The sequence below is a fragment of the Ranitomeya variabilis genome, chromosome 6, assembly GCF_051348905.1.
Source record: "Ranitomeya variabilis isolate aRanVar5 chromosome 6, aRanVar5.hap1, whole genome shotgun sequence".
In the NCBI taxonomy this organism is placed as follows: Eukaryota; Metazoa; Chordata; class Amphibia; order Anura; family Dendrobatidae; genus Ranitomeya; species Ranitomeya variabilis.
Genome location: NC_135237.1, coordinates 491,532,204 through 491,598,969, shown reverse-complemented (window position 1 = coordinate 491,598,969; position 66,766 = coordinate 491,532,204). Strand labels below are relative to the sequence as shown.

Sequence of the window (66,766 nt, the reverse complement as noted above, 5' to 3'; positions counted from 1 at the left end):
ATATTCCTTGAAGGGGTGGTCTGAAGGCAAAGTCATTTTGCTCCTAACTCCTCTATTTGCTCCTATAGTCTAAGCCATTTTCAAATATGCTTTAAAATTCCCCTATCATCCCCTAACTGCACTGACAGTTATTGTATTTTTATTCCCTACTTTCTGTGTAATGATGATTGTTTGAAAGCCCCAGTGCATGCTGGGATACACAAGGCGTCATCAGGTGGAGAATAGGCTGCCCCCTCCCTGAAATGAAGCTCTCTGATGTCCCCCCTGATGAATACCCGGCAGAGACCAGTAACGTCACTTGCTGGGGCAGCGCTGGTGTCCTTCACTGCTGGGTATAGAGACCCCACTCTGTTCCCGGCTTATTCCGATTCATCTAAGCAGACGACAGAGCGCGCACAGAGGAGACTGCGCATGGTGGAGACAGCAGGGATCACACCGCCCCGGAAATGAATGTCACTGATGACTCCTCGTTTCAGACAGGGGATGTGGCAGACCGCAGCCTCTGCCCCCTGATGATGCTTCGTTTCAGGCAGGAACTGTCTGTGCCCCTTGATGACGCTTTGTTTGAGGCAGGGGATGTGGCAGATCGCAGTCTCTGCCCCTGATGACTCTCTTTTCAGGCAGCGGCTATGCAAGACCTCAGCCTCTGCCCCCTGATGACATTTTGTTTGAGTATCCCAGGATGCCCTAGGAAAAAAATACAATAGCTGTTATTGTAGTTAGGGAATGGTAGTGAATTTTTAAGGGAAGTATATTACAAAATAGTTTAGATTATAGGAACAGAGCGACTGCCTTCGGACCACCACTTTTTAAGACAGCTGCCATGAAAAAAAAACAAAAAACATTACAGTATATAATCTAAAAAGGAAGGCAAAGAAATAGTTATTTAAATGTACTTATTTTAATATTTATATTTATTTTTACTATATTTACTGTAATGTTTTTGCTCAAAGGCTGTCTTAAGGAATGGTCACTCAAGATTATAAAATAATGGTGCTTTCTTTAGAAACAGCACCACCTCTGTAAATAAGCCGTATCTGGTGTTAGTGCTTCACTTCATTCACTTAAATAAGGCTGGGCTGCAATATCAATCACTGACCATGGGCAAGGGGGGCGCCGTTTCTGGAAAAGCAACCCCTATAACAGTAGCTGCTGTGCTCTGAAGGTGCAAAATTATGGAACAAGTCAACCAACTAGTCTGTCATTGCAAAAAAAAAAAAAAACCCTCTACAACCAGTGGAACTGAATTAATAGACCGAGACTCGTATCTTTCATAAGAAGGTGGCCATTAGCCAAGATGGACTTTTTGAGGAGCACAAAAACCAGAATATAGCAGAGGAGGTAAAGCCAGGAGTGTATTTGCAGAGTACAACTGGAACCTGTTCTATGATGGACCCATACACGGCGATGTATAATATTACTTCTGCTATAAAGAGAATGATATTGCAGTAACTGCAGCTCTTTATCAACTTTTCTAATTTATCACTTTTTAAAATTTATCTTCATAATCTGATCTTGGCTCTTCTGACACGGAGCTTCAAACCTGCAAGTATATAGGGTTACTTAAAACGTATATACTTTGGTATATTACATGCTGGCTACCAACAGTCACCACTAGAGGGAGCTTGTGGAGTATAATATAGAAACTGTATACACTACAGTCAGCTCCCTCCCGCCCTCTAGTGGTGGCTGCAGGTGCTTCTCACAAAACTGGAATATCATCAAAAAGTTAATTTATTTCAGCTCTTCAACATAAAAAGTGAAACTTTTTGGGCTTCATTGGCTGTAAGCCATAATCATCAACAGTAACAGAAATAAACACTTGAAATAGATCACTCTGTTTGTAATGACTATATATAATGTATGAGTTTCACTTTTTGTATTGAAGAACTGAAATATAAACTTTTTTATGATATTCTAGTTTTGAGAAGCACCTGTATATCTATGCCTGGATCAGCTGCTATGAGGAATATCTTAAAGAATGAGTTAAAATCGAATCTTGTACCTAAAAATGACCTGTTATAAATAAGTGTTATCCGTTAGCATCTCCAACCTAACAGATTGAATCACATCTTGATGAATTTTACATTTTGCAGAATTAGATCATGTACCACAGAGCTATAGCGAGCCGTCGCCTATAAATGATGGTTATTACCTCGCTGTCGCTCTGTCCTTTCCTCTAAGTGTATTGCATGTGGCTCTACTGGTTTTTCTTGAGTAAAATTGGATAGGATTGCATTAGGACTGGAACTTGTAAATCCCACGAGTCAGAATAAAAGGTAGTAGATCATTTGGGAGCGATGTGGCCCAGACGCACCGCTCACATCTGAATGCTCTGATTTTATTACTATCTGGGAAATTGTTTTATGCTGTTAGCCAAGGGCGGCACAGGCTCCTGTGTCTGTAGAATGGAATATGTGCCCAATTCCCCCGGTAATAAATTAATACTCTGGAGAGCTGCAGATTAAAAGGCAGCAAAGTGCAGGAAAACTCATTAAAAAGTTGTGATGTAGGAAAATTCCCAAACTCTGCACATTCAGATATACCGAAAATGTCCATACTGTACCTCCCTGCGGGTTTCTCCCACCAGGTGTATAGTAGTAGTGTCTCAGTGCTGCTCTCCGCAGTCCTCATAGCCATCTGTACGTCCCCACGAAAATACCTTTAATAGCTATTGACTGTACCAGATTGGGAAAGATTTTTAAAAAAAATAAAATGGATAAATATTGAAAAAAATGTAAAATATTCTATTGTATGAATGACGAACCTGCTGCAAAGAGACAAAACAAATCTATATTCACATTCTCCAGTCATTTCAGAACAGGCCCATAACGGGTAGATATGCTTATCAGCTGCAGCGTATCCGGATGGATCACAGAGTTTAGAGGGTTTGTATGAGTTGGAGGAACTATACACAAAATCTACAACTCGAAGGGTACGTCTGCACAGGACTGATCCGTGGTCATCTCTCCTTAACATCAAAAATCACCATAGTTGCAAAAATGGTGCAGATTCGCTGCATACTTCATCCCCGGTATTGCGAATCGTGAACTTGGCAGTGAATATCCATAATATGTCAATTTTAAAGAAAATTTGTCTGCACAAAATGACAGCAAATGAAGCCCATGCCCCCGCTGCACCCTTGATGAGGCGGAATAGTTCAGTGCAACTTCCTACCTACTTGTTTTCCATCTGTCTCCACCATGTTCTTCCTATATTGACAGCTCTGGCTTTCCAAAAGTGAGCAACAAACTGAGGTAGATAGAAAATAAGTAGGAGGGAAGCTGGACTGAACTTTTTGGTCACTTCAAGGGGGAAACGATTGTCTGTGCTTGGTTTCATTAATCATTTTATGCTAACAAGCCTCTATTGCATCTGCAGCTTATGGCACTTTCCACTGTGGATTTTTTTCCAAATGATGTGGAGGAGCTTTGGTCTCATGTGGGGGAGCGTCGGTCTAATGTGGAGGCGCGTCGGTCTAATGTGGAGGCGCGTCGGTCTCGTGAGGGAGCGTCGGTCTCGTGGGAGGCGCATTGGTCTCATGTGGAGGAGCGTCTGTCTGATGTGGAGGCGCATTGGTCTCATCTGGGGGAGCGTCAGTCTCATCTGGGGGAGCGTCGGTCTCATCTGGGGGAGCGTCGGTCTCATGTGGGGGAGCATTGGTCTCAAGTGGAATGTACCCGAACTGTGCATTATTCCTCCTTCACACGTCCAAATAAAACACTTGCGTGAAAAGCCTGTACTGATGTCATTAATGTTTTCAATCCATGTACAGTCCGTCTTTAATTTCAGTGTTTTTCCAATATGGATAAAGAAAGCAATAAATTACAAAGCTTCTCCTATACTTTGCAATGTTAATTAAGGAAGGCACACGGTTGGAATGCTGTACGTGTTTTACATGGACCCATAGGTTTGTACAGGCCCTTGTCATCCATGCTGCTGGAAAAAACGGACATGTCTCTGAGTTTTGCATGGACACACGGTAAAAACACGGACATGTGCAGCATTATAGGTTATAATGGGTAATTGTATCCATGAAAAAAACAGAAGCCATACGTACCGGAAGCACGGATGTATGAAGGAGACCTTACAAGAATAGTTTTTGTTTTTTGGCTTGTCCTCTCTGCTTCAAATATCAGAACTTTGTTTTCTTTAATAAGGGCCCCGATAAACCACCTGGAGTAGCGACAATAAGATCATCATGGCCTCTGTTTCTTGTCTATACTGTTGATTGTTGTGATGTGAGGTAGGGGGCTTGTTTTCTTTTGTTTGTTTGTTTGTTTTTTTGTCAGAGTATGTTTTTGTATTTTTTTCTTCTTTTGTGGTAGCCACTGTGAGTCCTGCTAAAGTTTACTAGAATCCTTGTAAAAAGTAGTTTTCCCTTTTATTTCTCTCCCACCCCAATTTGTACTCAGTTTCCCCAAGGTTTGGTACTTTTCATGACTGTTGCTCCACTTTGGTGTATGACCAGAAGTACAAGTTGTGAATGAACTATAACCTCTGGGCACAGTAATGATGGCTCCTACCTGCCTTCTCTAAGGCATAAGATTATATATCCAGGAGCTGTATGATTGCTTCAGTCATGTAAGAGCAGGAGAATCATTCCAAAACTGAAATGTAGGCATAGATCCTGCAACTACATCTGTTTCATATCTACATCCTAAACATCAAAATGAGGTTTCCTCAATCCCATTCACAGGAATTTAAAATATTCTTTGTGGATTTTTTGTCACTGAGGGGAAAAATCGTCCATCAAAATTATCTTGCAATTTTCTGTTTCTCAGATTCCTCACAGAAAACTGAAGGATTAAGTGCTAATATGCAGCAGAAATTCAATAATTTAAGTCTGTGTGAATGCGGCCTAAATCCACCGTAGTGTATACATTAACATCAGCCGAACACAATGATATACACAGGTTCGGCTAAAAGTGTGATGTGTATGAGAGTCCCAGACAGGTGATTGTTGTGGAAGTTTTGGATCCAGCATGTCCTACTAGGCCATGTTCAGACTTTCAGTATTTGGTCTGTATTTTACCTCAGTATTTGTAAGCCAAAACCAGGAGTGGGTGATAAATACAGAAGTGGTGACGTGTTTCTATTATACTTATCCTCTGACTGTTCCACTCCTGGTTTTGGCTTACACATACTGATATAAAATACTGAGCATGTGATCATGGCATTAGGCTGCCGATCACTGTGTTCTCCCGGAGATACGCTGATGTCGGAGATGTCTCTGCAGCTCTTAGGCCACATTTACATGTTCAGTATTTTACATCCGTATTTATAAGCCAAAATCAGGAGAGGAACAATCAGCGGAAAAGTATAATAGGAACACATCACCACTTCTGTATTTGTCACCCACTCCTGGTATAGGCTTACAAATTCTGAGGTAAAATACTGACCAAATACTGAAGGTGTGAACATGGCCTGATAGAGAGCACAGGAGCACTTGGCAGAGTGAGCGCTCCTGTGTATGGGAGAGTCTGGTGAGATGGCTGCAGGCAGAATGATTGGCAGAACCAATGTTTGTCTGACGGCCATCTAATGTGTATGGTGGGCTTTATATAAAGTGCCAAAATCCTAATAAAAGTATCAGAATTTATTAAATGTTGCTTTGGAATATTGGTTTATTTATCATTTCTAGATCTTTAGCACTACTGCAAATGATAACATTTCTTCTGTAACACCGTTTGTGTACCTTTCTATTGTGCCGTCTTTGTTAATATATATTTGTCTTCTGAAAGTGCCTTTTAAAAGTGTTTAAGCCGGATAAAAATTGTTCAAAAGATTTGGAAGTGCAAATTTAATAAACCTAATATACCATCATATACTGCCCAATCATATACTGTCATTTCAATGCCAGGCTTCTCCAACCTTCTCCATCCCTCTGTGTCGGCACATGATATGGGGGCTTCCTGTCCGAATCCCTTCAATAGCTGAGCCAGGCCCCCATTTCTGCATCTGTGATGAGAAGCCCTCAAAAAAAAAAATTGAGAAAAAGGTGAGAGGTCCGCATTCGAGAGTTTTCGGCATTTTGTGTGCCACTGAATATTCTCCCCTAGAGGCAATGGTTTTAGGGAAGCATAACAGTGTTGGGCTATGTGCCCACGTTGCAGAATAGAAGCAGAATTTTCTGCTTCAATTCTGCATACCCTTGGCAGGAAAAATGCATGCGGATTTAGACGCGTTTTTACCACGTTTTCCATGCGTTTTTCAAGCTGATTTTTAATGTCTGGGTGCGGAATTGCCGAATTCTGCAAAAATAATGAACATACTGCGTTTTTTACCGCGATGCGTTTCCGCTGTGGGAAAAAACTCTGCATCATTTTCACAAGGGTAACAGGAGAAATTGGACCCCAAAAGTTGTTGTCCAATTTATCCCGAGTACGCTGATGCCCCATATGTGGGGGTAAACCACTGTTTGGGCACACGGCAGAGCTCAGAAGGGAGGGAGCACCATTTGACTTTTTGAGCGCAAAATTGGTTGTGGCGTTTAGAGACTCCTTGATGTACCTAAACAGTGGAAACCCCCCAATTCTAACTCCAACCCTAACCCCAACACACCCCTAAACTTAATCCCAACCCGATCCATAATCCTAATCACAACCCTAACGATAATCACAACCCTAACCCCAAAACAACCATAACCCTAATCAGAACCCTAAATCCAACACACCCCTAATCCTAATCTCAACCCTAACCTCAAACCTAACCCTAATCCCAATACACCCCTAACCCTAATCCTAACCTTAACCCTAATTCCAAACCTAACCCTAATGCCAAGCCTAATCCAAACCCTAATCCCAACTCTAACCCTAATTTTAGCCGCAACCCTAGCCCTAACTTTAGCCCCAACACTAGCCCTAACTTTAGCCCCAACCCTAACCCTAACTTTAGCCCCAACCCTAACCCTAAAAACTTTAGCCCCAACCCTAACCCTAAATTTAGCCCTAACTCCTCTAGCTGCCGGCCGGCAGATCATGACGGACGCATAATTAAACATGACAGCGCGACAAATACCCGGTATTTGGACAGCCAATCGCAGTAATGCCACACCAAAGATTGCACCGGCATTACTGTGATTGGCTGCACATAAAGCGCCAAGCATGCTGAGCGGGTCACTCAAATATACAGAGGCGAATAGCAAATTACTCGCCGAGTAACTAATAGCGTACTACTCGTGCGATGAACGAATAGTGCAGAATATATTTGCTCATCACTATTAGGCTTAAATCCTAGCTCTGGTCGCTCTGATTAGGTGGACCTGGCTATCTATGTGTGTAATAAGGCAAAGGTGTTCATCTAAGTCCGTGTCCTCCAACTCCGGTCCTCAAGAGCCACCAACAGGTCATGTTTTCAGGATTTCCTCAGTATTGCACAGGTGATAATTGCATCACCTGCACAGGCAATAATTTCATCACCTGTGCAATACTAAGGAAATCCTGAAAACATGACCTGTTGGTGGCTCTTGTGGACCGGAGTTGGGGAGCACTGATCTAAGTCTATAAGCTGGAGGGAAGCTGACCAGATTGGATTTGTGTTGGAGCTAAAGAGAGGAATAAGCCAGAATTTCTCTGAGAAGAAACTATATATGCTGTATGCACCAAGCAGCTAGTATCAGTAGTTGCTATGGATGTTGGCTGTTTTTTTTTTACCAGCTTCGGACTAGCTCATAGCTCAGCCTTGTAGGAGTAGCCAGGTTCTGTATTGGTTAGTTAGCACCTGGACAAGGCTAGGGATTTATGTTTATGATGTTGTTTTGGTACTGTACAATCTGCAGAAATAAATGTCACATTGTTTTGACAAAAGAATCCAGGGCCAGTCTGAATGCTACCGAATGCCCACCTGAGAGCGTGAATCCTTACAATTGGAGGATGAAATGCAGATGTGAAGTACTAGAGAGCACAGGTGATTGTAGTGTAAAGATTGAATGTCCTGGGAAAGGCATCTTCAGCATTGCAAGCACAATCTGAAAGCATTGAAGAGCTTATTAAGCAACTGGTCAAGGCCAATATGCATTTGCAGTAGACCCAACAGTAGACTAACGAATTCCTGATCCAGCATTTTCAACATCCACAGTAAGGCTATATGCACACGTTGCAGATTTGACTGTGTAATTTTCTGTGCAGATTTTGCATTTCTTGGCAGAAAACGCAGGTTAGAATATGCGCCTTTTTTTGTTATGTGCACATGTTGCAGATTTTTGTGTGGATTTTGTCCTTTTTTTTTTTTTTTTTTTACCCCTGTATGGAATGGGTGCAGAAACGCAGCAGATCTGCAAAAAGAATTGACATGTTCCTTTTTTTAATCTGCTGCGTTTTCCGTGCAGATTTTTCTGCACCATTAGCACAGCATTTTTTTTGCCATTGATTTGTATTGTACTGTAAATGACTTGTGGATCTGCAGCGTTTCTGGGCAGTAAAAAAATGCTGCAGATCTGCAGGAAATCTGCAACGTGTGCACATACCTTAAGAGTTAAAGCTGCAGCAGATGGCTCTCGTGCCAGAAACTGTCTGGGCCAGGGAGATGGCACCACCTTTCAACGAAAGCAAAGGTAACCGGTTGAGGTGAACAGTACGGGAGGCCTTACAGAAGTTGACTCTGGAGGATGACTTCAAAGCTTTCCTGACTTTGAAAGGTTGACAAAAAGAACTGACCTTCCATGCAATGGGCAGAGGCCCTAGCTCTATACCTTACTGGGGAACCGCAGAAAGTCATATCTGCCCCAAAATGGGACCAATATAAACTATATGCAAATATTAAGCCCTCATACAGCCATGTTGCCAGAAAAACTGTTAGCAAAATGTTGGCTCTTAGAGTATAGTGACTCAAAAACAAGAGAAGTTTGTCACCTGCAATTACCTTATCAATCTCTTCACCTAAACCAACGGGCGAGAAATGGCATCCGAAATTTCCTGCTACATCCTCTTGTTCATGGATGTCCTGCATCAAATCATCAATATTATTCAGATCCTTGCAGGTACCAACATTTCACATATTAGTAAGAAATATAATGGGGAAAAATCTATAGAAAAAGAAACTTCACATCGCAGTTGGAGCTTCTATTGCTCTTGTCCATGGAGAATGGATGTGTCCTTAATTAAACCATGAATTCTGCCATTGGCCGGCTCCGAGAATTATATCATCCTTACTGGTAAGAGCACAATAGAGAGCTTTTATTTCTCTGGCCCTAGAATCGTCTTTGTATAATGGCCACATGAATCAATATTGCTGCAATTTCGGTGCTATCTGTATTCTCCAGAATGATCAAAAAGAACAATGAAGGAGTTAAGAGATATTTTATCGGGCTTCTGAGAGTACATATATCAATATGCGGCATATGGTTCAGAGCGAGCACAAAGCAAATACATCACAACTGTAGTCTTATTCTGGGGTGATGGAAAACGGCTAAAATAGGGGAAAATTCCCACCAAATACTGAACGATTGCCATAATGGCTGCGGCAGAGTTATTGCATAGCGCAGGCACAGGGGAAATTATTATACATGTAGGTTTAGATTGTTGTGAATGTAGTAAAAGTCAGGACACAAACCGACTGCAGAGATCTACAGTCGTGTTATCTGGCTGGCTGGTAGATCCTCTGGCAACTATTAATTGTCTCTATCAGCTTGCGTGTGCTTTATGCAGTTGTATAATTTTCAATGGAAATTGGTGCAATACTTTTGCACAAAATGGTAAGAGACTTTGCAATGCATGGTGAGTGCCGGATGATTGTCAATTTCATCAATTGTGACATCCACCATGTGGTTTACTGTACTGAATAAAAAAAGATTGAAGATAGTCATATGAAAGCAGCTGATCAACATTTCTAGTGAGTGGGTACAGTTCACACTCGGATGTGGGCAAGCTTTTATTGAACATCATGCAAGCACTGTTAGAAATTTGTGTTCTTTTTCATTGAACGTGATACATGTTCCACAGAAGAAGTAAGTTGGAAATGGACTTTAATGTTACAAGAGGCATACTGGATACCAAACTGTGTCATTTGTGCTGTGTGAAATATTGAATGACGAGCAAAGCACCCAAAGTGAGCTCCTGACACAAGTATGAGGACTCCTAACATACAAGTATGAAGAATGCTGTAACAGGGGCCAGGGCTGTAGTCGTGGCTTTCAATGGTGGCTGCTTCAGCGCACCCTGGCCCTCCGTCACATGCACACAATGTCCCAGCGGTAGCGTACCTTTTTGTCCACTTTCCTGTCCATCTGGGTTCTCCCTGATTCACTGGGGTTTCTTTCTTGAGATTCCATATAAAGAGAGCTAGAGTCAAGTTCCAACTTAAAACAAACGATTTTACTCAGTTCTTTTCTCAGCTCATCCAGTTCACATCTAGGTACAGCACAAGATACTTCACAATACACAACATTTTCGGTCCCTATTCTGTCCCTCTCTTCTTCAGGAATATCTCTGGGTCGCATCATTGGCCCCGGTACCGCAGCATTCGGTCTGACCAGTCTAACTGTAGGAGTTCCCGGTCCATTTCGCCCAAGACACGCAGGCATCTTCCTAAGTAGCTGACTGACATCATGACAAAGCTGCCCTGTATTCCTCTGCTTCACCGGCAATCGTTACTCCTAGGCCCTGGACGAGCTGGGCTACTTTACTTGACAAAAACGTTACATGGATCAACTGCCTTGTATGGGCTCTGAGGCTCCACTGACCAAATACTGGAAGCTCTCTACACCTTACACAGTTGGCCCCTCCTAATTAACTAATTCCTATCCTATTGCCTATCTTATACTATTGTGTCCCCATCCAGTGGGCTAATTTCAAAACTACACTTTCCATACACAATTACATTTAACCCCTTTCTGACATTGGACGTACTATCCCGTCGAGGTGGGGTGGGCCCGTATGACCACCGATGGAATAGCACGTCCAGCGCGATCGGCCGCGCTCACGGGGGGATCACGGCCGGGTGTCAGCTGACTATCGCAGCTGATATCCGGCACTATGTGCCGGGAGCGGTCACGGACTGCTCCCGGCACATTAACCCCCGGCACACTGTGATCAAACATGATTGCAGTATACCGGCGGTATAGGGAAGCATCGCGCAGGGAGGGGGCTCCCTGCGTGCTTCCCTGAGACCCCCGGAGCAATGCGATGTGATCGCGTTGGTCCGAGGGTCTCCTACCAACTCCTTCCTGCAGGCCCCAGATCCAAAATGGCTGCGGGGCTGCATCTGGGTCCGGCAGGGAGGTGGCTTACCAAGCGCCTGCTCAGAGCAGGCGCTGGTAAGCCTGCAGGAGTGCACGTCAGATCGCTGATCTGACACAGTGCACAGCAAAGTGTCAGATCAGCGATCTTACACTATAACATGATGCCCCCCCCCAAGGCAATGTTACAGTGTAAAAAATAAATATTCACATGTGTAAAAAAAAAATGAAAAAAATTCCCCCAAAAAATATATATATATTGTTCCCATAAATACATTTCTTTATCTAAATAAAAAAAAAACAATACAGGTACACATATTTAGTATTGCCGCGTCCGTAAAGACCCAACCTATAAACCTGACCCACTAATTAACCCCTTCAGTGAACACCGTAAAAAGAAAAAAGAAAAACGAGGCAAAAAACAACGCTTTATTATCATACCGCCTAACAAAAAGTGGAATAACAAGCGATCAAAAAGACGGATATAAATAACCATGGTACCGCTGAAAACGTCATCTTGTCCCGCAAACAATTAGCTACCATACAGCATCATCAGCGAAAAAATATAAAAGTTATAGTCCTCAGAATAAAGAGATGCAAAAATAATTATTTTTTCTATAAAATAGTTTCTATCGTATAAAAGCGCCAAAACAAAAAAAAAATGATATAAATGAGATATCGCTGTAATCGTACTGACCCGAAGAATAAAACTGCTTTATCCATTATACCAAACACGGAATGGTATAAACGCCCCTCCCCCAAAAGAAATTCATGAATAGCTGGTTTTTGGTCATTCTGCCTCACAAAAATTGGAATAAAAAGCGATCAAAAAATGTCACATGCCCGAAAATGTTACCAATAAAAACATCAACTCGTCCCGCAAAAAACAAGACCTCACATGACTCTGTTGACCAAAATATGGAAAAATTATAGCTCTCAAAATGTGGTAACACAAAAAATATTTTTTGCAATAAAAAGCATCTTTTAGTGTGTGACGGCTGCCAATCATAAATATCCGCTAGAAAACCCGCTATAAAAGTAAATCAAACTCCCCTTCATCACCCCTTAGGGAAAAATTTAAAAATTAAAAAAATGTATTTATTTTCATTTTCCCATTAGGGTTAGGGTTTGGGCTAGGGTTAGGGCTAGGGTTGGGGCTAGGGTTAAGGCAACAATTAGGGTTGGGCTAAAGTTAGGGTTAGGGTTTGAATTACATTTACGGTTGGGAATAGGGTTGGGATTAGGGTTAGGGGTGTGTCAGGGTTAGGGGTGTGGTTAGGGTTACCATTGGGATTAGGGTTAGGGGTGTGTTTGGATTAGGGTTTCAGTTATAATTGGGGGTTCCCACTGTTTAGGCACATCAGGGGCTCTCCAAACGCGACATGGTGTCCGATCTCAATTCCAGTGAATTCTGTGTTGAAAAAGTAAAACAGTGGTCCTTCCCTCCCGAGCTCTCCCGTGCGCCCAAACAGGGGTTTACCCCAACATATGGGGTATCAGCATACTCAGTTGAAATTGGACCCAAAAAGTTGTTGTCCAATTTTTCCTATTACCCTTGAGAAAATACAAAACTGGGGGCTAAAAAATAATTTTTGTGGAAAAAAAAGATTTTTTATTTTCACGGCTCTGCGTTATAAACTGTAGTGAAACACTTGGGAGTTCAAAGCTCTCACAACACATCTAGATGAGTTCCTTAGGGGGTCTACTTTCCAAAATGGTGTCACTTGTGGGGGGTTTCAATGTTTAGGCACATCAGTGGCTCTCTAAACGCAACATGGCGTCCCATCTCAATTCCAGTCAATTTTGCATTGAAAAGTCAAATGGCGCTCCTTCCCTTCCGAGCTCTGCCATGCGCCCAAACAGTGGCTTACCCCAACATATGGGGTATCAGCATACTCAGGACAAATTGTACAACAACTTTCGGGGTCCAGTATCTTCTCTTACCCTTGGGAAAATAAAAAATTGGGGGCGAAAAGATAATTTTTGTGAAAAAATATGAGTTTTTATTTTACAAGTCTGCAGTATAAACTTCTGTGAATCACTTAATGGGTCAAAGTGCTCACCACACATCTAGATAAGTTCCATAGGGGGTCTACTTTCCAAAATGGTGTCACTTGTGAGGGGTTTCAATGTTTAGGCACATCAGGGGCTCTCCAAACGCAACATGGTGTCCCATCTCAATTCCAGTCAATTTTGCATTCAAGAGTCAAATGGCGCTCCTTCGCTTCCGAGCTCTGCCATGCGCCCAAACAGTGGTTTACCCCCACATATGGGGTATCGGGGTACTCAGGACAAATTGTACAACAACTTTTGGGGTCCTTTTTCTCCTGTTACCATTGGTAAAATAAAACAAATTGAAGCTGAAGTAAATTTTTTGTGAAAAAAAAGTTAAATGTTCATTTTTATTTAAACATTCAAAAAATTCCTGTGAAACACCTGAAGGGTTAATAAACTTCTTGAATGTGGTTTTGAGCACCTTGAGGGGTGCAGTTTTTAGAATGGTGTCACACTTGGGTATTTTCTATCATATAGACCCCTCAAAATGACTTCAAATGAGATGTGGTCCCTAAAAAAAAATGGTGTTGTAAAAATGAGAAATTGCTGGTCAACTTTTAACCTTTATAACTCCCTAACAACAAAAAAATTGGTTCCAAAATTATGCTGATGTAAAGTAGACATGTGGGAAATGTTACTTATTAAGTATTTTGTGTGACATATCTCTGTGATTTAAGGGCATAAAAATTCAAAGTTGGAAAATTGCAAAAATTTCTAAATTTTTGCCAAATTTCCATTTTTTTCACAAATTGCAGGTAATATCAAAGAAATTTTACCACTATCATGAAGTACAGTATGTCACAAGAAAACAGTGTCAGAATCACCGGGATCCGTTGAAGCGTTCCAGAGTTATAATCTCATAAAGGGACAGTGGTCAGAATTGTAAAAATTGGCCTGTTCATTAACGTGCAAACCACCCTTTGGGGTAAAGGGGTTAATAGTCATATACAATATAGCAGCATTATACAGTTCACAGCATAACTTATTAAATATACCAGCTTGCCAGAGATGTAAAAACACGGGCGAGTTGGCAAAACTAGTCCTTGTACCCCCTTACAATGCTAACACACAAGTATGAGGACCCCTAACACACAAGTATGAGGACACCTAACACAAGTATAAAGAATCCTAACACAAGTGTACAGAGTCTAATGATTTAGTTCTAGCAGTGTGCAAAGAAATTGTAGAATACCTGGAAAGTTTTATAAAACTGGATTTGCATAGTGTTGAGCAGATTTGTCAGTTTCTTCTTTTCATCATTGTTTCCATACTCCTCGCACTGTTATGCTACATCTACTCACTGTCACAATAAATACATCACATACCTGGTATCGGTGCGACTGAACCTCGCTGCCAGTTGAAATACTTGCACTTCTGCATCAGCGTGACGCCCCTTGTCCTCATTATACCACATAGTTTGCAGCAATTGTAATTTGATTCAGAAGACATTTGTCTTTGGAGACAGTAATTTGATTTCCAGGTTGTTGTCATCCACCTGCTCCCACCGAGCGCCTTATCTTCCTTTTGACAGCACTTAGGAATTTTACACTATATGGAGCCCAATTCCCTGAGACGGCAGCACTGCCAACACTCTCTAGTAGGTCATTCATCCGATATCAGCTAACATGAAACAACTAAGCTTTTGTTTATAGGCGTTAAATAGCATGGCGAGAACTGAGGGGAGAGAATGGGAAGTCAGAATTGTGGATGCAAATTATTGTACTTTGTATGAAATCAATGAATGCAATGGAAATGCAAATTCCTGATACATGTAAAGCTCCAGTTACTAAAGCAATTGTCAATGAGTGGCCACCGGGCAGAAATAATATTCTTCTGCTCACATCTTTTAAGAGAAATGATCGAGTTCCAAACATACAGATCATTGTCACTTGATAAACAATATATTCAATGAAGGTTAAGCCAGACCCGGTTTGGTACAGGTACCCGCGGTCCGGTCTTCCTCCTTACAAAAGGGCAATACTACATTACTATGGGACGGTGGAGTAATAAGATCCCAGTAATATGACTTGGGATGCCAAACTTGCCATTGTATAAGCCCATATAGGTCATTTATTCTCATCTCATTCTTGACTCTACCAGATTTCATGTAAGTATATTAGAGGTGTAGGAATCCTTAGGGTTGTAGTAGCCGCCATTCAGCCAATTCAATTAACTCCCCGTAGACATATATTAATTTGATGTAAACGTCTTTATGGTTTATAGATCTTTAAAACTACAAATGATAACATTTCTGTTCTATAAACCCTTGCACAAGAGTCTCTGTATCTTTCTACCGTGGCGTCTGTGTTACTGTATTGACTAATATAACTTAATAATGTTTTTTGCCTTCTCAAAGGTCTTTAAAAAGTGTTGTCTATTCACATAAAAGTAGTTTAAAAATGTTGGATGCGCAAATGTAATAAATGTACTGATATGCTGTAATACATTTTTCAGTCATATACTGTCACTCCAGTGATGGGATTGCTCAAATGTTCTTCACCCCTATGTGTTGGCACAAGACCAAGGGGCTGGCAGTCCAGAAAAAGTCAATAGTTGAGCCAGTCCCCTTTCTCTACATCACCAGCGATGAAGAGGACCAGTGATAAAATTAGGACAGTTATGACAGTATGGCAGTAGGTTCAATAAATCAATATCAATCAATTGCATTTCCAACACCCTTTATATAGCTAGACAATCCCTGAAACTTGTATTTTCTTATAAATACAGTTAAGCAAAAAGATTCCTAGGACCATAGTTCAGCAGGCACGGTATCGATGGCCACTGGACCAGGGCAATGCCAGACTTCTACTACTGCCTGTTACATCCAGCCTCCTCTTCTGATTAGTAGGTCCCGTGATATTAATATGTGGCAGTGTGACTCGTGTATGATCAATCACTGGACCTACTAATCAGCAGAAGCCTCCCATAGGCCGCAGGTAGTAGGAGAATCGGGGGGCTGTTGGGTCAAAGTACTGCAAATCAGTTTGCTCAACTCTAATTATTGTAATGCTACAATAAACTTTACAGAATTATAGAAAGAAGTTTGGATAAAGTTATACATTTAGGTAATTTGTTTTATGAGTAGTTTCCTATTAGATCTAAATTATCTGAATTAATTAGCAGGAGATCGTCCAAAAATAAGCTCGCCTGATTACATCTTCTGTAGCGTCTGTGCAGCCAGTGGCAGTGGAAAACATTATACCTATGTGCTCCTTGTGACCGTGTCTGACCCTCGTCCTGATAGTTGCAGTGGCTTCAATTTGTTTGTTTTTTTGTTTTATTTATTAGAACCCATCACATCATTTGGTTAAGGCCGGGATCACACGTGCAAGGAATACGGACGAGTGCAATGTGATAAAACATCGCATAACACTCGGACCAGTATTCCTCTATGTGGTAGCTCACAGCGTTTTTTTTTCTCAGCCGTTTTCAATGTGCGAGTGAAATCGCAGCATGCAGCTTGTCACAGACACTCAACTGAGTCCCGGCTCACTCACACCCATATAAGCCTATGGGTGCGAGAGAGACAGCGCACATCACTCGGATATCATCCGAGTGCGGTGCGATATACGCTGACCCCGGCAATGGAGGAGATGGAGAAATTCTGTGCTCCGATCCTATCTGTGCGAGAGGCATGGAGCACAGACGCATGACACTCGGCTCCCACTCGCAGAAGAGCAGGAGCCGAGGGCCATTAGCATATCGCACACATCAGATGCCATACACTAGTCTGACCCCGGCCTAAGGCAGTCATTCATACAGTGAATCCACAGACCCCCCCAGCAGATACTAGAAGCACTGAAGGCCGCAGGGAGACAGGGCACAGTAAAACTAAGAGTCTTAAAACTAAGGCACAGGTGTGTGTCTTCGTGGGCCTTATATAGGCCACTTACAAACCTGGCATGCAGCACAGCAGAGGGCAGCAGCCATAGCAGAAGGTTATGAAGCTGAGGCAGGTGCCTAACTATAACTAGGCTAATGACTGTTGGCATACTACAATTCCAAGCATGTTTTAGCCTAGGATTTCAGGGTATGCTGGGAGTTGTAGTGTCAGAACAGCTGGCAAACTTCTGGATGCTCTTCACCGCTCCACCTAAACCATTGTATCGTACATACAACATTGATTGCTATTTATCTGGACATGCAGGTATGAATAGAACAGGTCTCGTCATGTCCCATAGCAGCATTGTGGCTCGGACTAGAGCATTCTATAGTCAAAGATACAAACAACTACACAATGCAGTTTGTGATTGAGCAGTCACCTATTACTTGGTGACACATCATGGAAGAGTTTTCCCGAGGTCTGATGGGGCCACGTGCTATGTATTCATTACATTCCCGGCACATACTTCATGGAGAGGCCGTGATTTATTATTTGTGCATTTGTTTTTCTTCACTTCCTTTCTACTAATTATCTTATTAATCATCACATGAAGATACTCGTTCTCTACACCCTAAGTTCTGTGCTGACCATTCACAGGACACTTGCCTGTAGACAATTGTAACCCTTTTTTTCTGCTATTTCCCCAGTATCCCTATAATGAAAAAAAATCACAATTTATTAAATTTAAAAGTCTCCTCTCATTGTGCCTTTTGCTTTAAGGACTCCTGCAGACGACCGTAATTACCAGACAAGTGCTGTCTGTCCTTCTGATGGATAGCACCCGCGCCCCATGTTATTCAATGAGGCAGTGCACATGGATTTTTCGTTCCTCTGCACTGTGGGGAATTCACCTTCACTGTGCGCCTGACTCTCCGGATCTGCGCTCATCACATCGAAATTGAAGACCGTGCAACAGAAAGGGAAGGGACAGCTCAGAGGAGCGATGGCAGGCAGAATGGGCAGGAGCGGGATTTCCGTCCATGTACCTGACCTCAAAGGGCTGTCTGAAGAGAAGGGGATAGACATCTTGTATAACGAAGCCTGGAGGCAGTCTTATCTTCCGAGCAGCGTACGCCCCATAGCCTGGAATGGCGAAGCTATAAAAAGTGATTTTTTTTTTTCTAAACAATGCATCATCCAGGAGGCATATGTATGCCCATATTATTAACTCAAAAGGGAGACAGATTCCTTTTATTTTGTGATTTTTTTTTTTTAATGAAGTCAGCAGAAGAGTTGCAGCGTGCTCCATCGTAGGCCGTGGATGGAAGCCGTGTCGGACTGGGGTGCCAAGGGCCCACCAGTAACATCAACTCCAGGGCCCCACTTTTCACATACTTGCAATTATGACTTAATTCATTCATTCACAAATTTCTATAGCAATAAACTGGGTTGATTGTTAAATACTGGTAAGATGCTGCCATTGTCTGTACATAGTGAATCAAGTGTATTGTGCCACGTACTGCTCATATAAGAGGGTGGTGGCCCACTCCTGCACGGGGACCCATCGGAGGATTCTCCTGTGAGCCAGTCTGAGCCTGGACGGAGGTATTCTCCCATAAAAGCATAGCAATATTTCTGTATTGTGTGTATTTGTACTATGTGGCTGTGTATTGGGGAACCGTGGCTTTTGGGCCATCTGCATGAGCCCTTGTCTCCATACTTTTGCTACTTTTTGTGACTGTTCACCCTCCATGTTTTTAATACAGAATCAATCTGGCTGGTTGAATGAAGTTACTCTTACATGATATGTCCCTTATGGCCATTTTTGGGCATGTTACATCGGACTCCATTATTACACACTTATCTTCCATAGGAGCTTTGACAGCAAATAAGGTACCGTATATCATAAGACAGCGGCGGCACCCAGAGAGAACAGCTCTGGCCATGTACAGAGCACAATCTCACAGATGTAAATGCCTCCTACTGGAATACTATCAGGAAATTAATTCCAATAGTAAATATACATTAGGTGCTGCTAGTCATTTCTGGGAATACTAATTGCATACAGGGTCACACTGGTCAGCATGTCTTCTATATGTGCATATATCTGGGAATAACCATATAGGAGCCAGGATCAATCTTATATAGAAGAACCAGATTTGCAGCAATTCCTAGACATAACTAGGATGAAAGTGAATTTGGGAAGCACTTTGACTCTTATCTGTGCTTACATTTAGTTAGAGAAAATGCCCAAGGAAGGCAAGAAAAGCAATGAAAACAGGAGGGATCCATCGTGATCTGAGTGGATCAGCCTAGAATTATATAATTACAGTAGAAAGTGTTTAGGTTTTAGGCCCCTTTTATCAGATTCAATCAAAAACACAGGGGTTGATATGTGGTATTCTTGTATATAATCACTTTATAGTTCTGCCATCATCTAACTATTAATTTGTAAAAAAAAAAAAAAAAACATTTAAAAAATTTTAATTTGTAAAAACAAATGTATTCTGTATGTGCCCAACCAATAATGGCGGTGCCATCTGGTGGTCACATACAGTATGACATATGTACAAATGATTTCCTATTGACAAATCAAAAACATGTACTTAAATATAAAAAAAAAAAAAATACATATTTTATGCTGAATACCTTAAAACACTTCAGCATTACCAGGAAAAGCTATACAAGTTTTGGAACTCAGAGGCTGCATAATTGGAGTTGTAGTCTTGCTAAAGCTTTAGACTCACAGAATAGAGACTCCTTCCGTAAGAGATAACATAACACTTATAAGCAGTTTGTTGTATATGACACATTGTAGGTACGAACTGAAGCACAATAGTGTTTTATTAGGTCCAGCAAACAATAGAGAGCAGAAAACCCTACAACAAAATGCAACATGTAGAATAAAGGATTCATAAACTTTTCCTAATTGGAAACAAACTGTATATAATGCTAGGCTTCCCTTTTCAATAAGTAAATAAGTGTGTCCATTTGAAATAATGAAAAAAAAAATATTTTACACACTTATCACTGTATTGAAATTCAAACACCAAGAAGAACTCGTGGAACTCTGTAAATCTTAGGATGGATAGACATGTTAATGTTACTTAACCAATGATAGATTGGGATTAAAATTTTCAAAACATTGTGATTTATCCAGCATCAACTATAACCACCACGTGCAGAAGTCCACGCCCTGACACATCTTGGCTGCTATCTATGAGGTCATTAATGGTTATTTGAGAAATGTTCTGCACTTGGGCAGCAAATGATCAAGATCCTCTGCTGGCAGCTCCTATTGAAATTGCCGACCAATGACGTCCAAGATGTGCTTGATGGGAGACAAGTTTGGAGACTCTGCAGGTCAGGACAGCACTTTAGCAGGGCCGGCCATGCAGGCTGCTCACAGTAGCACAACCAACATGTGGCCTGATGTTGTTGGACTGAGGAGACTGGAACGCTTTGCAGAAATGGCCGTATCACTGGTTCCAAGATCAAATCAATGTAACCATTGCATTTCATTAACATATCTACCCAGCCTGGGATTTCCTTAAGTATACCTTCTTAGTGTTGAAATTTCAATCTTGAGGAGTGTGTGTATATATAATCATGGCAGATCTTACATTTGCTATCCCTGAGCTATAGTAGAAGATCACATGTATAGATATAGGTAATATTTCTCATACCATTTACATATCTGTACAAATCTGTATAAAGCACAGGTCCCCAACCATTGACTGAGCCATTTTTGACTGAACAGTTATCAAATACATATATTACATAGGTACCATCCATTTACTGATGAGAACAGATGAAATAATGAATAAAAAAAAGCATCAGTGTAAAAAACAAGTCCACATGACATAAATGCTTTGTTGGTGGAACTCCAGGTTGTAGCGATCATTGCCAATAATGGCATCCTTACTCAGAAGCCAAGTGACAGTCAAACAGTGACAGTCAAACAGTTCTTAGCCTGCCGACTTCTCGTTATTTGGTGCTGACCTGGTGCCATGTTTCATTAGTGCTGCCAATGTCTTTGATCCCCAATAGTTGGAGGAACTGTTACCAACTGGGGAGATAAATACCGGAGGCTTGGGGGCCCATGTGGCTCCATGTGCCAGCGCTGGTTGGGGATTACTGTCTTGTATAGTTCCTGATTAGTTAGCCCAGGCCGCCAGCATCTGCATGTCATCATCATCTTCCACCCTCTTCCTTGTCGATGCTGCTAGCAAAGAAATAGTAAATTGTTGTTAACATAGAAATTCTATGTAAGTGCATTTTAATCATGTTGATAAAAAAAAATAATTTCCTAACCAGGGATAAAAATCAAACCTAGTGCTTGTCCGAAAGATCAGCTTTATAATACAATGTTCTCCCTCATGTTAAAGGATATGGACACATATTTAATGGAAAAAATGGGTTGTTTGGTTTCTGCATCCTTTATTTGCCACTGTACATAACAGACAGTAGAATGAGATAAAAGTCAAATCTGTCAGTGCGTTCTAATGACTGTAACCCTTATCTTTATTCTCCCGAACAATCTTCTAAGCTGATCTCACTGAAAAGTTCTCCAATTTACTCATTCGGTCGCAGTACATAGAGGCTGTAGAAAATGCACTGTCCAACATTTTTAATAAAACCCTACTGTAAAATCTGTTTTAACAAAAGTGTATCTTTTAATGTAAAGAAAACCTATATTCCTAAAATTTTTATTTTTCTGCATTTTCGAGTCCTCCACGAATAGCATGAAAAAAACAACAAAAATAGTGTCTTTATTATCGCTGGTAATGTAATACTATATCAGGTCATTGATTACAATAGAGCAACTCCCAGAGTACTGAATATTAAACCATGTGCCAGTATAAAAAAAATGCAAAGTGGAACATAACTGAGAAATAGGAGGTTGTGGAGATGAGTGGAGGGAACTGAAATGACAACTACATAGAGGGGTATGATGATTGTGGTCACAGAGGGTACGCCCGTGCGGGAGGGGGCCCCACTAATGCCAGCGCCATTTCAGCTGGATTTGTGTCCAAGGATGAACATTCACCTGAAGTGTATTGTGTCAATCAGAGGTGGGCAGAAGTGTGCCAATCAGAGTTCGGCAGCTGATGTTGGCATGCCCATCAAGGGTGGCATGGCAGTGACGTCATGAGCGCCAAAGTCAGCTTCAGTCTGTAGAAGAGGATGCCGCATATCGTGGGAGCGGAGGAAGATAAGAAGAATCTTTTTTTATGTGTTGGGAAAGGAATGGGGGACATTATACAAGGAGGGGAACAGGGTGGAGGACATTAGACCAGGAAGGGGCCCATGATAGGGGACATAATATCAGTAAGGGGCCCAGGAAGGGGGACATGACTACAGAAAAGGGCCAGGACGAGGGAGATTATTATAGAAAAGGGCCCAGGATGGGGACCTTATTACAAGAAGGAGCCAGGATGGAGGACAAAATAGGAGACTGTAAGTAGAAGATATTACATGAAGGGTGAACATTTATGCAGTTATAGGACCTATAATGCTACAAGGGCCCATACATCTGACCAACATGCAGGTGGGGGCCCAGGTCTAAATTCTGCACCAAGGCCAATGGAGCTCTTCGAAGCATTACTTCAATGACAGAGCTGTTACCTGGTCTGGATGGCAGTTTTTTGGATGGCACACTTGGTAACGTGACACTTGACATATGTTTGTTCAGGTCTTCTTGTTCCAGTTCTTCTAATTCTGCCAATAACTCATCCTGTAAGAGTCAGGAATAATCTTCAGGGCACATCATATAAAGCAGACGTCTTACGTAACACTAACCAATCTGGAACATTTTGCAACACAATGTAATTATCGAGCATCTTATATAAATAATTACGTAATCTGTAAATATGGTACAAATGTACTGCTTCCCGCATGACATATCTGCCAGGTTGTTCTTAGAGTCGCTCCTCCTCCGGGGAATAATCATAAGAATAGTCACTATGCCGGACCAGACTGAATGTCGTCTGACCAGACTGAAAGTTGTCTGACCTACAGTATTACAGGTCCATGTACCCATCACAGTGCCTGGCACAAGCCCTACATTATTGTCCTGTTCCGCACCAACCACAATACCTGCCTTGGTGCCAATAAACTTTGTCCGTCGCTCTATTTTCTGAATTACTAATATATGATTAGGTGAAATCAGATTGTTGGGCTACAAGTAATCAGGTGGTCAGTCCGCTCCTGGCAGTCTGTTCCCAGTGGTCGCTGTAGGGGGGGTTTCAGCGCTGGTACTTCTACTGTAAGATCACTGCCCCTGGTCTTAAACTCACCCTCCAGCATCTTCACCTTTTTTCGTGCTGCTCAGATTCTGCGGCGCAATCTTGTAACCACTATTACTGACTGGCCGGAAGTCAGAAGCTACGTCACAAGCTCTCAGTGCCAATCTATGAGAGACTCTCATACACTTGCATTGAAGAGTGACCTCCGACTTGCTACATGAAACACTGGAGTGATTCCGCAGGTCACAAACAGGAGCAGTGATAAAAGGTGAAGATGGCGGCAGGGAAGCCTTAGACTTAGGGCAGGGAACATCAAACCGGCGCTGCAATAAAAAAACAATGATGGAGTGGTGCTTTAAAACGCTGTGGGGTTTTAGATCTCCACTAGTGGCGCCAATGGGTGTCTCCCTTCAGTCCTATTTGCTGTCCAGTGTCTGTATTAATGTGGAATCCTGTAATCCGCCTCTAATAGCGGAGACACAAAGACGGATTACAGGACGTTTGGGCTGGTATTTGTCCCTCTGCTCCTGGTCTCCTGTCTGTCAGTCTGCACATATGCATAACAGAGATGTGAGCTTTCAGTTTAGGGTGGGAAAGTTGTTGAAAATTGACAAACATAGTGCATGGTGAGGAGTGAGAGAATGGAAGTTCTAGCAACTATGGTGCTGGCAGAGTACTGATGAAAACTTCTATTTAAAGTACAAGCCACATTAAACATAAGAAAAGCTAATATGCCACTACCAATCCCTGGAGGGCTTCTTCTCTTTATGCCATTAAATGATAAAATTCTAGCTGCCTTCATTTGTCACCCGGCGGAGCACTACGCAGCTCCCTCTACTGTACGGTGGCCGCGGCTGAGTACTGCACGTCAGCCCCCTATTCAAATCAATAGGGGATAATGTGCAGTACTGGTCGTGGCCACTATACAGAAGATGGAGGTACGCTATGAAGCTCCGTAACTGAGCTGACACTGAGAAAAGCTAATCGGCAGGGTGCCGAGTGTCACACCTCCACCGATCAGACATTAATGACCTCTCCTAAGGAAAGGCCATCAATGTTAAAGTGGTGGACAACCGCTTTAAATGCATAATTATTTGTTATAAAACTCAATATCATGGAGAGAAATAACATTTTACAGAGCGGTTAACTTGATCTACTATAAAAGTACAGAAGAATTCCACTAACAAGAAGACACAAATCCTGACGTTTGTCACCAGCAATTACCTCATCAAACTCTTCACCGAAACCAACGGGGCGAGAAATGGCATTCGAAATTTCCTCTGCTACATCCTGTTGTTCATGGATGTCCTGCATCAAATCATCAATCTTATCCAGATCCCTGCAGGAAACAACATTTCACATATTAGTAAGAAATATAATGGGGAAAAATCTATAGAAAAGGAAACTTCACGTCGCAGTTGGAGCTTCTATTGCTCTTGTCCGTGGAGAATGGATGTGTCCTTAATTAAACCATGAATTCTGCCATTGGCCGGCTCCGAGAATTATATCATCCTTACTGGTAAGTGCACAATAGAGAGCTTTTACTTCTCTGGCCCTAGAATCGTCTTTGTATAATGGCCACATGAATCAATATTGCCGGGAGTTCGGTGCTATCTGTATTCTCCAGAATGATCAAAAAGAACAATGAAGGAGTTAAGAGATATTTTATCGGGTGGCTGAGAGTACATATATCAATATGCGGCATATGGTTCAGAGCGAGCACAAAGCAAATACATCACAACTGTAGTCTTATTCTGGAGTGATGGAAAATGGCTAAAATAGGGGAAAATTCTCACCAAATGCTGAACGATTGCCATAATGGCTGCGGCAGAGTTATCGCGTAGCGCAGGCACAGGGGAAATTATTATACATGTAGGTTTCGATTGTTGTAAATGAGCTAAAGGTCAGGAAACAAACCGACTGCAGAGATCTACAGTCGCGGCCAAAAGTTCTGAGACTTACATAAATTTTGAGTTTTATTAATTTTCTGCTTCAGTGTTTTTACGTCTTTTAGACAGATGTTTCTCTGGTCACAGAAGTATAATTATCAGCATTTCAGAAGTTTTTAAACTTTTAGTGACAAATACATCAAGTTTATGGAAAGACTCAGTATTTCCACGGTTGACCCTTATTTTGCAAGACCTTTACAATTCACCCTGAAATCTGGATGTCAGCTTCTGGACCAAACCTCCAACAGGAATGTCTCCAGGAACAATTCAGAGATGAACACTGCTTTTCCCAGCATCATGGAGACCATGTCACAAGGCAAAATTGATAACTAAGTGGCTAGGGGAACAAAACATTGACATTTTGGGTCCATGGCCTGGAAACTCCCAGATCTCAATCCTAGTGAGAACCTTTTGTCAATTCTCAAAAATCGGGAAGATAAACAAAATCAGAGAAATTGTGATAAACTACAAGCACTGATTAGACATTAGTGGGTCATCGGTCAAGATTTGGTCCAGAAACTGAGATCCAGCAGTCAGGGCAAAGGGCAGAAGTAAAAAGGTATAAAACGTTTCTGATTGTATTTCAGTGACCATAGAAACATCCGACTAAAAGATCTAAAAAACTAAAGCTGTGAAAATCAAAATTTGTGTCTGTCTCAAATCTTGTGGCCGCGACTGTACAAGTCTTGTGAACCCCTGGTTCTTAGATCCTGTGACATAGAAATTCAATTGCATCATGTCTTGAAGTCAATAAGATTGGCAATAAACTTATTCAATTTTACTTACAGCAAAAAAAATTCTGATTCCAAAATAATCATGTATCACTACTTACTACCTACTACCAGCCTTCTCCATCTTTTGAGAAATTCCTGCACTTAAAGTGTAAGTTCACACAGGGCGTTTTTGCTGCTTTTTTTCTGATCTTCTTGGCAGGAAAGAAGCTGCATCAACAACGCAGGTTTAGGTGTGTTTTTGGTGCATTTTTTTGCTGCGTTTTTTTCTCTTTGTCCATGCTAATGTCCTTAGATTTTCAGCAGCAAAAAATGCAGCAAATAATGATACCTGCGTTTTTGCTGCATTTTTTTCAACACCCATTCAAGTCAATGGTGAAAAAAAGCAGCAAAAACACTGAAAGAAGTGACATGCTCTAAGTCCAAAAAACGCAGCAAAGCACAAAATACTGATCACACAAAAAACCAATGTGTGTGCATGAGATTTATGAAATCTCATAGGCTTTGCTGGTATTGTAAAAAGCAGCTGAAAATTAGCATAAAACAACGCAGTAAAAACGCCCTGTGTGAACTTACCCAAAGAGTTCTCCACCTCCATCAACAACCTCTTCTGACTATTCTCCAGGTGAGCCTGTAAGTCTTATATCTGTCTTTTTCTGTGCTCTTCTCATATGCGTTTTGCTATCAAAAATTATCCAAGTAAAGGCGGCAAGGAAAAAAAAAGGCTAGAAAAGCCAATTACTGCTACATTTTTAATGAAACAAAACGGCAAAAAATCTGTTTAGCTTGACAAACACGCCTTTAAAAAAAGAAGTCCCCAATGGTGTTAACTACAATGCATGAGCTACTTATCATGTGTGATAATATGGTATATTGGGGGAGAAGCCTGTGTACTTCTCTATGAGTTTGGTCAGCAAGTAAGCCCAGAGTACCACCTTGTAGGAGAATCTGCTAATGATCTAAGATGCTCACAGTTACTGAATTACTAGTGGACTGAAAACAATTCAGCAGAGAAAACGGCACCATTGAGGGACACAGTATATAGGAGGTGGCTGAATGATCATCATATTCTCAGTTTACAATCTGAGGACAATGTGCTGTTTTTGCTCAGACCTGTCTGTAACAGATCATTGTGTTTTAAAGAGAATCTGTCAGTAGGATCAACCCTACTACTATATGAGCATGCAAGTCATAGAAAGTTGAATTAAATGATACCCTAATATCTGCAATCCGATCTATTATTCCAGAGAAATCCATATTTTTCTTAATATGTAAATAAGTTGTTAAGATCTATGGGCCGGACATAGATCTCCCTGAGAATCTGCCTCTAGGGCTTATTGTAAATGAAAGGGTGAGTTACCAGTGTGAGACGTGTAATGACTGACAGTCTGCTCTACTGGTCTACTACATGTCTCACACTGGTAACTCTCCTTTCATTTATAATTATCTCTGGAGGCAGAGTGTCAGGAAGATCTATATCCAGCCCATAGATCTTAACAGTTCATTTACTTATTAAGAAAAATGTGGATATCTCTGGAATAAGACATCAGATCACAAATATCAAAGTATCATTTTATTCACCTTCCTATCACCCACATTTCTATATAGACTGTTTACTGGGGTTGATCCTACTGATGGATTCCCTTTTGAGTTTTTATAATGCAGATTATCTCACATTCACCATAATCTCCACTTAGTACTAAGCTAAATGTTGGAATGAACAGACTTTAGCACATTCACGATTAATGGTAGGCAGGCATGCATAGTAGAGGTGTAGCTTTTGGGGTAGCAGGCATAGCAATGGCAAAGGAGGGCTATTTTTCCTTATTCATTTTCTGAGACATTACTATATTATCTTTGCACTGTGATATCATTCCAATCATTGTTATTAGGCCCATGTATACTTGGTCCTGTATACGGGTCATACTTACATGTTTTGGTGCACTGTTTTCATGGCTTTAGCAGCATAGCCCATGTTTTTCAAAACCTCTGTGTTGGTGTGGGAATTCTCAAGAGCTTCTCTCTGGAACTCAATGGTGGATAGTGTCCCATCTATTTGTGTTAATTGCTTCTCCAGTCTCTTCTTTCTTTTCAATGCTTGTAATGCAGCTGAGGAGAGAAACACATTCCTCCTATAAGGCTGGATAAACAACAATTCCACAAATGATTCTTATACAAAGCTGTGCAGACCCAAGGGACCTTAACATGACATTCTGGCATAATTGCAGGTGGGCAGCATTTCGGCATACAGTTAGGTCCAGAAATATATGGACAGTGACTGAATCTTTGTGATTTGGGCTCTGCATGCCAACATTTTGGATTTAAAATGAAACTGCTGAGATTTAATTGAAATGTCGACTTTCAGGTTTAATTAACAACTTCACGACATGTGACATTCATTTACATTTTTCAGCCTAATGATTTTTGTTTGAGAGCTCCTTTGACCACATGTTGTGGATTCACATAAACTGGTTCCATATACAAATGCCACACCTGGAATCAGCTCCAGACCTTTTATTTGCTTAATTGATGTTGGAATAACGAGGGAATAGCCTATGCAGCCCATTAACCCTGCTGTTCTGTTCGGGTCATAGTGACCCGAACAGACTTTTTGCGGCCCTGTAGATTTTTTTCTGTAAGTCTATAAAACTTGAGACTCCTTGACTTTTCCTCATTTGGCGGGACCTACCTATGAGTATTTTTTTTTTTTTTTTCTTCGTTTACTTTTTGCTACACGCAAAAAGTTACACTTGTTGTGTTCGGGTCATAGTGACCCGACATCGTTTTTTCCAGCTGTGAGGCCATATTTTCAGTGAAATAAAGGAGTTATAACCTCAGTTGGGTCTATTTATTGCATCTACTATTGTATATCAATTGATTTTTTTCCGAAATTATTTCAATGGGGTCGTACGCGCGCTCTACCGGGGGTATGCATTGAGATCTGCGCACCATAAAAATGGCTTTATATTGATTATTTTTGGTGCGCAGTCTATTCTAAAATGTAGAGTGCATCCGGAGAGATCACTAGGTGTGCACTACACGTGTATATTATGCGCAGAACGGACTGCTCAGAACGCGCTGTCTAAGACGTTTTTCTTTGTAAATCTGAGCTGTAAAGTCTTGCAAATAATTTTTTTTGGCAAGTAAGTCTGTCTTCCTGGCTTATCTGCTTGTTTTCAGAAGTTTTCAAAATGTTTGATTTGATTGTTTTGATTTTTTTTTTTTTTACAAAAATATGTGTATCTTTCTATTTTCGTTTTGCTCATTGATCTGTTTTTTCAGAATAAAAACAAAAAAAAAAGGTTTCTAGTTCATTTTTCTTTTTTTTTACTACCAAACATGTTCACAAACAGTCTAGTAAGCAAAAAGTATAAAAAAAATGGAGTTAGAGTAGTGACCCGGAACACTACAAGTGTATAGTAAATGCGAACAAAACAGCAGGGTTAAAGTGCTTTTGAGATAATTGTCCAACTACTTAGTCTCTCTTTAAAAAGAGGCAGCTACGAATTAAAGAGGTTTTCCACTACTTTTACATTGATAACCTATCCTTATGTCTGATCCGCCGAGGTCTGACACCCAGCACCCCGCCAGTCAGCTGTTATCAGTGTTCAAATCAATAGGTGGATAGATAGTACCCTATGGTGGCTACTACAAGTAGCAGCTCGGCAAGTGAGTACTTTCGGCCGGTGTCGCCACCATCAACATTAACAGCTGATCGGTGTCGCCACCATCAACATTAACAGCTGATCAGCGCTTTAAGCTCATAATGATTATATAACTGTATCTTGACTATATTTTGGTAAACAGCTAGAATGGCAAAACCTGTGTCACTGTCCATATATTTATGGAAGTAACTGTATTTAAAATTTTTGTCATGCTTGGGAAATCTTTCAGCTGGCCTTCCGAGGCAAACTGCAAGACTGAAAGTTTTTACTAACAATGCCCCTGTTTGAAGCCAAGCGCTCATGCACAAGTGAAAATCCTTCCGGAAGTGCTGCTTTTTGGGAGGTTACAGCTCCATGGAGATTTGTCAATTTCCTATTTTGTCTGGTACCCTGACAAAGATGATCTAAGTAAAGTACATAGAAAACTTCTCAATTTATTTGGGATTGGAGTATAAGCATAATACATTGCACCTGTATTCTCCGAATGCACAGAGCAGATGGACTTCCATAATGGTGGGACGGACATGACACCCCATCTCCTGCTAATGTTCTTTCTCCTTATGAACATAAACATGGTAAATGAAAAACTAGCAGAAATTCTATGGTTCGCGCAGCTGTTCAGCTTTTATGTGTATGATTGAGACACAAACAAGTACACTCCAATGTTGCTGCAACTAATAGTGTTAAGACATTTTATTGTCTGATATAAAACTTGACTTTTGTACTCGTATACAGAACAATCATATTCCAATAAATAATCTTGTAAATGTTGCTTTGAAAGTAGTCTGACTGGTCATGTCCATACTTTACAGGTCCAGGGAGTGACTACTGAGCTGTAATAACTCAAACTAGTCTTTTTTTCCCAACACACTTACTGTCAATAAGTGGGATAAAAATAGTGTAAGTCTTCCATAAAAGATGCTTAGGGTAATAAGAGATATCTTGAGGGTTAAACCAAAGATTTTTGACAGAGGAGTGGAAATATTTTATATACCTTCTAAATAAGACTAGTGAAGACCACAAGTGATATAGTGGGATCCTTGTAAAGTAAAATCTAGGAATAATTGTATTTTCTTTGCTTGGGGTCCAGAGTGGAAAATGTAATTTTAAGGTTCAAGTCTGACATCCATATGGCTAATTTTGTACAAAAGACGATAAAAACATTGAACTTGCAAGCTGATCCATGTGGATCTGGCAGGGACTTAGCTGAATGTCTTTCTTGACTAAAGATGAGCGGATCTTTTAAAATTCAAATTCACCGACTTTGCAGAATTTTCTAAAAAAATGTGAATTGTGGAGAATAAATTCTCACGAATTTCAGTATACAAAACGGAGATGAGTGAGTAAAAGAACTACGGTAAACTGACCATAAGATCTTACAATCTACGGAAGAGAGAGAACAGCACTGACCATAAGAGCTTACACGCTAAGGAAGAGAGAGGACTTTGCTGATCATAAGAACTTACATTCTACAGAAGAGAGGACTCCACTGACCGTAAGAGCTTACACTCTACAGGAGAGAGAGAGGACCCTGCTGACTATAAGAGCTTACACTCTACAGGAGAGAGAGACCCTGCTGACCATAAGAGATTGCACTCTACAGGAGAGAGAGAGAGAGACCCTGCTGACCATAAGAGCTGAAATTTTACAGGAGAGAGAGAGGACCCCGCTGATCATAAGAGCTTACACTCTACAGGAGAGAGGACCCCACTGACCATAAGAGCTGAAGCTTTACAGGAGAGAGAGAGAGGAATCTGCTCATCACAAGAGCTTACACTATACAGGAGAGAGAGAGGACCCTGCTGATCATAAGAGCTTACACTCTACAGGAGAGATAGAGGACCCTGCTGACCATAAGAGCTTACACTCTACAGGAGAGAGAGAGGACCCTGCTGACCATGAGTTTACACTCTACAGGAGAGAGAAGACACCAATGACCATAAGAGCTTACACTCTACAGGAGAGATGGTCCCACTGACCATAAGAGCTTACACTCTACATGAGAGAGAGAAGACCCCACTAATCATAAGAGCTTACGCTCTACAGGAAAGAGGACCCCACTGACCATAAGAGCTTACACTCTGCAGGAGAGAGGGCCCAACTGACTATAAGAGCTGAAACTTTACAGGAGAGAGGACCCTGCTGACCATAAGAGCTTACACTCTACAGGAGAGGACCCTGCTGACCATAAGAGCTTACACTCTACAGGAGAGATAGGACCCTGCTGACCATAAGAGCTTACACTCTACAGGAGAGAGGGGACCCTGCTGTTCATAAGAACTTACACTCTACAGGAGAGAGCCAGAGGAGGACACTGATCATAAGAGCTGAAACTTTACAGGAGAAAGAGAGGATTCTACTGATCATAAGAGCTGAAACTGTACCTTCTACTGGTCTTGGGGTTTATGGAGCACCCCATAGGACCGTGGAGTACTCGGGCTGGGTGCGGCGGTGCTTAAAGGGGTGGTTACGAAAGCGGTGACCCGGTCCGTGACCCTGGGCGTCCAATTAAAGGGGATGAAGTGTAGTGGGAAATAAAGTCTATGGAGAAATGTTTGTGACACCACCTGTGGTACTCGGCCAGGGATGGCCGACGCTGCTTAAAGGGGACCACTGGGGCTGATGGTGTTGCAGCAGAGTTGGTATAGCTCCCCACAGGTAGAGCTTAGTCCCCAGGCCTACCGGTGCAGTTGGTAAGAGATGATAGCTGGTGGGGTGCAGGCAGTGGCGTAACGTGAAACTCATGGGCCACGATGCGAAAGCTCCAACGGGGCCCCCAAATATTTTAAATCTTTAATAGCAATAGTCTTTTTCTATTGGCCAAAGGGACTTTTAGGCCCCTATAGGCTCCAGGGCCCGGGTGTGATTGCAACCCCTGCACCTGTTGTAGTTACACCCCTGGGTGCAGGAATGAGAGTGCAGGAAATAATTGGAGGACACAGGGTTTTCAGTCTCCTTTATCTTTTACTGGTGAATTTCAGGTGCAGTCTGGAGCACAGGTTACAGGTGTAGATGGGGTCCGGGTGGCCTGGCAGTAACTTGGGTTCCACTTAGACAGGTGGGTTCAGAGGCCTTCCTTCTGCACTGAATTCTCTGTCCCTTGCTAACTGAACCTTTACACAAGTTCCTCTCAGTGTCTGTTACTCCTAACCCGTATGGTTGACAGCATGAGCCTTTCAAGGGCACTGTCTTCTCACTGGCAGCCCCAGGCTCCTGACTTGCTGTGGTGCTTCCAGGTATTAGATGAGCCAGGAGACTTGCAATCTCCTTCCCTCCAGTTCTAGCTGCTGGGCCTTTAGTACCTGGTTTCTTTTGCGCTTTATCCTAGGAAGAGCTCAGTTACAGCTCCATTCTCAGTCTTTCTCCTCACATGCTTCCTCTCCCTTCACTGTCTCACACTACACTCTCTAACCCCACATCCAGACCAGAACTTATAGGGAAGTTTCCCTGAAACCGGGTTTAGAGCTCCCCCTTCTGGTCTGGAGTCAGGAAGGTGTTGTATGTTTGTCTTACCTACCAAGGGCATCCCTCCTTACTCCCAGGCATGACATCACCCCCCCCCCCCTTGGTTTGGAGGCAAGTCCAGAATTCACTTGTCCAGGTGGAAATCAGTAGCCTTCCCTTGCTCTGCGGTGGTGTACTTCCTTACTGCCTATGGCTTCACATAAGGGTCTCACAGATGTGGTGTTTCATTCTCTCTGTCCCCCATATAGGATAGGGCAAAACCCATATGACTGGTGACTTGAGCCTGTTTATAGGGTCTCTTAGATAACCCGGCTCTGTATGTGTCACCGTGCCTCCTGGGTGTAGGTGCGGACAGGTAACCTGCAATTAGCTGTCCTGACAGTCTCTGAAATAAGGCGTAGAGGTCCTTACTCCCTCGGTTATCCAGCTACCGGGATGTTGCGCCTCAGAAGGAGACAGCTTGAGCGGGGCTGGTCCCCTTCTGGTATCCTCTCCTTTGCTTCGACTTCCTTCACGCTCTCTGCAATACAATTCTGCCTTTGAATGTCTCTTTCCGGGAGCTGCAGCTCTGAGGGCATGCACAGCTCCGTTAACCATCTATCCTCCTCAGACTCTGGTCTGGAACTGACTGAACTTAGCCCAGCCAGCAACTGACTAACTTTCCCTACAGACTACCAGTTATACGCATATATGGGGAGTGACCTAATAAATAGGAGCAGAAGCTCCCCCTGGTGGTCTGGAGTGTGAAATGTTGCATGTTTGTGATACCTGGATGCAGTTATCCTTTCTTTGCCTCCAAACGCAGCATCTCTCTCCCCAAGAGGAGAGCAATATCATTGCAACGACCAGGACCCTGGGGCGCCGCGCTCCCCCCCCTCGTTAAATCCAGTACTCCCGGACTGGGACAAGAAAACCACAGTTACAGGTTAGCAAACAGACATACCATTTTTGGAATGCTAGAAAGCAAGTTAATACCATATCTAAGATTCCATTTATGGGAGGTGAGGACACTTGAACGTTGCATTAACTATGTACATTGTACGAGTACTTTCACGGATAGAAAACTTTAATAAAACAGTATGATTATTAACTAACTATTAAGTGCCACGACCCTCACGGGTATACTATCTAGTGTAAAGTTTTCATCCAACCCCGGCGGGTTACTTTATTCTCTCCATTTTATCAAAAGTGCATCAGGATATCAGCTACATAAAACACGACTCTATCTAAAGTGAAATCTCAACTTTCATCACTATTAACTATATTAACTCTTTAATATATTAACCATCTATCTTGCAACATACAAGTCTATCTGTCATAGTGCAACTAGTAAACATTCCCTTTAAGAGGTCAAACAATATTCAAGTCCTTTTGTTTTAATACTGAGGTAGTGCAAATGTATCAATCACATTAATGTTCAATTCAATCAGTAATGTTGTAACAGCGGGAACGATGCGTGGGACCCGTCATTAACCCCCAACATTGGCCTTCGGCGGGCTACAAGGTGTGTATGCAGACCCGGAATCCTGCTGCGCCAGACGGGTTTTTCTTCAGGTCTCTGGAAAACAAAACACTTTCTAGCAACATTAGAAACAGTCTCTTTAGAAGCAGTCTCTTTAAAAGCTTCTTTTTGTAAAACCAGTAGGGAGCACCTTTAAGAAGGTGCAAACTATTTACAGAAAAGTCTTGTCCATGCACAGTTCATGATTCACAGTTCTTTAAGGCAACTTGTGCAAACATGTGCAAAACCTAGGATCCTCTTAAAAACTGAGGACCCCTTTAAGGAATAACCCTGGCCGGGTTCAATAAACTTTAGCATCAAAGAGTTTAACAGTGAACTATTTACAGTCATATTACTTTTCTCATTTACTTTCTCTTATGCTGGGAGCGGGCCCACCAGTGACTCGTTGGCCGGCTGCGTGGCACAGTCAGGGGCCGCGGTAAGATCAGTCAGTGGAGTGGGGTTGGACATCAGGTCAGGGTTGTTCCTCATGCCTGCTTCAGATGCGGTCCCTCCGGTGACTTGTTGGCCGGCTGCGTGGCACAGTCAGGGGCCGCGGTAAGATCAGTCAGTGGAGTGGGGTCGGACATCAGGTCAGGGTCGTTCCTCATGCCTGCTTCAGATGCGGTCCCTCCGGTGACTTGTTGGCCGGCTGCGTGGCACAGTCAGGGGCCGCGGTAAGATCAGTCAGTGGAGTGGGGTCGGACATCAGGTCAGGGTTGTTCCTCATGCCTGCTTCAGATGCGGTCCCTCCGGTGCCGGTCTGCTCCGTCTCTGCTGGGGTCTGGAACGCTGGTTGCAGGGCCTTGTGCTGCGGCGTTGTCATCTCTGTTTGCAGCATCTCACTTTCCGGCAGGGCCTTGCTTTCAGGCTTCGGAGCGCCGGAACGTCTTTCTTGCTCTGGACCAGACAAGGCTGCCGACGGACGTCTGGTGAGGCTCCCGATGAAGGTCTTCTTCCACCCGGCCACAGCTTCCAGCTCCTGGCGCACGAGCTGACAGGTGCGTTCTTCCTCTCCTTTCCACAGGAGGTCCGGATTCATCGTCGGTGAAGGGTGCAGTTTTTGCAGGCCCTGGCTGGGAGAGTCCTCGTGCTCCATCCCACGCTCCAGGGTCCGCTCACCTCCTTCCGCCATGTTGCTTTTCGGCACCTCCTCCTTCATCACATCACAGTCTTGGCAGGATATCTTTTCCGCCGCTCTGCTGCACCCGCCCACGATGGCACGCCCTTCTTCTCCGGCGCTCCTTGTGGTGCTGTAATGGCGGCAGTTTTGGCGGCAATTTTGGCAGTCTTTTGCAATACACAGTCTCTGAGCACAAAAAGTTACGCACAGTCCTTTAGGTGCACATGACCCGATTTACGGGGTTTAGTAGATGCTGTTTGTGACTCCAAGTTGGATCACCCCCCAAGGGCCGTGGGTTACTCGGTGCCAGGTCCTGCGGTTTACAGGGGGATGTCACAGTGGCTGACCCGGTCCGTGGCCCTGGGACGTCCGTGCAAACGGAAAAAATCTTTAAAGGGATAGAGTTTGTTCGTGACGCCACCTGTGGTATTCGGTCAGGGTGACCAACGCTGCTTTAAGGGGTCCGCTGGGGTGATGTTATGGCAGCTAGATGGTATACCTTCCCACAGGTAAAGCATGTCCCCAGGGCTTTCCGGTGTATGATGGTGGTATGGTTAGAGGCACAGAGAAGAACGAGGACACAGGGTTGCAGTCTCTTTACCTTTACAGAAGACTTCAGCATCCACAGTCCAGGGCACCAGATCACAGGGCAGGCAGAGTCTGCTTGGAGGCAAGTCCAGAATTGCCTTGTCCAGGTGGAAATCAGTAGCCTTCCCTTGCTCTGCGGTGGTGTACTTCCTTACTGCCTATGGCTTCACATAAGGGTCTCACAGATGTGGTGTTTCATTCTCTGTCCCCCATATAGAATAGGACAAAACCCATATGACTGGTGACTTGAGCCTGTTTATAGGGTCTCTTAGATAACCCGGCTCTGTAGGTGTCACCGTGCCTCCTGGGCGTAGGTGCAGACAGGTGTTAGCTGTCCTGCCGGTCTCCGAAATAAGGCGTAGAGGTCGTTACTCCCTCGGTGTTCCGGCTACCGGGATGTTGCGCCTCAGAAGGAGACAGCTTGAGTAGGGCTGGTCCCCTCGTGGTAGCATGAGATGGACTCTACATCCCACACAAGTGGCTCAGGTAGTGCAGCTCATCCAGGATGGCACATCAATGCGAGCTGTGGCAAGGTTTGCTGTGTCTGTCAGCGTAGTGTCCAGAGGCTGGGGGCGCTATCAGGAGACAGGCCAGTACACCAGGAGACATGGAGGGGGCGGTAGGAGGGCAACAACCCAGCAGCAGGACCGCTACCTCAGCCTTTGTGCAAGGAGGAACAGGAGGAGCACTACCAGAGCCCAGCAAAATAACCTCCAGCAGGCCACAAATGTGCATGTGTCTGCTCAAACGATTAGAAACCGACTCCATGAGGATGGTCTGAGTGCCTGACGTCCACACATGGGGGTTGTGCTCACAGCCCAACACCATGCAGGATGATTGGAATTCGCCACAGAACACCAGGATTGGCAAATTCGCCACTGGAGCCCTGTGCTCTTCACAGATTAAAGCAGGTTCACACTGAGCACATGTGACAGTGTCTGGAGATGCTGTGAAGAGCAATTTGCTGCCAGCAACATCCTTCAGCATGACCAGTTTGGCAGTGTGTCAGTAATGGTGTGGGGTGGCATTTCGTTGGAGGGCCGCACAGCCCTCCATATGCTCGCCAGAGGTAGCCTGACTGCCATTAGGTACAGAGATGAGATCCTCAGACCCCTTGTGAGACCATATGCTAGTGTGGTTGGCCATGGGTTCCTCCTAATGAAGGACAATGCCAGACCTCATGTGGCTGGAGTGTTTCAGCAGTTCCTGCAAGATGAAGGCATTGAAGCTATGGACTGGCTCACCCATTCCCCAGACCTGAATCTGATTGAACACATCTGGGACATCATGTTTCGCACCATCCACCCACGTCACATTGCACCACAGACTGTCCAGGACTTGGCGGATGCTTTAGTCCAGGTCTGGGAGGAGATCCCTCAGGAGACCATCCACCACCTCATCATGAGTATGCCCAGGCGTTGTAGGGAGGTCATACAGGCACGTGGAGGACACACATACTACTGAGCATCATTTCCTTGTCTTGAGGCATTGCCACTGAAGTTGGATCAGCCTGTAACTTCATTTTTCTCTTTGATTTGGAGCATCATTCCAACTCCAGACCTCCGTGGGATATTAGTTGTGATATACAATGCAATTTTTAGGTTTTATTGTTCTCAACACATTCCACTATGTAATGAATAAAGATTTACAACTGGAATATTTCAGTCAGTGATATCTAGGATGTGGGATTTTAGTGTTCCCTTTATTTTTTTGAGCAATATATTATATATATGGCATTTTCCCCTCCTCCTTCAAACACTATCATTACTCCATTACTAAAAAAAAACCACCCTTGACCCATCATGCGCAAACAACTACAGACCGGTCTCCAATCTCCCCTTCATCTCAAAACTCCTGGAGCGCCTAGTCTACTCCCGCCTTACCCGTTACCTCTCCACTCATTCCCTCCTAGACCCTTCACAGTCCGGGTTCCGCCCCCTACATTCAACAGAAACTGCACTCATCAAGGTGACCAATGACCTTCTGACAGCAAAATGTAACGGTGACCACTCTCTGCTCAATCTCCTCGATCTTTCTGCAGCTTTCAACACTGTTGACCACCCTCTCCTACTCTCTAGGCTCCAGTCACTAGGCATTAAGGACACTGCTCTCTCCTGGTTCTCTTCCTATCTTTCTGAACGCTCCTTCAGTGTTCTGTTCTCCGGCTCCACTTCATCTCCTCTTCCTCTCACTGTCGGGGTACCTCAGGGCTCAGTCCTTGGCCCCCTTCTCTTCTCCCTCTACACGGCCCCAATTGGACAGACCATCAGCAGATTTGGCTTTCAGTACCATCTTTATGCTGATGACACACAACTATACACGTCAGCCCCTGACCTTACCCCCGCTGTACTACAGAACGCCACTGACTGTCTGTCTGCAGTCTCTAACATCATGTCCGCTCTCTATCTGAAACTCAACCTCTCCAAAACTGAACTTCTTCTGCTCCCGCCTTCTACTAGCCTCCCTAAATCTGACATTTCCCTCTCCGTGGGTGGCACCATAATAACACCCCGTCAGCAGGCACGCTGTCTGGGTGTTATGTTTGACTGCGATCTCTCCTTCACCTCCCACATACAATCTCTTGCCCGCTCGTGCCACTTACACCTAAAGAACATCTCTAGAATCCGCCCTTTTCTCACCATGGAGACAACAAAAACTCTCACTATCGCCCTAATCCACTCCCGTCTGGGCTACTGTAACGCTCTATTAATTGGCCTCCCCCTCACGCGACTTTCCCCTCTCCAGTCTATCCTTAATGCAGCAGCCAGGGTCGTCCATCTAGCTAATCGTTACTCGGACGTGTCTGCTCTTCGCCAGTTGTTACACTGGCTGCCCATTCATTACAGGATACAATTCAAAGTACTTGTTCTCACCCACAAAGCTCTCCACAGTGCGGCACCCCCTTACATCTCCTTCCTCATTTCTGTCTATCAGTCTAGCCGACCACTACGCTCTGCAAACGACTTTCGACTAACCTCTGCACTAAACCGTACCTCCCACTCCCGACTCCAAGACTTCTCCCGTGCTGCGCCAATCCTCTGGAATGCTCTACCACAAGATATTAGGACCAGCCACAACTTGCATAGTTTTAGGCGCTCGCTCAAAACTCATTTGTTCAGAGCAGCCTATCACGTTCCCTAATCAGTCATTTTATGTTTGTGTGTGTAGCCCATTCACTATCTCCATCTACCCCCCACCCCCTGAAGATGGCTGGACCATCATTGTAAATACATCATTGTAAATACACACCTGTACTTTGTATCCCCCCACCTCATTGTAGATTGTAAGCTCTCACGAGCAGGGTCGTCGTATTTTGTCTTATTTTGCTTTATTACTGTATTGTTAACATTGTTACCTATGACTGTTGTGTTTGAAACTGTTAAACTGTAAAGCGCTGCGGAATATGTTGGCGCTATATAAAGATTATTATTATTATTATTATTATTTATATATATATTATATATATATATATATATATATATATATATATATATATATATACATACAGTATAAAAAAGGGAACAGCACAACACTTTACTTATCTTCGGGGTGCAATGCCCTCCGGTAATCTGTCCAATGATTATACCAATTCACAAGTATTCAAAAAAAGAGGCAGTACTCCATTCCTTCAGTGAAAACGTGGAAGATTTAATCAACCCACATGTCTGGGCGACGTTTCAGTTCCATATGAGCTTTTTCTCGCACCCATAGACTTTTATTGGAGAGATTCGGCCGATATACGGTGCAAATCACAACATGCTGCAATTTCACTCGCACATATAATACGGCCAAGAAAAAAAACGATGATGGGAGATGCCCCATAGATTAACATTGGTCAGAGTGCTATGCAATTTTTTCTCGCATAGCACTCGTCCGTATTATACGGTAGTGTGACTCCGGCCTTAGGCTGTTGTTAGGGCACAAAAAATGGACGGGTGTGATGAGTCATATATTTTTTTTACATCATGTGAACGGCTAGGTCTGAGTCATTAACTTGTCACCTGGTTGCACTATGCTACCAAACCTAGTGTCCATACATTTATGTAGTTGATACTTGGTTTCTTACACCCTGCCAAAACATTTACAGATCAAGTACAGTATGCCTCCTCATGTCAAGTCTACGCCCTAATGCTTTCAGCAGGATAATGCCCCCCAGCCACACTGAGACAACTGACTAGCAATCACTTGACAAACGGTGTTGACTTGGGTCTGAGATCTGAGAATCCGGAAGCTATCTACCATCTTTAGGATCTGTTGGAAAAGAATCTGATCAAGATGTAATTTACAGGACTCATAGGATTGCTGTTAACATCTGCCAGATCCTTCACCAAGAGGTCAAAATAGTTTTGACAAAAAGAGCCTACACAATGTTTGTATGTTGGTTTAAATGTATGGCTGATCAGTACATTTGGTGCTTTTGGTCAAAAAGTCATTACAGGTTGGTTCCCCAGCTACACATGTACTTTTCAGTGGGTGTGGAAGTGCAGCGCCCCAGAGTTCTGGTCGTTGCAGTGCTGTGGCTTCGCCGCTAAGGGGAGCCATGGTACGTTCGATGGCACCGAAGGAGTTCCTCCAATCAGGTATCACAGACACCAATATGTTTCACAGCAGGGCCTCCGGGGGGAGCTAAGGGTGCTATTCATTAGGCCACTCCCCACCATAGTGGGTAAACTGGGGGTCAGGCAGGAAGTTAGGAGAGAACGCTGACGGGATTGAACGGAGCAACACCCTGTGGCAGGGGGTGTTGTGAAGGGAGAGACTGTAGGGTCTCTGCCAGGGGTGGGATCCTGGCAGAGGCTTGGCATTGAAAGAACGTAACGGGTCCGCGCAGGCTCCTGGAAGCGGCGGGACTCAAGAAAGGACTAGAAGCGAGATAGATTGTGCTGAGTGAGAAACGAGATCAAGCAGAAGGAGAATACCAGCAGGGGTTTTGTTGAAAGAGGCAGCACCCTGCTGAGGCGCAATACCGGTGGCCGGAACGCCGAGGGAGTGGATTAGAATACAGCTTCAAGCCATACTCCAAACAGCGGCAGGACAGTCGGTCTCAGGCGGGCTGTCTACCACATATCACCTATGAAGTCCTGGGGGGCAATTGCGGGAGAGGGGCGACTCTAGGGTCCCGGAAGAACTCCAGGCCTACCTGACAAACGGGTGCCATTCCAACCTGAATACAGGGAAGGGGTGGATTACAGAGGAACATCAAATCGAGTTGTGAGGGAACTTAAGAAACAGACACAACCGTTGTGGGGTTACTTTCCGTAAGCACAGCAGGGAAGGACTACAACACATAGCGCTAGAAGGAAGGCACAGATTTCCACCTGAGAGGAGAACTCTGGAGGTGCCATTGGACCGGCCGGACTTGCGTAGCCTGGTGAACCGTGTTCCGGACTGAGGACTCAGAGATCTCCAGTAAAGAGGTAAAGAGACTGCAACCTGGTGTCCTCGTTATTTACCGCGACTTACACCCCACAACCGCACCGCACCATTATTACCACCTATTACACCGGACGTCCCCCACTGACAGACAGGGCCACGGACCGGGTCTAGCCACCGTGACAACCCCAGGACTGAGACCTAGAGGCCCGGCTCCGGGTACCCCTCGGCCCTGCGGCGGTGTGGGGGCGCGCCGCAGACTTGGCGTCACGAACAGGATCTACTTAAGCCTGAAGAATCAGGTCATGTGTGCCTAGAGACTGTGATTTGTTGTGCTTGGACTGCACTTTATTGTAAGACTGTGCTGCGCCATTAGCCGCCAAAAGTTCCCGCCAAAAGGCGCCGCCATTGCTACACCCAAGGGGAAGGAGGGCGTGTTATGGGCGGAGACTCCCAGTGTGGCGCGAGAAATGGCTACCGCCCCCTGCACTTCTGGCTGCAGAGGAATGACCTGCCCCAAAGCAGAAGAGAAACACCCCTTGATATGCAACGGCGAGAGGCTGGTGACGGAGAAGCCCGACCTCAGAGAAATGGCGGAGTTAGGTGCATGCACTGCCAGCGACTATCAGGCAGCGATGATGAACGGCGAGTGCCTGAGCGAGGAAGAAGCGGTTCAGGCCTGCCCTTCTTCACCGGAGATGGACCGGAAGCCTGCGGACCCGACAGCGGAGTTACGTCCACCAATCCCGACCTCGGAGTTAGAGGAGGAGGAACCGCAGCCAGCGGAGCCGAGTCCGAGCATCCCATTGGAGGAGCCCCGGTCCGGGCTGCAACAGACTCCAGCGTCCTCGTTAACGGACCGGAGCGACACCGATGGAACCATATTAGGCGCAGGTATGGCCGACGTCCCTGCTCCCCTCCGCGAGCCCGCTTCCATGACCCACCTCTATCGCAGTAGGGAGCGACTTATCTCGGCGGGGCTAATGGTGCTATCCCCCGATGACCTGGGAAGGATGGTGCCACCGCTGTCGACTGGAGTGGGGGAGCCTGTGGATGTGAGCTTAGATGGAGTAGTTCTTCGGTGGGACACCCCCTGGTTTAGAGCAGATGGATCCCGGGAGAACGGGTCCACTCTTGCGGTGCTTACATGGGAACAATATAGACAGTGCTTGATTCTGCAGTGGAAAGGACGGAAAGGAGCTGAGTCGATGGGCTCATCGAAAGTACAACAAACCCCCCCGGCATGGGATGACAGAGACGTGACAAGGCGGGGCACTGTGTTGGCCTACCATGCAAGAAGAGGTTGGGGCCTCATACACGAGCCAGGATTGGATACTGACGTTTTTGTTGCGCACTGTAACGTGAGGGCTCCCTGCTGTGGCCAAAGTGGAGAACCATTGCAAAAGGGGGATTCAGTGACCTACAGTCGCCACCAGAACCCGCTCGGGTGGTATGCACGGAATGTTCGGCGGTGTATGTCTGGAGCCGCGACCCTTACCGCCTCGGACCTGGTCCCAGGAGCACCCGATCTTGTCACCATTGCAACGGTGCGCCTGGTTGCGGCCACCGAGTTGGCCAGTCGAGTTCATCTTCATGTTCGAACCGCGGACGCTGGCACCACGGTGGCTGTGGGGCAGGAGCCCGAGCCGCCTGAAGAAGAATAAACCTCGATACCATGAAAATGTAAATAGCTACTGTTTGTTCTTTTGAGTTGCTGCTAAACCCGCCCAGGGTTAATGGATCCCTCTGTTAACCCGGGATCCTCTTTGTTTGTTTTCCTTTTCTGAAGTTGTTGCACAAAAGTTACACAAACTGCAGAAATCATGGACTGTGCATGATTCGAACTTCCTTTGTAAATAGTTTGCACCTTCTTAAAGGTGCTCCCTACTGGTTTTAGCCAAAGACACTTTGTGAAGATATTTGCCCTATTGGTTTGAGCCAGAGACACTTTGTGAAGATACCTTTCCTACCGGTTCTAGTTAAAGACACTTTGCGAAGATACCATGCCGGAACCTTTGCATGGGCTGGTAGGCTGAGAAGACGAGCTACCTTAGAAAGACTTGGTCTCCTCTTAAAGGGGATGTGAGAAACTGAACTTGAGAGAGATACTGTTGCAGAACAGTAATGCCATAATGATGCTTTGAAAAGAAATGTAACTGTTTTACATGCTAAGTTATATGTGTTGAATTTGTTGAAATGTGAAATCTAAATAATGTTTTGCAGAAAGAAAAGATGCAGAGAGCCCGTAGGGGTAGATGTAGAGGTCTGCATAGTTGAAAGTAAGCGAAGTAATAATGAAGGTGAGGATAGAAGGTAAACCCCGCGTCCCCATTGAAAGTTACTTTGTTACTAAGGACAGAGAGTGAACCCGTAGGGGTTAGAGAGTGAGTCCTTAAAGGAGCCAAGTAGAGCTGGCTCAGAGTTCTTTAAACGAAAGGAATGTTATGTCTATACCATGTATAGTAGAGAAAGGCAGTAGGCCCTGGCTGAATGGGGCGGTCCTGTAAAAGAAAGGAGAGGCAGTAGGTCTGGTGCCATAGGGACAGGCGGTCCTGCAGGTTCAAAGTAGGAGAATGTGAAGTTACCTTACCCTGTAATGTGATTATAGGAAGGCCTTTGGTAAACTAAGAGTGTATGTTTCTTAAAGGCAATGTTAATTTATTGTTCCAGAATTTGCACTAAGTAGAATACCCGGTTGGGTAACAGGAGTTATGCATAGCCTGTAATTTATAATGTTGACCATGTTTGTAACGTTAAAAGTGTCCTCACCTCCCATAAAGGGAAGCCTGTTCAAGTATACTTATCGTTTTGCACTCAACAAAATTGTATGTCTTTTTGCTAATCTGTATTGTTGTTTTTCTTCCCAGTCCCGGAGTACTGTGTTTAACCAGGGGGGAGTGCAGCGCCCCAGAGTTCTGGTCGTTGCAGTGCTGTGGCTTCGCCGCTAAGGGGAGCCATGGTACGTTCGATGGCACCGAAGGAGTTCCTCCAATCAGGTATCACAGACACCAATATGTTTCACAGCAGGGCCTCCGGGGGGAGCTAAGGGTGCTATTCATTAGGCCACTCCCCACCATAGTGGGTAAACTGGGGGTCAGGCAGGAAGTTAGGAGAGAACGCTGACGGGATTGAACGGAGCAACACCCTGTGGCAGGGGGTGTTGTGAAGGGAGAGACTGTAGGGTCTCTGCCAGGGGTGGGATCCTGGCAGAGGCTTGGCATTGAAAGAACGTAACGGGTCCGCGCAGGCTCCTGGAAGCGGCGGGACTCAAGAAAGGACTAGAAGCGAGATAGATTGTGCTGAGTGAGAAACGAGATCAAGCAGAAGGAGAATACCAGCAGGGGTTTTGTTGAAAGAGGCAGCACCCTGCTGAGGCGCAATACCGGTGGCCGGAACGCCGAGGGAGTGGATTAGAATACAGCTTCAAGCCATACTCCAAACAGCGGCAGGACAGTCGGTCTCAGGCGGGCTGTCTACCACATATCACCTATGAAGTCCTGGGGGGCAATTGCGGGAGAGGGGCGACTCTAGGGTCCCGGAAGAACTCCAGGCCTACCTGACAAACGGGTGCCATTCCAACCTGAATACAGGGAAGGGGTGGATTACAGAGGAACATCAAATCGAGTTGTGAGGGAACTTAAGAAACAGACACAACCGTTGTGGGGTTACTTTCCGTAAGCACAGCAGGGAAGGACTACAACACATAGCGCTAGAAGGAAGGCACAGATTTCCACCTGAGAGGAGAACTCTGGAGGTGCCATTGGACCGGCCGGACTTGCGTAGCCTGGTGAACCGTGTTCCGGACTGAGGACTCAGAGATCTCCAGTAAAGAGGTAAAGAGACTGCAACCTGGTGTCCTCGTTATTTACCGCGACTTACACCCCACAACCGCACCGCACCATTATTACCACCTATTACACCGGACGTCCCCCACTGACGGACAGGGCCACGGACCGGGTCTAGCCACCGTGACAACCCCAGGACTGAGACCTAGAGGCCCGGCTCCGGGTACCCCTCGGCCCTGCGGCGGTGTGGGGGCGCGCCGCAGAAAGTATCCAGACCCTTTTAATATTTACACTCTTTGCTTCATTGCAGCCATTTGGTAAATTCAAAAAAGTTCTTTTTTGTCTCATTAATGTACACTCTGCATCTACTAATCTTGACTGAGAAAAAGAAAGTAGAATTTTTGGCAGATTTAATAAAAAAGATAAACTGAAATATCACACGGTCATAAGTATTCAGACCCTTTGCTCAGACACTCATATTTAAGTCACATGCTGTCCATTTTCTTGTGATCTTCCTTGAGATGGTTCTACTCCTTCATTGGAGTCCAGCTGTGTTTAATTAAACTGATAGGACTTGATTTGGAAAGGCACACACCTGTCTATATAAGACCTCACAGCTCACAGTGCATGTCAGACCAAATGAGAATCATGAGGTCAAAGGAACTGGCCATGGAGCACAGAGACAGAATTGTGGCAAGGCGCAGATCTGGCAAAGGTTACAATTTCTGCAGTACTAAAGGTACCTAAGAGCACAGTGGCCTCCATAATCCTTAAATGGAAGAAGTTTGGGACCACCAGAAGTCTTCCTAGACCTGGCCGTCCAGCCAAACTAAGCAATCGTGGGAGAAGAGCCTTGGTGAGAGAGGCACAGAAGAACCCCAAGATCACTGTGGCTGAGCTCCAGAGATGCAGTAAGGAGATGGGAGAAAGTTCCACAAAATCAACTATCACTGCAGCTTCCCACCAGTCGGGCCTTTATGGCAGAGTGACCGAATGGAAGCCTCTCCTCAGTGCAAGACATATGAAAGCCCGCATAGAGTTTGCTAAAAAACACATGAAGGACTCCTAGACTATGATAAATAAGATTCTCTGGTCTGATGAGACGAAGATAGACCTTTTTGGTGATAATTCTAAGCGGCATGTGTAGAGAAAACCAGGCACTGCTCATCACTTGTCCAATACAATCCCACAGTGGCGTATTTAGGGGGGGGCAGCCGGGGCATGTGCCCCGGGCGCAGCTGGGCCGCCTAATGTGGCGGTCCGCAGTGTCTCCCCCGGCAGCTGCATTCTGCCACCCCCGGTCTGGGAGTCAGCTGTTCTCTGTGCCGACTGTCAAGCTGACAGCCGGCACAGAGAAGCTGCAGAGTGCCGGCTCCCAACATGTGCGGAGATGGAGGGGGGTCCCTGCAGGGTGGTTGCGACGTGCAGGGAGAAATCTCTGCAGCTCCGCTGCCTACAAGACAAAATAGCAGCGGAGCTGCAGCGATCTGTCTTCCTGCCCGCACTTCCTCTCACACAGATGCGCCGCTGGATGATGTCATCATTCAGCGGCCGGCTGTGTCAGAGGAAGGTGATGGAGATGCTGCGGCAGAGCACGAGGAGAGGTGAGAGGAGTGTGTGTGTGTGTGTGTGGTGCGCTGCAGGGGAATGTGCAGAAAAGTAAATGGTGTGTGTGTGTGTGTAGGGGGAGGAGAAGGCAATAATGGGGATGGTGGGGAGGAGAGGACAATGATAGGGCTGATGGGGAGAAGGCAATGATAGGGATGGTGGAGGAGGAGAGGGCAATGATGGGGCTGACGGGAGAGAGCAATGATGGGGATGGTGGAGGAGGAGGGGGCAATGATGGGACTGATGGGGAGAGATCAATGATGGGGATGGTGGGGGAGGAGAGGGCAATGATGGGGCTGACGGGGAGAGGGCAATGATGGGACTGATGGGGAGAGAGCAATGATGGGGATGGTGGGGGAGGAGAGGGCAATGATGGGGCTGACGGGGAGAGAGCAATGATGGGGATGGTGGGGGAGGAGGAAATGATGGAAGTGGTGGAATGGGCAAAGATGGGGATGGTGGGGAAGGAGGAAACGATGGATGTGGTGAAAAGGGCAATGATGGGATTGAGGGGAGGAAATGCTGGAGGTGGTGAAATGGGCAATGATGGGTGTGACTGAGAAGGCAATGATGGAGGTGGTGAAGAGAGCAATGATGGGGTGAGGTAGAGGACAATAATATGTGTGTGGACAATTTGAGTGGGGATAGGGGGATTTATTATGTGTGGGGAGAATTTGGGGATGGGGCAATTTTTTATTCAGGAGCACTTTAATGACACTTGTATCTTTAAGGGCATCATGTGGAGATTTTCTGCAAAAGAGCGGATAAGATAGAAGTCTGCAGCGACGAGCTGTGGATGAGAAAACGCATCATGGGATCTGGACAAGATGAAGAAAAGAAGGAGAACGACTCCAGAGACGACGTCATCTATAAGGTACCTGGATGTAAATGTTATTTGTGATACTGACTAACTCTAATGTTTTTATTTATGTTAGGAGCATTAAAGGGGATGTCCAGGTTTGTATTGAGTCTGCAGTCATTCTTTGTGACTGAAGACTTCTGAATTCTCACAGTGCGCACTGCACGCTGTCAGGATTCTCTCGTGCTCGCGATTTACATACATGCGGTCACGTGCTGACTAGACATGTGTGGCCTCACTCAATGAAAATGAACTGAGCGAGGCCGGGCACGTCTAGTCGGAATGTGGTCAGAAGTATACAAATCACATGCTTGTGCTGACATGACTGTCCACCGGCAAGGGAGAATCCTAAAAGTGTGCAGTGCATGCGTTGTGAGAATTCAGAAGCCTGCGATGTCAGGATTCAGCTCTGCAGGTTCCAGTAGTCGTCACATGGACACTTCACTCATGCGATTTTCATTCTTATGGTCCTGTGACAATGAGCTTCTCTTCCTGCTTCTCTGTTTTTCACTGATCATTGAGAGCATTAGGGAGAGGAGCTCGTGGGTACATGATAAGTGTGAAAATCGCATGTCCTTGGTTGGGGGGGGGGCAAATGAATTCTTGCCCCGGGTGCCAGAAACCCTAGATACACCTCTGCAATCCCAACAGTGAAACGTGGTGGCAGCATCATGCTATGGGGGTGTTTTTCAGCTGCAGGGAAAGGACAACTGGTTGTCATTGAAGGAAACATGAATGTGGCCAAGTACAGAGATATCCTGGATGAAAACCTCTTCCAGAGTGCTCTGGACCTCAGACTTGGCCGAAGGTTCACCTTCCAACAAGACAATGACCCTGCAGTTTTTGAATCAGCATGAGAAAATAATCGCAGATGTGATCTGTCCCATAATTCAAGACTATCCGATAAAACATCGGAGACCTCTCGGCCGTGTTATACGCTTATGTGAGCGAGGCCTCAATGAGATATCAGCAGGGAATTTACATTTTATTTGAGTTAGGGCATGTTAAGGAAAAAAAACAACACATTCTACATACATAAAAAAATGAAACAGATTTCTAAAATTGCATTCACATGGCAGGTTTTTTTCTCCTTGCGTTTTTTGATCTCTGTTTAAAAAAATAAAAAATGAAACATGCCAATTTTTTTCCAGAATGTTTACTGCTGTTTTTCTTCATTAAGATCAAAATGGCTTAGCACCAAAAACTGCATAAAAAAACACATAAAAATGCACCAACAATATGTGTAATTTATGCTCTGGTTTTCAGGCCATAGCCTGCATTGTTGCAATGCTAAATATGAACATAACCTACATGAGATTTCCCCACATTGACAACTTGACAGGAGAAAAGGACAATGCAGTTTATCCTGAATTTTCAGGTTACACAGGAGGCATTCTACACACCATTGAGTACAATGATAGGGATACTAATCTTTAGCATCTTTCAGTGGTTTTAGGTTTCCACCTACATAGACAAAACATGAGTTCTCTTACTCCAGGATACTATTCCACTACCCAATTCTTTAGCAAGGCATATCCATTAATAATCCATTAGAAGACATTCATGTATTGAAACCCTTAGCACATGTACATTGAAGACGATTTTGTTATGCTGTAATGTCTATGTCTGATGTTGTTATGCTGTGATGTCTATTGTCTGTACAAGTCCCCTCTATAATGTAAAGCACTGCGGGATATGTTGGCGCTATGTAAATAAATTTATTATTTATTATTATGTTTCTCCCAGCAGAGTTTACGAAGCGTAACTGTAGTGCTATGACTATAATCACATAGTTATAATAGAAGGAAAACAAGGCACGCCTTTCCTGCTTGGGCCTAAGAATAGACCTGGATCTTAAATCTGATGTTTTCTTAGAAGTCCCTGGGTTTACTTAACCCCATGTTCTTCTGAAGAACAGTTTTATTATATAAGAGTTAAGTAGGAAAAATTCCAATATGACAAAATAAAGGAATAAATGAGCTAATAAATCAATAAACCAGCTTGATATTCTAGATTTTCACAATATGGTTTTTCCACCTGGAATTAATATAATTTATCATAAAAACATTAAAACTACAAAAATACAAAACAACCTGTAATAAAGTTTTCTAATTTGTCCTTTTTATTTTTTTTGTAAGAACCCAGTATATAAATGATAAAGGCCACCATAACGCCAACTTATTTCCCGGCTTTTCTAGATTCCTGAAAGGCAAATTTTCCAAGTTAGGCAGTAAAACATCTCACAGTAGATCTGCCTGACTAGGAATATCTAGATATATAAGCCTACACTATGAGAAAGCTCGTAAAGAAGCCTTTTGGAGATTGTAATGGGCACTGTAATAGTTGTCATCATCACTTTACCAAAAACAGTCATAATTAAATATTATCTGAACACATCAATAACTAGACAGAGAAGACCACAACTCAAAGACAAGGATGTTACAGGTTGAGGCTTTGGGTTTTTAGGTTCAGAAATATTAGTCTAATTCAGGAAATAATCTTAGATAGAGTTGTTAGAAGGTGATAAAAAAGGTTTTCTAATCTATACATGTGATATTTACTAAAGACGGGACCTCAGACAGGTCAGGGTTAGGGTTCAGCCATGTCCTCCCCTTACCTCTCTTGTCCTTGGTCCCGTGCCTCCTCGCTGTAGCCAGCTCATGTTCTATTTTCTTTTCCAAGTACTCCTGTTTTTTGGTTAACATTTCCTCAGTTTCTCGGAGCCTGAATAAAGCTTCCTGAGGACTCGGACCCCCTTTACGACTTTTTGAAGAGGAGCCAGAACCTCCAGAGGACTTGAAAAGCTTGGTGATCTTACTCATTGTTGTATCTGATGTTCTGACTCGTCCCAGTTAGGAATATTTATCCAGTGCTTAATGAGATCCTTCACAATGAGCTCTGAATGCAGAGAAAGATCCACAGATCTGATCTCGTAGTCAGACACCTGTCATTTCCTGTCAAGTAAAACTTGAATGGCAACTTCCAGCAGACTAACCTGGGATACTGGGTGGGGCGAGTAAGAAAATAGTCAAGTGACTGATTACGTAGACGAATACCTGGCAGATCATATGACACCTTGCTAATAGCCCATAGTGACTGACAGATGGGAGTTTCCTTCACTCCCTGCAGCACAGAATATGGCATAAAAAAAATTAAGAGACAATAATTAACATTCAGATATGAGATTCAGAATTGTATTTAAGGGACAATTCAGCCTGTTATTCTTAGGTTATATTCAAATGTTCAGTATTTGGTCAGTATTTTACCTCAGTATTTGTAAGCCAAAATCAGGAGTGGAACAATCAGAGGAAAAGTATAAAAGAAACATGTCACTACTTCTGTATTTTTCCCCCACTCCTGGTTTGGGCTTACAAATACTGATGTAAAAAACATATGCATGTGGCCCTTACGATAGACCACTAATATTAGATCAGTGAGGGTCCCACTATCCGCACCCTTTCCGACTAGCTGTTTGTAGGGACTGTGCTACTCGTGTGTGTGCTGTAGCCTCTTCAATGTTCACAGCAGCTTGCAAGCTGGTTCATTCAAACCCAAACTTTACCAACCATTCAAGAAATTGCACCGTTGTGTTCTATTGAAGTGGGCAAGACAGTATCTTGCATCGCTAATGTGAAAAGTATGGAGCAGACAAGGAGGATACAAGATGTAAACATGCAGCACTTGTACTTATAGGTCCTACGTGGGACTGTTTTTAGTTAACACTGTGGACAATTAAATAATTTATCATTAGACCCTGAACAAAGGTTTTTTTAGTGTGAGGCCTCCTTAAGGGGATGGACCTTTTGGTCTACATTCTGTCCATGTGCAAAACATAGCACAAAGACCAATGTAAGGGAATTGCCTAATTTTGTATATGGATTGAGTGTCCCTTTTTCATATGAGACTTACCCATAGAACGCAGGGTGCCTAAAAACTGGATGCCATAATGATACCATTCAGACAGAATGCGTTTTGAACAGATACAGTGGCATGTAAAAAAAGAAGTTTGGGCACCCCTGGTCAAAATTACTGTTACTGATAAGAGTTATGCAAGTTGAACATGAAATGATCTCTAAAAAGCTCAAAAAGTTAAAGATGACACATTTCCTTTGTATTTTATGTTATAATAATAATAATAATTTTTAATATTATTATTATTATTTTATGTTATGTTTCAAAAAGGAAAGTTGGCAGATGCAAAAGTCGTCTGTGCTTTCCTGGATGACTAGGCCTAAAGTTTGTTCTTTCTTTACACCGCATTTCTGATTTTTGAGGTATGAGGGTATGTGCAAAAATCAGTAAACACTGTGGGTTGGACGCTACTTGTGCAGGATCCAACCCGCCACGGCCAGATGTTACAGCATAGTGGATGGGGTTTCAAGAAATCCCATGCCCACTATGAGTCTACATTCACCTGTGGTTCACTCGTGGAGATGGACATGCTGCGCGTCTCTCCAGACTGCAGCATGTCAATTTCTCTTGCGGAGACATGCTGTGCACAAGCGCAGCTCAGACTTCCAGATGCCGCTCTGATCCATCACTCTCCTGTCGGGCCAGACACATGGTAATTATCATTTAACCCCTTAGTGACAGAGCCAGTTTGGTACTTAATGACGAAGCCAATTTTTACAATTCTGGCCATGGTCACCTTATGAAGTTATAGCTCTAGAACGCTTCAACGTATCCTACTGATTCTGAGAATGTTTTTTCGTGACATATTGCAATTTTCAAACTTTTAATTTTTGTACCCTAAAATCAGAGTGGTGTCACACAAAATAGTTAATAAATAACATTTCCCACATGTCAACTTTACATCAGCACAATTTTGGAAATATAAATATTTTTGTTGGGACGTTATAAGGGTTAAAAGTTGACCAGCTATTTCTCATTTTTCCAACAAAATTTACAAAACCATTTTTTTAGGCATCACCTGACATTGCAAGTGAGTTTGGGAGTCAATATAACAGAAAATACCCAAAAGTGACACCATTCTAAAAACTGCACCCCTCAATTTGCGCAAAACCACATTTAAGATGTTTATTAACCCTTCAGGTGCTTGACGAGAAATAAAGCAATTTAACTTTCTATCATAGTGATCAAAATGAACCAATCTGTGGGTTTTTTCCTAGCGAGCATAGTGGAGGAGGATTGCTAGTCCTTGTATGGATTTTTGGTGTACAGTTTTTAGCCTTTTACCTTTTTATATAATTGTTTTTAACAATTATGTTGTTTGTCTGTTCTTCAATAAAATTTTATATTTTTTACAATTGGAGATTCTAAATACTGTATACACACTTCTTTCTTCGTTGCATCTGGAGCAGAAGTGACTAAGAGATAGAGTGATCGATCGGACAGAGTCCTGGGAGATGACGCCTAGTCACACGGCCCAGAATTTATAACTCTTGAAGGTAATGGGCTTAAACTGGACTGAGTGTGTGAGATGAGTAAAATGCTCCAAGCGGAAGTTCCAGAGCATCAGCAAAAGATGAGATAAGTACCGGCAATACTAGCACCCCTAGGGAAAGAAGACACCGGGATGAGTACATGACCCTTGGTAAGCAGGACTCCAGTGCCAAGCTGGGTTGTGATAAAGTAGTGATAAACAGTGGAAACAGAGGACAAATAAAGAGTCAAGGTGGATATAGAGAACAATAGAGGAAAGAAGAGAGGATACTGTGTGGAAAATGCTTTCAACTGTAAAGGTACCTTCACACGAAACGACTTTGTAACGATATCGCTAGCGATCCGTGACGTTGCAGCGTCCTCGCTAGCGATATCGTTTAGTTTGACACGCAGCAGCGATCAGGATCCTGCTGTGATGTCGCTGGTCGCTGAATAAAGTCCAGAACTTTATTTGGTCATCCGATCGCCGTGTATCGTTGTGTTTGAAAGCAAAAGCAACGATACCAGCGATGTTTTACACTGGTAACCAGGGTAAACATTGGGTTACCAAGCGCAGGGCCGCGCTTAGTAACCCGATGTTTACCCTGGTTACCAGCGTAAAAGTAAAAAAAACAAACAGTACATACTCACCTGCGCGTCCCCTGCCGTCTGCTTCCTGACACTTACTGAGCGCCGGCCCTAAAGTGAAAGTGAAAGCACAGCGGTGACGTCACCGCTGTGCTGTTAGGGCCGGAGCTCAGTCAGTGTCAGGAAGCAGACGCTGGGGGACGCGCAGGTGAGTATGTACTGTTTGTTTTTTTTACTTTTACGCTGGTAACCAGGGTAAACATCGGGTTACTAAGCGCGGCCCTGCGCGGACCTCGGCATCGTTGGTCGCTGGAGAGCGGTCTGTGTGACAGCTCCCCAGCGATCAAACAGCGACGCTGCAGCGATCGGCATCGTTGTCGCTATCGCTGCAGCGTCGCTTCGTGTGAAGGTACCTTAAGGGAAATGTTTATAAGACTGTGTACCTGCTATCTCTTTTATATATTACCTACCAAGTTCACGTTCAGTAAAAAAAATTATATTTAAATGGTGGTCTCCCTCACTGAACTGTTCAACATCTGGTCCTGAAAAAACAGCAAATGCGTTTACATGTAGTCTGCATGGCCATAGCAACCTCATGACACAAGGCCTCACACCCAGCCAGGATACCCACCTTCATATAACATGTCGGGGATTAAGAGACAAGAGAATTGCTCAAAGCTACCACCTCTCGCCACATTACAGTATGAAGACAAGTAATGCGAGTAAGAGGATTCCTAACACAAGCATAAAGACCACTAACACAAGTATGAAGAGTCCCAACACAAGTATAAGAAGACTCCTAACACAAATATGAAGACCTCTAATACAAGTATAAAGAGTCCTAAAGCTAGCATAAAGTCCCCTAACACAAATATGAAGGTCACTAATGTGAGTACGAAGACTCCTAAAGCAAGTAAAAAGACCCCTAATATAAGTATGAAGACCCTAATCGACAAGTGTGAGGACACCTTACACAAGTATGAAGACCCTAACACAAATATGAAGACCCTAACATAAGTATAAGACTCCTAATACAAGTATGAGGACACCTAACACAAGTATAAAGAATCCTAACACAAATATGAAGACCCTAACACAGGTATGAAGACTCTAACACAGGTATGAAGACCCTAACACAGGTATGAAGACCCTAACAAGGGTATGAATACTCCTAACACAAGTTTGAAGACACATAACACAAGTATGAGGACACCTAACGCAAGTATGAAGAATCCTAACACAAATATAAAGACCCTAACACAGGTATTAAGACCGCCAACAAAATTATGAAGACTTCGAACACAAGTATGAGGACACCTAACACAAGTGTACAGAGTCTAATGATTTAGTTCTAATAGTGTGCAAAAAAATTGTAGAACACCTGGAAAGTTTTATAAAACTGGATTTGCATAGTGTTGATATTTGTCAGTTTCTTCTTTTCATCATTGTTTCCGTACTCTCCGCACTGTTATGCTACATCTACTCACTGTCACAATAAATACATCACACACCTGGTATCGGTGCGACTGAACCTCGCTGCCAGTTGAAATACTTGCACTTCTGCATCAGCGTGACTCCCCTTGTCCTCATTATACCACATAGTTTGCAGCAATTGTAATTTGATTCAGAAGACATTTGTCTTTGGAGACAGTAATTTGATTTCCAGGTTGTTGTCATCCACCTGCTCCCACCGAGCGCCTTATCTTCCTTTTGACAGCACTTAGGAATTTTACACTATATGGAGCCCAATTCCCTGAGACGGCAGCACTGCCAACACTCTCTAGTAGGTCATTCATCCGATATCAGCTAACATGAAACAAATAAGCTTTTATTTATAGGCGTTAAATAGCATGGCGAGAACTGAGGGGAGAGAATGGGAAGTCAGAATTGTGGATGCAAATTATTGTACTTTTGTATGAAATCAATGAATGCAATGGAAATGCAAATTCCTGATATATGTAAAGCTCCATTTACTAAAAGCAATTATCAATGAGTGGCCACCGGGCAGAAATAATATTATATTCTTCTCACAACTTTACGGAAAATATCATAGTTATGCCCACTTACATGAATAAATTATGGTTATGTAATCTTTAAAATCTACACAATATTTCTATATTTTAAGGTTTGCTTAAAAATTGTAAGTGTAGATATTAGTTCTCAAGTCTTCTGAATTAAAAATTCATGGCTATTAAAGTTATTGACCCATAACAAGTAACCATGGATTCTGTGAGGCAGTGACCCCTGTTACAGCTAGGGGGCACTGTTTGTGCTCCCCAGAATGCGCAGAGGTGTATGAAGGCCATAGGTGTGCATGGCAGTCACAGGTGTAGCTGTGATTGCAATGTGAGGCAGTGACTCGTGTCACTGGTAGGGGTCGCTGTGTGTTCTCCCCAGGTCGTGCATGGAGACGAATGAAGTCCATAGGTGTGCATGGGAGTCACGGATTTCTGGTCCGGGTTTTCGATGTGGCTGAAGGCCACAGGTTTGTGTGTTAAAAGCCCTGCAGTAAGGGGTATGGGTGTGTCAGGTGTGAGGTGCCATGTCAGTGTGCTGGTGTGTAGAGCAGAGGCCTGCAGAGTGATGGCTGAGTGCATGGAGGCACTGAATAGCCTGGCACCAGCAGCGTATACAGTGATGCAAGTCGTCCATGGTACTGATTTTGGATGTGGACAGTCCTGTGCCCGAAAGAGTCGGATGTGGACAGTCCTGTGCCTAGAGGTGGATATCCTGTGCCTGAAAGAGGACTGACATGTGTAACGATTGCAACAGGTGGATATGGTGCCCGGCTGCAAGGATGACGGTGCAAGCAGAAGAACGAGGCAGGTCAGTAATGAAATCCATTGCAATATGTTGCCACGGAGTAGAGGGCACCGGTATAGGATGAAGAAGCCCAGAAGGAAGCTGCCTAGGAACCTTATTCTTAGCACAAGAAGGACAAGAGGCGACAAAACTTTGGACATCCTGCAGAAGAGTCGGCCACCAGTAGTAGCGAGATACCAGACTGAGGGTCTTTTTGAAACCAACATGTCCCGCCAGTTTGGAGGCACAACCCCATTGTAAAACACGTCTCTTGTGGATTTCAGAAACAAAAGTCTTACCCGGAGGTAAAGAAGTCAGACTGTCCAGGGCAACCGTGATGATTTTGGCTGGATCGATGATGTGCATAGTTTCCTCCTCAATATCCACCGACAAGAAGGATCTGGACAAAGCGTCGGCCTAAAAGTTTTTATTACTGGGCTGGAAGCAAAGCTCAAAGTTGAAACGAGCGAAGAACAGAGCCACCTGGCCTGCCGAGGATTTAGTCTATGTGCAGAACGAATGTATGCCAAATTCTTATGGTCTGTATAGATCACAAAGGGATGTAAAGCTCCTTCCAAAAGATACCCCCACTCCTCCAGTGCCAATTTGATGGCCAAAAGTTCTCTGTCGCCGATGGAATAATTCCTCTCAAAAGAAGAGAAAGTTTTGGAGAAAAAGCCACAGGGAGGTAGACGACCGGACAGGGATTTCTGGGAAAGCACTACTCCGGCCCCGATAGCAGAGGCATCAACTTCCATAATGAAGGGTTTATTTGCTTCAGGGCGTTGGAGTACAGGAGCGGAAGCAAATGCTTGTCTGAGAGACTTGAAGGCTTCCTCGGCTTCTGCTGACCAATGGTGAGGGTTAGCCCCTTTTCGCATCAGAGAGGAGATGGGAGCAGACAAGGAAGAAAAGTGAGGAATAAACTGCCGATAGTAATTCACAAATCCTAGAAATTGCTGAATTGCCTTTACCCCAAGCGGGCGCAGCCAAATGAGCACGGCAGAAACCTTTTGCGGATCCATGCGTAAACCAGATTTGGAGATGACGAAGCCCAAGAACGGAAGAGATGACTGTTCAAAAGCGCACTTTTCAAGTTTGGCGTACAACCGATTCTCCCTCAGACACTGGAGTACTAGCCGGACATCTCTTCTATGGGAAGGCAAGTCTGGCGAAAACACAAGAATATCGTCCAAGTACACCACAACACAAGTGTAAAGTAGATCCCGAAAGACATCATTCACCAACTCTTGGAAGACTGCAGGAGCATTGCATAAACCGAAGGGCATTACCAAATATTCGTAATGACAGTCTCTGGTGTTAAACACAGTCTTCCACTTGTCTCCAGAGCGGATACGGACCTAATTATAAGCTCCTCGGAGATCCAATTTAGTGAAGATGCGTGCTCCACGAAGACGATCCAAGAGTTCCGGAATGAGAGGAAGTGGGCACATTGTTTTTAAAGGTGATGTTATTGAGGTCACGGTAATCAATACAGGGACGAAGAGAACCATCCTTTTTTTTGATGAAGAAGAAACCTGCTCCTGCAGGTGAAGATGACTTGCGAATAAAGCCTCTGGCCAGATTCTCTTGTACGTACTCAGACATGGCTTGAGTCTCGGAAGGAGACAGAGGATAAATACGACCTCTGGGAGGTGTAGTACCCGGAACAAGATCTATCGGACAATCATATGGATGATGCGGTGGTAGAATCTCCGTCCTTCTGGTTAAAGACGTCGGAAAAAAAGCAATAAACCGAAGGTAAGTTTGCTGGTTCCGGAGCAGGTTGAGAGGGACTTGCAGAGTTGATGGAAAGCAGGCACCTATTCCGACAAGACTGTCCCCAACGAAGAACGTCTGTGGTACGCCAGTCCAGGATGGGTTCGTGAGTTCTTAACCACGGAAGTTCCAGAAGAAATGTATGAGACAACGAGGGGAGGACATAGAAGGCCAACCTCTCTTGGTGTAAAGCCCCAATCTGAAGTTCCATTTCCTCTGTGACCAAGTTGATGGTCTTCCGCGAAGGCTGACCGTCAACAGACGCTATTTGCCAAGGAGTCTCCAAGGGTCTGACAGGTATCCCAAGTTTCTTAACTGCTTCTAGTTGAATAAAATTCCCAGCTGCACCCGAATCAATATAAGCCTCTAGAGAAAAGCGTCTGGAACCCAAATGCAACATAACGGAAAGAATCAGAGGTGGAGAGGAATCAAAGCTACCTAGGGAGGCCTCTCTTACCTGACCTAGGTGGAGGCATTTCCTGGCTTCTGAGGACAGGAACGTAGAAGATGAGAGGTACTGCCACAATAAAAGCAAAGACCCTGTGCATGTCTCTCCTTCCGCCGTTGCTCGGCAGGCTTGAGGCGATCTACCTGCATAGGCTCAGGAGAAGAAGAGGAAGGAACCGAAGCAGGTTGAGAGGAAAAAGCACCCCGTGAACCTGAGGACAAATGAAGGGGTCTCCTCTCTCTGACGACTTCGCGAGAACGCTCTTGGAAGCACAAATCTATGTGAGTTGCCAAAGAAATAAGATCATCCAAAGAAGTGGGAGTGTCTCGCCCCGCCAGCTCATCCTTAATCCGGGAAGACAAACCTCGCCAAAATGCACCCACCAAAGCCTCATTGTTCCAGCCCAGATCTGAGGACAGTGTACGGAACTGGATGGCATACCGACCAACAGAAAGAGTGCCCTGGTGGAGGTTGAAGAGGGACTCAGTAGTAGAGACCAGACGACGGGGTTCATCAAATACCTTGCGAAAGGTATCTAGGAAAGGAATGAGTTGGGAAACCAAAGCATCGTCACGCTCCCAGAGAAGATTCACCCAGGCCAAAGCTTCCCCCTCCAAATGGGATACCACAAAAGCAACCTTAGCTCGGTCAGTAGGGTATAGTAGGGGTGACAATTCAAAATGTAACTGGCACTGGTTGAGAAACCCGCGACATAATTTAGGATCCCCACCATACCGAGGAGGCGTGGCAACACGAGGCGAGGGTTGCGGAGCAGAAGCCTGGATTGGGGTTGAGACGGCATTCTGGAGAGAGAGAAGCCGGTTATCAACTGAGGCCATATACTTCAGAATGAGACTGAGTGTCTCGTTGTTGGCTGAAGTCCTGCTGAAGGGCAGCAAACTGAGAGGCGTTACTAGGATCAGAGTACTGTAAGGCCCAAGGCGAGACTCCATATTTTTTAGAAATGATATAATCCTAGTCTGGCATTCCCGTAGGAAAAGTAACTCCTTTTGGGTAGCGGAGACACCAGCGGGGTCCATGGCCTGATGCTACTGTAACAATTCTACTGAGAATACAAAAAGTGGACCCACTGGACCGTGACAACGACCCATCCACGGGCGAGCTGACCAGATGGACCACCCCCTATACAGGGAGAGTTAGGGTCAGGCCCGTGGGGGACAATCGCCTCGGCAGCTGGAAGACCAGGGTGGAAGATAGAGAGAGTAACGGGGACACTGACAGGATGGAGGGAGTAGGCAGTCAGATGGAAGACTAGAGCACGAACAAGGTAGACAGAGTATCGGAACTGGCAGGTACGGCAGAGACACAGGACTGAGCGAACTCGGTAGAGGCATGGGACTGGCAGGTACGGCAGAGACACAGGACTGGACGGGCACTGCGGAGACACAGGACTGGACGGGCATGTTAGAAGCACGGAACTGGCAGGTACGGCAGAGACACAGGACTGGATCTGAGGAGGACAAGGAAAGAACCAAAGTCAGAAATCTGGGTATGCCGGGAAGGCGTACGGCAAAGATCACTTGAAATTACAAATGAGCATCAGGCACAGGGGAAAGGAAGGGGCTGGGTAATAAGGCCACGCTGCGTAGTGCTTTGAGCGCTAAAACAGTTCAGAAGTGTGCGCGCGCAGTACTGAACCTAGCGTGCGCGCGCACCTGACGAGCGGCAGAAGCCGGGAGCGAACACTGAGGGGAAGACGCTGTAGCCGAGGAGACGTGCCGGGACGCTGAGGACAGGTGAGTAAGGCAGGGCGCGGGGAGCGGCAGCGACCTAACAGTCACTAATAGAAAATACAAACAGTGATGTCGCTAATAGAAAATACACACACAGTTGTCACTAACAGATAATACATGGAGTAGTGGGTTTCCTTCTTTCAAAAAACTGTTCCTTCAACCCTATCCAACCCCCACCCTCCCTTATCCTCCCTTCTTTTGAGGTCCACTCTGTCCGTATCTACTCTCCCTCTAATCTCCAAATGGCTGTCATATACTGACCACCGGGCTCAGCTACTGCCTTCATCGACCAATTCTACACCTGGCTTCTTCACTTTCTCTTTGCTGACATCTCCACCATCATCATGGGTGACTTTAATATCCCTACTGACACCCACCAGCCAGCAGCCTCCAAACTCCTATGACTTACTTCATCCTTTGGACTTATTCAGTGGTCCTCCACAGCCACACACAGATGGACATACATTAGACCTCATCTTCACCCGCCTTTGTTCCCTATCTAATCTCACAACCTCTCCTCTCCCCCTATCTGACCACCACCTGCTTACCTTTCTCATCCCTGTCCTCCTCACCTGCCCCCATGTCCAGCCACTAGCACATCCTTGCAGAAACCTCACACACCTAGACATTCACAGACTCTCAGACTCTTCTACCTCTGTCCTCCATATCTTCAGTCCACGACACGGACAGCACAACCGCTTTCAATAACGCCACCCTCACATCAGCCATAGACTCAGTCGCCCCTCTCACGCATGCGAAAGTGCAATGATTCAACAAATCAATAGACAACCCTGGCACAACAATCTCACCAAAAAACTTTGACAATCATCCAGGGTCACAGAGCGGCATTGGAAGAAAATACGCCTGCCAGATGACTTTACTGCTTTCAAACAAGCTACCACTTGCCTTCAAATTAGCCCACACATCTGCTAAACAGACCTATTTCCCCAACCTTGTATCTTCATTATCTTACAACCCAAAACAACTGTTCAGCACATTCAACTCTCTCCTCCGCCCACCACTGCCACCTCCCCTCATCTCTGCCGAGGACTTTGCCACCAACTTCAAAAATAAGGTCGACCAAACAAGGCAAACCTTTACTGTTCCACCTCCCCAACCACTCCATATACCAGACCTCTGCCCTTCCCTAATAACCTCCCTCTCCAACATTACTGATGGAGAGCTTACTCATCTCATTTCCGAATCACACCTCACCACCTGTGCATTTGACCCCATCCCTTCCCACCTGCTCCCTAACCTCACTAACATGCTCATTCCAGCCCTAACCCATCTCTTCAACCTATCGCTATCTTCTTGTACCTTTCCATTTGCCTTCAAACATGCCAGCATCACACCCATCCTCAAAAAAAACAAACCTTGACCCAACTGCTATGCCCAGCTATCGCCTCATATCACTGCTCCCGTTTGCTTCCAAACTCCTTGAGCAGCATGTCCATGCTCAACTTTCCTCCCATCTCTCATCTAACTCTCTCCTTGACAACCTCCAATCTGGCTTCCGCCCCCACCACTCCACCAAAACTGCCCTGACCAAAATTACTAATGACTTACTCACAGCCAAAGCTAACAGACAGTTCTCCATCCTCCTCCTTCTCGACCTGTCCTCTGCCTTTGACACAGTCGACCACTGCCTACTGCTACAGATTCTTTCTTCCCTTGGCATCAAAGACCTTGCCCTGTTCTTGACCGCCTCTTACCTTTCCGACCGCACATTTAGCGTTTCTCACTACCACATTACCTCCTCATCCCGCTCTCTCTGTTGGAGTCCCTCAAGGCTCTGTCCTGGGGCCCCTACTTTTTTCCATCTATACCATTGGGGCCTAGGACAACTCAAAGTCCCAGGGCTTCCAGTACCACCTGTCTGCTGTCCAGAATCCCAGAGTGTCTATCAGCCATATCCTCCTTCTTCACCTCTCGCTTCCTAAAACTCAATGTAGACAAAACCGAACTCATCATCATTTCTCCATCTCACGTATCTGCCCTGCCCGATCTATCTATTATGGTAAACGGCATCATGCTCTCTCCCGCACCTGAAATCCGCTGCCTCTGAGTAACTTTCGACTCTTTCCTGTCCTTCAAGCCACACGTCCAAACTATTGCCACCTCCTGTCACCTCCAAGTCAAAAATATTGTCAGAATCCATCCCTTCCTAAGCCCTCAATCTACTAAAACTCTTGTGTATGCCCTCATCATCTCCCGCCTCGATTACTGAAACACCCTCCTTTGTGGCCCCCCTGCCAACTCTCTTGCACCACTCCAGTCTGTCCTCAACTCTGCTGCCTGACTAATCCACCTCTCTCCTCGCTACTCCCCTCTTCCTCCCCTCTGCAAATCCCTCCACTGGCTCCTAATTCCCCAACGAATCCAGTTCAAACTACTAACACTGACCTACAAAGCCATCCACAACCTGTCCCCTCCCTATATCTCCGAACTAATCTCCCAATATCTCCCCTCACATAATCTTTGATCCTCCCAAGATCTCCTACTCTCCTCCTCACTTATTCGTTCCTCACACAACCTCCTCCAAGATTTCTCCTGAATATCCCCCATAATCTCGAATTCCACGCCTCAACACGTCCGATTATCCACCTCCCTCGGATCCTTCAGACGGAATCTGAAAACCCATCTCTCCAGCAAAGCCTACAGCCTGCAATATCCATTCTGCTGCCTCACCACCACCTGAGCTGCCGCATCTCCACCACCAGAGCTGCTGCACACCCGACCTTCTGTCTCTTCCCCTTTATCCCGTAGAATGTAAGTCCGCAAGGACAGGGTCCTCTCCCCTCTGTACCAGTCTATTACTGTAAATTTGTTTACTGTAAACGATATCTATAACTTTGTATGTAAACCCTTCTCATGTACAGAACCATGGAATTAATGGTGCTATATAAATAATAATAATAATAATAATACAAACAGTGATGTCACTAACAGATAATACACACAGCAATGCCACATATACAGATAACTAGATGGTGGCCCGATTCTAACGCATCGGGTATTCTAGAATATGTATGTCCACGTAGTATATTGCACAGCCCACGTAGTATATTGCCCAGCCACGTAGTATATTGCCCAGTGACATAGTATACAGCACAGAGCCACATAGTATATTGCCCAGTTACGTAGTATATTGGCCAGTTACATACTATGTTGCCCAGTGACGTAGTATATTGCCCAGTGACATAGTATATTGCCCAGTGACGTAGTATATTGCCCAGTGACGTAGTATATTGCCCAGTGACGTAGTATACAGCACAGAGCCACGTAGTATATTGCCCAGCTACATAGTATATTGCCCAGCCATGTATGACACAGGTTAAAAAAATAAAAAATAAACATATACTCACCTTCCGCAGGCGCGTTGTAGCTCTGTCGCCTGTGTGGGGTGCAGGCGGCAGCTTCCGGTCCCAGTGTGTGATGATGTCGCGGTCACGTGACGACGTAGCGGTCACATGACCGTGACGTCACGGCAGGTCCTTGTCGCGCAGGACCTGTGATGACGTCGCGGTCACATCACCGTGACGTCACGGCAGGTCCTTTCCGCGCAGGCGCGCAGGACTTGTGATGACGCATTCCTTTCATTAACTGCTCAAACAGATCTGAGTAGTGAGGTCTCGGTAGCATAACTTTTCCTTTTTAGCAGCATTGAGTAAACTGATTGTCAGATGGTTTTTCATCAATGAAATTCAGAAAGTCGCATTTAGAGCAAACTGCATTCATATTCCCACAGTAGTGTTCATGAATTGTACTTTCATTGTCTGTTACGTAATGTGCAAGTTGTTGAATATTGTCCTGGTCGTGCCTTAGTTGGTAGAGCATTCGTTTTTTATGAATTTGGCGGTCATGTTGTTGGTGTCATACAACAGTTTGTTGTGGTGTCTCCGGTTGGCGACGGTGTCTGTGAGATTCCGCATTCTGGGCTTGTCTAGCAGCAGTTTGTTGTGGTGTCTCCTGTTGGCGACGTTGTCTGTGAGATTCCACATCCTGGGCTTGTCTGGCGGCAGTTTGTTGTGGTGTCTCCTGTTCCCGATGTTGTCGTTTTCTTGCTGCTGCTGCTGCTTTTCTGTCATCCTCATTGGCGTATTTTCGTTTACGACCCATTCTAAGATAGAAACACAGGGAGATGCCGCCCATACAGGGAGACGCAGGCACACACCCTACACAATGGCGGCACTGGACAGCAGTGGAGGACAATGATGATTCCAGAATTTGCGGCAGACTGTGCCCGTCGCTGATTGGTCGAGGCTGGCTGGCCTCGACCAATCAGCAAGGCGGGATTTCCGAGACAGACAGACAATTAGACCCTTAGACAACACAATGGCGGCACTTGACAGCAGTGTAGGACAATGCCCGTCGCTGATTGGTCGAGGCCGGCTGGCCTCGACCAATCAGAGACTGTGCCCGTCGCGGGATTTCCAGGACGGACAGACAATTAAACCCTTAGACAATTATATATATATAGATATCAGGTCTTTTCTTGGGTAAATATTCTACATTTAGAGAGTTTAAGAAGAATTCTTCTATTCTCCCTCATATTAATTTGGTATTCTTTTAACTCCCAGGTCTCTGATATGTAAGGTTCTTGTAGTACAACCACCATATTAGTGCATGTAATGGCGTATACTGCGTACGTGCTGCCACAATTAATAAAGGAATCAATTTTATGCTCTTTGCTATCAGCAGAGGATATGCTGGTTTTAGTATTAAACATATACGATGGGGAGAAAAGTATTTAGTCAGCCACCAATTGTGCAAGTTCTCCCACTTAAAAAGATGAGAGAGGCATTATAGGTAGACCACAACTATGAGAGTCAAAATGAGAAAACAAATCCAAAAAATCACTTTGTCTGATTTGGCAAGATTTATTTTGCAAATTATGGTGGAAAATAAGTACATGAACAAAAGTTCATCTCAATATTTTGTTATATATCATTTTTTGGCAATGACAGAGGTCAAACGTTTTCTGTAAGTCTTCACAAGGTTGGCACACACTGTTGGTGGTATGTTGGCCCATTCCTCCATGCAGATCTCCTCTAGAGCAATGGTGTTTTGGGCCTGTCGCTGGGCAACACGGACTTTCAACTCCCTCCAAAGGTGTTTTTATGGGGTTGAGATCCGGAGACTTGCTACGCCAATCCAGGACCTTCATATGCTTCTTACGAAGCCACTCCTTCATTGCCCTGGTGGTGTGCTTGGGATCACTATCATACTGAAAGACCCATCCATGTTTCATCTTCAATGCCCTTGCTGATGGAAGGAGGTTTGAACTCAAAATCTCACGATGCATGGCCCCATTCATTTTTTCATGTACATGGATCAGTCGTCCTGGTCCCTTTGCAGAGAAACAGCCCCAAGGCATGATTTTGTCACCCCCCATGCTTCACAGTAGGTATGGGGTTCTTTGGATGCAACTCATCATTCTGTCTCCTCCAAATACGACGAGTTTTGTATCTACCAAACAGTTCCAGTTTGGTTTAATGAGACCATATGACATTCTCCCAATACCCTTCTGGATAATCTAAATGTTCTCTAGCAAACTTCAGATGGGCCCGGACCTGTACTGGCTTAAGCAGGGGATCACGTCTGGCACTGTAGGATCTGAGTCCCTGGAGGCGTCATTCTCTAGGTCCCCCGTGTGGTTCTGGGATTTTTGCTCACCGTTCTTGTGATCATTTTGACCCCACGGGGTGAGATCTTGCGTGGAGCCCCAGATCGAGGGAGATTATCAGTCTTGTATGTCTTCCATTTTCTTATTATTGCTCCCTCAGTTGATTTCATCGAACCAAGCTGCTTGCCTATTGCAGATTCAGTCTTCTCAGCCTGGTGCAGGGCTACAATTTTGTTTCTGGTGTCCTTCAACAGCTCTTTGGTCTTCACCATAGTGGAGTTTGGAGTGTGACTGATTGAGGTTGTGGACAGGTGTCTTTTATACTGATAACAAGTTCAAACAGGTGCCATTACTACAGGTAATGAGTGGAGGACAGAGGAGCCTCTTAACCCCTTAAGCCCCGAGGGTGGTTTGCACGTTACTGACAGGGCCAAT

At 44.5% G+C, this 66,766-nt stretch overlaps 1 protein-coding gene across 2 annotated transcripts; it reads right to left on the bottom strand.

Moving 5' to 3' along the window:
- Nucleotides 1-19,873: 19,873 nt before the first annotated feature.
- Nucleotides 19,874-50,916, bottom strand: CHMP4C (charged multivesicular body protein 4C). 2 transcript variants are annotated; one of them, XM_077270734.1, is made up of 5 exons: nucleotides 50,567-50,916; nucleotides 27,914-28,091; nucleotides 24,527-24,641; nucleotides 22,683-22,791; nucleotides 19,874-21,279 (listed from the first exon to the last, which is right to left on the bottom strand). In XM_077270734.1, the coding sequence occupies exons 1-5, from the start codon at nucleotides 50,769-50,771 to the stop codon at nucleotides 21,212-21,214; spliced, it is 675 nt and encodes a 224-aa protein (XP_077126849.1). In that variant the 5' UTR covers nucleotides 50,772-50,916; the 3' UTR covers nucleotides 19,874-21,211. The 2 variants fall into 2 exon arrangements, with proteins under 2 accessions (XP_077126849.1, XP_077126850.1); XM_077270735.1 differs by having other exon boundaries at nucleotides 19,874-21,276.
- Nucleotides 50,917-66,766: the final 15,850 nt, after the last annotated feature.

Excerpts from the sequence above, each read along its gene's own strand:
- CHMP4C (XM_077270734.1), bottom strand. The coding sequence starts at position 50,771 with ATGAGTAAGATCACCAAGCTTTTCAAGTCCTCTGGAGGTTCTGGCTCC. Across the intron at positions 22,792-24,526 it reads TCGGTGAAGAGTTTGATGAG|GATGAGTTATTGGCAGAATT; the intron begins GTAATTGCTGGT and ends TGACTCTTACAG. Across the intron at positions 21,280-22,682 it reads AAAACTGCCATCCAGACCAG|CAGCATCGACAAGGAAGAGG; the intron begins GTAACAGCTCTG and ends TTTCTTTGCTAG.